This window comes from Manacus candei, unplaced genomic scaffold, assembly GCF_025592945.1.
Source record: "Manacus candei isolate 608988 ecotype Guabito, Panama unplaced genomic scaffold, ASM2559294v1 h1tg000008l, whole genome shotgun sequence".
In the NCBI taxonomy this organism is placed as follows: domain Eukaryota; kingdom Metazoa; phylum Chordata; class Aves; order Passeriformes; family Pipridae; genus Manacus; species Manacus candei.
Genome location: NW_026138056.1, coordinates 22,950,542 through 23,022,630, shown reverse-complemented (window position 1 = coordinate 23,022,630; position 72,089 = coordinate 22,950,542). Strand labels below are relative to the sequence as shown.

At 39.4% G+C, this 72,089-nt stretch overlaps 1 long non-coding RNA gene across 1 annotated transcript; it reads left to right on the top strand.

Annotated features, from left to right (window-relative positions):
• Positions 1–41,452: 41,452 nt before the first annotated feature.
• Positions 41,453–71,563, top strand: LOC127462679 (uncharacterized). Its single transcript, XR_007900520.1, has 3 exons — positions 41,453–41,564; positions 66,760–66,841; positions 69,181–71,563. It is a non-coding gene; the product is annotated as an uncharacterized LOC127462679 (long non-coding RNA).
• The last annotated feature ends 526 nt before the right edge of the window (positions 71,564–72,089 follow it).

Sequence of the window (72,089 nt, the reverse complement as noted above, 5' to 3'; positions counted from 1 at the left end):
GTCCTTTTCTAGGACAAACCCACTGCTCCCCCTCCTCGGTCAGGGTAAAACTGCAGAGAGGAGGCGTGACAGGGCTTGGGCAGGCGCTGCTGGGGGAGAGCAGTGCAGGCAGCAGCATGGCAGCTTGTGGCGTTATGGTATGTAGCCCATACAACTGCAGAGAGGCAGATTGGCTGGCCCAAACAGAGCTTCTTCTGCTGAGGTGCGCTACCACCGGCTCACTCGAGTGGGGACCCATAGGCTGGACCCACTCCTACACTCGTCCCCATCACTTGCCACAGTGGCCACAGTCCAGATGGACACTGCGTTACGCAGGCTGGAGATGAGGCTTTGTTCCTGCTGTCAGTACTGTGGAGCCCATTTTTCTGAGGAAGCAGCTTTCAGACATTTGGGGTTGTGCCAGTTTCTGATAATCCAGAAAATCCTGAATTTAAGCATGTTCCTTAAAATTAGGGTACCCTGCACCTTTCTGTCCCAGGCTTCAAATGCTTCCTAGGAGTAAGGGCACCTTATCTGGCAGAGGGTTTTTTAGCTTCATGTGTGGCTTTTGTTTTAAAATATATTAATTTATTATAATGTAAAATCATCTGCCTGGAGGATGTGGGATGTTGTTGGACTACAACCAAGTATTGGCTTGTAGCCTTCTATACCAGGGTGCTAAGAAATAAATCCTAAATAGAAATGGATGAACAGTTTATGTTCATCACCTCACCCCTCTTTTCTAAGGGCTTTCCTAAAAACAGTTGATGTTTTCTAGATTTGTTCAGCATATGAAATGTTGTATGGTGATGTTACAAATAGTGAAAGTTGTTTACTTAATTGCAAATTATTAGAAATGTCTTTTCCCTCTTTGGGGGGTTCATGGTCTTCTGATTATGTTGCATTATTCCTCCTCTTTGATTAGATGAGTAAAAAAATTACACAAAAAAGAGTTCAATTATCACTACTTTCTTAATACTGATACTTGTATACATATGTAGTTTAATAGTAGTACTTTTATGTACAATGGAATGACCACAGGATACGGGTAAGGAAAACATGCTAAAAAACTATTGTAAAATGACTAATTTGAGTTTTATGTAAGCAGTACATTTTTTGCTTTCCAGATGATTTTGAAGTGAACTTTCTACACCTTGCAGTCATTCCTGTACATTTTACTGTTCATTTTAATGAACCATTGATACTGATTTCCTGAGGTCTTGCAAAAAAATAGTTAAAAAGTTCCCCAAAATGTGAGGATTTAAAGATACATAGATTTTTTTCCTTCCATTGGTATTTTAGCAGGACAATGAACTGTTCTGAAGTAAGATTATGATATTGGCTGTGACAACTATGACCTCTCATATGCTCATTTACAAATTATTTTAGCATGTTTGCTGAATTCTAATGACTCTTTTTGGTTCAGCTGCTACCAAGTGAAATGTAGGTTTGTATAACATCATTACATTACTGATGATCAATTTTCATGCATCTCCTGATCAAGGAGGTACCATTGTGCTAGCCTGTTTACAAACACAAAAACTAGATGAACACTGATTTTTAACATCAGAGAGTTTACAGTCCTAGAGCATTTCTGCAATTGCTGGTATTTAAAGAAGCTTGCTGCATCCACTGGCACTTCATTGACCTTAAACGAGCTTCCCATGGGAACGCCAGTATTCTCATATTCTGCCAGTTATAAAGTTGGGAGAAAAAGACAGAGGAAGAGGCATAATGTGCAAGCAAGATTGATGGACAGAAACTAGCCCAAACCAGTATCTGATGTATTTCACACTGATTATTTCCGTTGCAAACTGAAACTGCACTAGAGTGGTGCAAAGGAATAGTTAATGGCTTTAGCTTTGACATCAGTTGAATTGTAGAATGATCATATTTATGGTTACAGGAGCATCTTGTTTTTAATTGGAAGTTATCAGATGGAATTCACACTTTGAGGTTTGGAAGGATAATCACAGATCACAGACTACTGCATTGAAAGTGCTGATATTGTCTGAAAAATTCAGTGATTTTGACAATGAGCATCATTACTCTCTTATTAACAGTGCTCGTTTTGCTTGGGGAAAAGCTTGTCTAAATCCAGAAATCTACCATGCTATGCTCCTGTATTTTCATCTTTACAATTAGTTTTTAACACAGTGTCAGCAGAAGAATGCCAGTTGACAATGACTAAGTACAAGGAGAGGAGTCTATTTTTTACACAGCAAAACATTTTTATTTTTTTTCCATTTCCTCACTTACCTACGATTTGTCTCTTTCCATCATCTGTTTTGTCCCTTCAGAAAGCCAGGCTGTGACCTGTCTGTGGCAGGCACCCATTTTTCATTATCTGTGCAGGTAGGTACTATAATAAGTAAGTAAGTAAATAAATAAATAAATAAATAATAAAAGACCTTTGCAGCTCCTTTTAGTGCTCTGTCTACAGATCATTTGCATCGATCTAGAAACCCATGAAGAAACCACTACAGAGTTTATGCACACTGAGTTGAAAATTTCCCCCACCAAACCCCCTGTTGTGGATTGTCTGGTGAAAAACCACAAATAATTCCAAAAAATAAAAAGAAGGACTACCATCTTCTGATAACACTGATAGTAGCAACATAGTTGCTTGCCTGTCTGATTGCCCCAGAAGGAATTTATAACTTTATGCTTGACTACCTCAAAGATCTTAAAATTAAGATAGGTAATCAAAAATATTTTGATTGCCAGTTTTATCTCGAGATGTTACAAAAGGGCAGTAAGTTCATATAATTAACTAACTAAATAAGTAAAACAGACAATTATATAAGAAACCTTATCTAAAACAGAATTCAGAAAGATTTGACAGATTATAGGCTGCTAACACTGTCATAATCACTATTAAAATCTGTAATCTCATTAATATCAAAGAACTGGAACCGAACCGAACAAAACTGAAAAATTATTAAAAAAAGATAATTTTTTTTTTACTATAGCCTCCAGCACTGTTGTGAAATACAAGAGGGAATAAAGGACAGCAAGAACATTTCAGAAGAGGTTGATGAAATGAAAGCTGTGATGAATTATCTCCAGCCTTCCTTTCCAGCACTTACAATTGAATATCTTACATCTACTCCACACTAATGTTTATTAAGAGTGCTCTGTCATGTGGAGCAGAGGTGTATCCAAATGTTGCATAACAGTAGTAAAACCAGAGGAGACTGAATGGCAGAGTTCATAATTTTCTCCATTGTTAAAAATCCTGCGTATCTGTTCAATGATTTTTTTACATCAAATGACTATTTTAGTACATTCTTGTTGTTTACATCAAAATTGCCTCATAGGTTAGAAGTACAAAATCACTATTTTTGTACTTTTTCTTTTAGGTGGAGTAGAAGGAGCTGTTGAGCTTAGCTAGACTATATACCTCAGTTATTGTTGTTTTTGCAGACAGAATTGCGAGATTTTTGATAAATATAATGCCATTAGGTGGTTTTTGTGCTCTTTTTTCACCCATTACATTTTTAGAAGATTTTGAAGCTTCAGTATGTATGTAAGTTAAAAACAAACTCAAACAAATCAAAAAAGGGGAGAACTTTCTATTTGATATAAGCAGTTAGTATCTATCAGCAAGTATGTTTCTAAGTAGGGAAAAAACTCCAGCAACTGACCTATTCACAGCAACTAACTGATTTTCAAAGAATGTAACTATTTCTTAGATTGCATATCCAATTATTTAACATTCTATTGTAAAATTAAATAAAAACATTATGTGAGATGTTTTTGAAGAAAACAGTCCAGGTCTCCGATCCTCCAACATTTGCTAAAGATGGCATCTGGTCGTGAAAAAGAATATGAGAACTCTATAACAGAGAAAAAATAACTCGTTTCAGATAGATGGCATGCTTCAGATTAAGAGTGAGGCAGTGTCAGAGAGATCATAGAGAAGAAATACACATTTTATATTCACAGCAGAAATGCAACAGAGAGGTGATTACAAACAAGACAGGAACATTTTCATACATTTAATTATGACTGCTACTTAGATGTTAACTTTCTAGTCGCTCATCTGTTTACACTTTTAAAAATCAAGCTCATGTAAAGGTTAAGCAGAGAGAGGGATAAGAAGTTTTCATGGCACAACCCAACTATGACCTTTGATCAGTCATTCCAGAGGATCTTCATATTCTAGAGTACAAATGGTGGAAAAGCTGCAAAAGCAATACAGTCAGAGAGTAGGTTAACAGGACATTATGGAGTGTGTTAGCAAACCCTGCTTTTAGATTTAGAAGAAGGACAGACACCTGACTACTGCAGAGAAAATGAGAGTAGTAAGCAACCCAGTGTTCTGTCTTAAAAACAGTCCTAAATTTTCATCTGAGTTAGCTATCAGAATTGCAGGTGCTACCAAAGTTATCTTTTCTGACAGTTTTTCAATAATCTTCTCTTTACAGTTATCTACAGAATACATAGCTGTGTGTATAGGGATGTAATTTAGGGCAACAAAAATGGGACTCCTGGTCTGCTGGGACACACAGAGGCTCATCCTTTGATAGGTACAAAAGGGAAAAACCAGATTCCAAACACCAGGAGGTTTGGTCAAATGAACACATGGTGGTAAGCTTTTCTAACCCCAATATCATATGATGATAACTGAGGATTCATGTGGCTTTGCTTCAAATCAGGGAGGTGATAATTGCTATCACTCATGTAGGCTCTCTTGTATTGTGACCCGCAGGAAGACCAATACTATCCTTCCTTCCCTGAGTCTGTCTGGACCATGTATCAATGGTTCTGGATCAGCTATAGCATCTGAAATTATGGGCACTGTCTTTTCTCTCAGGCAATGGAAGGCTTATGTTCATTAACACAGCACTGCTGTATTCAGTCCCTGTAGCAGGGTACTATTATACTACAGCTGTATCCTCCAGTAACACACTGGGCAATATCAACAGTGACTCTTTGAAAACAATTAGGAAATGTTGTGGAGCAGACGCCAGTGTACCCACGATCATGGTAAAGTAGCTGGTCTATCTTGGGTTCTCTTTCCATTAATCTGATGGAAAGAGAGAAAGAGAGAGAGAGAGAGAAAGAGAGAGAGAGAGAGAAAGAAAGCGAGAGAGGAAAGAAAAAAAAAAGAAAGAGAAAGAAGGAAAGAAAGAAAGAAAGAAAAGAAAAAGAAAAAAGAAAGAAAAAGAAAGAAAGAAGGAAAGAAGGATGGAAAGAAAGAAAGGAAGAAAGGAAGAAAGAAAGAAAGAAAGAAAGAAAGAAAGAAAGAAAGAGAGAAAGAAAGAAAGAAAGAAAGAAAAGAAAGAAAGAAAGGAAAAGAAAACAATTAATGAACAAAATGGGTCCCATATTTGGATGCATTAAATGCAAAGCACACATTTTTTTAAAAATGGAACTGGGCACTCTTCAGGCAGTGCGCTGCCATTGTGACATGCCATGTGGACTCCAATGTAAAAAAAGAGAAAAAAATAATAATGCATATGTGTGGTAATAATCTGCACATGACTGGTTGCTGTAATGTGCACTGCTGTACTGCCAGCAGGGAAGTGAGTGATTGCCTCTCGCCTACACAATGGGCACTGGCTTTGCCTCGTATGATTTTTCAGCAGGAGAACAAATAAGAGGGGAGGAAATAAGGAATGAAAACCTCTGCCTGACTCCACCACCTCCCAGCCCTTGAGACTTGATTAAGTAGTCAATAAGAAGTTTTTTGCTTTTTAAAAATTTTAGGTGGTTTCCTGTGCCCAGGGAACTTACTGAGCAAGAGATGAAAGAAAACTACCTGCCTTTTGCTTTGACCTCTATGTCTTTTAGCCTAGGTAGTGAGATGTGTGCTACAGGAGCTGTGCTCATCAGGAAAGTTTTTATTTGTTTTGCTAGTCTAGTGGCTCATCCGGAGCAGTCTGATATTCAAATGAATCTGTCAGAAACAAGAGTGTGGTGCTTCAGTTCTTGCTCAGGCCCGATGACATTGATTTGTGAGCATACTGCTTGACTACGGGATGTGTGACAGATAAATTTTATCAAAATTAAGGCACAATTAAACATTTCATCTTCCTAATTACTGGCTGTAGATTCAGCCTGATGACCATGTGCTGTAAGAAATCAGCGACCATTACACATTTTAATGGAGCACAGCTGTCTTACAGCTTGGTAATATTTGCACAGTGCCACAGAACTGTAATTTATGATAAAAAGAAAAAATGTGTATTGGCTCTTTTTTGCCAAAATAGATTAAGGATTCATATACTTTAATGAGATTTGGACCTAGCCTTGGATTATCGTTATAAATGATTTATGTGCATGTTGGTGGACTCCTGTAGTTTTGAGTTGATTTGTGTTTTGGTCGACCAATATGTAATTCAGTATTTCCTTGTGTGCCAGTATTTTCATTCTTTCCTCTCTCTCCATTTCAGTTCTATTTGTCCACCATAACTTAGCGAGAAGGGCAAGTGGGAAGGTTAAGAAAGAATCGAGGTATATTTTCTGGGAGACCTCCTCACAGCAAAATTCACTCCTGAAACCCCTCCCCTGCTCCCCTGCTCTGCACCCTGAGCACAGAGAGAACAGGGAGGAGGGAGGTGAGGGGAGGTGGGTGTCACCAGCCTGGACTGGGGTCACTCCTGCAGCCTGGAAAGCAGGACATGGGGGAACAGATGCTACCTGAACCCCTGCTTAGTCAGAGACCTGCCTGAACATTGCTGTATCTCAAGGCAAAATATCAAAAGCCTTCCTCCTGCTTGTTTAAAACATGACCTACAAAAGGGTGTTTGCTCACCCACTTGATATTTTTCCTGTTCCAGTCAGTTTTTCCAGCAAACGTGCTGCTTCTCTAAAGGGAAAGAAAACCCAACAATGTATGCACGCAAGTTACAATTTTTGGAACCGCCTTTCTTCTCCATTCTTTTCTTCACTAGGTTTCTTTCACAGATTATTTAGAGAGTGTGCAGAGAAGGGGAAATAATGAAGATTAAATTAGGTGTTTAATATTTATACATATATTCATACCTATAAACAAACACACACACACACAATGGCTGTGTTTGTATTTGTGCATGTTTTATTTTTACATTAATCTTAGTGAACTAAATTTGTACTTAATTTAACTACCTAGGTTTGCAAGGAGTCACACTGAAGTCCAGAGTTTGACCCCATATGTTGCAAAGCCCTGAGATCCATATGCATAGATAAAAAGAGAAACTAAATTCTAATTTTCATAAAAAAAAAATCCTGTCCAAGCTTGATTTACTTCAGTGTTCATATGCTGGAATGTTTCATACTGTACCAGGTTGCATATGCTTGCACACTAATTCTCAATTGCCGTATGCAGTTTGTGACAACCATCTGCTAAGACCTCCCTTAGAGTTCTTTCTCCCACTCAGCCCAGCTGAAATAAAAATATGGACAGAAACAACTTCTGCAGGGAGATAAAAAAGTTAATAGGGGACCTGGAGTTAGACTGCGCATCTGATTTGAATTCAATTGCTCCTACAACTTATGCCCTACTCATAAAACATTCCTGAGGTGTAAAACATTAAATATAATGGAAAACTGTAAAATAAAGCCATACTTCCCTTGACAGACTTGATTGTGCTGGAAAGGTAACACTAAAATGTCTGCACAGTGCGCGTGTTAGCTAACTCTCACTAACAATTCCAAAACAGCAGCTTAGATTAACTGTGTATCGCACCTTATCACATTAAAGTACCCTAAAGCAGGAGCGGGATGAGTGGTGAGAAAAAGAGGGTGCGAGAGAGTGGGAGCTGAAAAATGTGCTCTCAGTTTCATTGACAGAGAAGTAATTCCTTTTAAGCCAGTCTCATCAGAAACCCTGAGTGCTGGGTGTTGGCTGCTCCCGTTCAAGCCAGAGGGGAAAGCCAGAGATCAGATCATCTGAAAATCAGGTGAAGGAAATAAATAGATGAACAATGATAGCAATAATAGAGGAGGGAGCTGTGGGCCAAGAAACTGAAGACAGACTATTGGGTTCCAGTATTTGATCATCTCCAGCTTTACATTTCGCTTTACCATGTAGTAATGGGTTAAATTCCCCACCACAAGTACTATTGAATACAGATGAAAAACAGGTAAGAGTTCAAAAGCCCAAGTAGACTGTCCCCAAACAGGGCTGCTTATGCCACAGTCATTGAGTACAGGTGGCAGTGACAGCAAGTGTTTAGCTAATTTCTTCTTTAAAACCTTCTAATACAATAAAGTTGATTCAATCAGATTTTTTCCAAGATCAAATCTATTTCCATTTCTACAGTTTAAAGCCTGATACTTCTTTTTGGAGTGCCAGTTGTCATGGAAAAAGGTGGTGACAGATTTCCCTAGTGCTGCTCCTCTCCATATTTTCTGAGGTCCTGGTAGTGTAAAGGAGAGGTAAAGATGACTCCAAGTGTCTTCTGGGTAAGAAATTTGTATCTGTACACCAATACGATGTTCATCTAGTTCATAATAGCATGGTAGTTTTGCCCCGTGTTTGGTTCCTGAGAGGAGACTAGTGCCCTGATAGCAGAATGAAGAATTTTGAGGTGGCAAACATGGGTCTTGGTCTGCATCTCTGTGCTGACTTTACTTCAGCAAGTTTTCAGTACAAACTTGAGTGAAAAATCAATCTCAGTGATGAAGCTTAACTGCTCAGAATTAAAAAGGGTAGAAGGGAAAAGGGAAAAGAGGAATAATTTTTGATGAAAAAAAACATATCTGGAACTCATGTTTTGTTGTATTTTTAAAGGTGACACATCAGGATATTTGGCAAACACAGTATTCCTAGGTCAGATTGTCTTACATGTCTTTGAACCTTGGGCTTCAAAGGCTCAGTAAGTCATAAGGGATTTTCGCCCCAGAAATTGTAACACTGCACATGTGTAAACCTTGAAGCTGAAATTGGTTTGAACTATTTTAAGAGCTTTTAAAAGGCTGGCATATTAAGTTATATATCAATCTGTCCCCCATTGGTTATTATCTTAACAGCTACTCTAAGTGTAGCCTATCAGTTTTAAATATAGGAACAGCAGTAAATAGTGCATTATGATATTCCAGATGGAACACTTAAAATAAATTGAAATATCCATATATTTGAGAGTTTTCTACAGCACCACTATTATGTCATCATTTTCTGTAGGTAGTGTAACAATCTCTTATCCCTACAGCATTAAAAAGTTTGAAGGCATGGATGAGTGGAGAACTGATGACAACAAAATTCTCAGCAAGACCTTTTGGATGCAGAAAATGTTTCAGGACTTGATGCCAGAGTAGAAGCAAGGCAGGAGTGTACCATGTTCTGGGTTCTCTTCTTCTGGGTTCTCTCTACTCATGGCAGCTGTTGGAAATCTCTATGGGGCCATAGCATTGTGAACCACCTGTTGCTGACTTGTAGCATGCGGTGTCTTGAGGCATGTCTGCTCTAGAAGGGGAATAACTACATTACATGGAATTAGGGAGAAGGGCAGCTCTAGTCACCCATATTTCTGATGGAGAAAACATCTTGAATTCAGTCGAAGGTTGCACAACCTTCCCATCACAGAGCATAACTGATATGCTTTGTAAATATAAAAGGGAAGTGAAATGACTACAATTTTTTTCTTCTGCTTAAACTTAGCTGCACTGGGGTATAGTAGCTTGGTTTTTAGGGACTGGGGCTTGATGTGTGGTGGTATAAGTCGCAGCCGAGCTGAGAGACTGAACTGCTGAGCCCTGAATGTGATACCTGTCCTAATTAGCACATGGGTTAGTATTGCACAAATAATCACCCACAAGCCTCTGCAAATCTGCTTTTTTTCCCCACTTGCATTGCTTAGGATGTTGATGCTCATCTCATTGCACAGACAGGGAATTCAGCTGCTGGCTTAACTGGGCTCCAGAGGCCCAGTAGTGCAGCAACTTTAGAAACACAGAAGGCAAATTGTCATGTGTCTTTGCGCATGTGTGCTTGCTCACCGGTTCACTGAATAGGTCAACTTAACTTTTCCATAAAAATATAAAAATACATCCCAACTTACATCCTAGGGCAAAGTGAGGAAGATAGGACAAATGCCAGAAGGTAAACCATGATGGTGCTAAGTTGTGCAAGGAGCCTTGTCTGTCACTGCTGGTCTTTCTGGAAGTTTTTTTTTTTTTTTGCTTTAGAGCTATAGGAAGCTCTTGGAAGATGCTTGGGAAAGATATTCTGCAGGCCCAGGAAATATTGCTGTTATTGCATGAAAATACAAATTACTTGCTATCTACTTCAGTTTTTTTCATCTCTTGAAAACCACTTCCTACACTGGGACATTGTGGTTCCTTTTCAAGTAAGATACAGGTAGCATATTTAACATGCAAGCTGTAGCACTATACAAGTGATAAGTATTTGCTACTCTTGTTCCTGCCTTTAAACTACAGACTCTTGAGCTCCAGGAGGTGCTACAGGTGGAGGATGACAAAAGACCAGTTGCTGATACTCCGTTTGCTTAATCAATTTGGTGTTATCCTATTGCCCAGCAGCTATCTCAGATGTTATTAAATATACAATGGGTAAGCCTGCAGGTATTCTCTTCCAGACTGATGAGGCTAATAGACTATAGTCTGTATACCAGTAGTTTTTCTGAGCTCAGTTGGCTCTATGTTTAAACTTCTGAAATTAACTAAAATAGTCATTAGATTATAAAGGGTTCTGATCCTGTGACCAGACAAGCCCCTCTCTCCTGTTAGCCTTGTATGTAAAGCTTTCTTCTCAGTGGTTAATTCCATAACACACTCCATCACACCCCATGCCAATCGAGATATCCAGACATGATACTTGTGCTTATCAGGCACAACATAAGGAAAATGGGTCAACTCACATCTCTGCTGAAAATGAAGTGCCATGGAGATGGCTTATGCAGAATCTTTCATAGCACAGCTGGTTAGCACCAGGTACCTGTTCTGTTACTGCATCTCAACTGAGCCCAGGGATCTTCAGGTCACTGGTGAAATCTTTTTAACCACGAGTGCACTTGCCCACATTCCACTTTTATTCTAGAGAACATGATACTTATAAATAAGAGGTTATGTGTAAGCTATCAAGACAAAAGTAATGCTATGAAAAATAACTATCAAACATGAAAATTGCAGTTTCCAATAAAATTTACACTTATTGCCACCAATGTGAACTGCTGAAAACAATTACCTATACATTGCTCCATATGTGAGGGAAGAAGTACATTACAGGATGCCAATATCTACATAACTCGGTATCTGTAGCAAGAGCCTCTATAGGAGCAACTCAGTAACTTAAGGCTGAAAAGCCTCTGACATATTAGTCCCTCTTACTGGTAGGTGTTACCATGACAATATATCAATCTTTTTAAAGTAATGCATTACCGTCCACAGATCCATGGGCTGCTTTTATACTCCCATCATCATATCTGCGGCCTTCAAAGTTACAGCTGATGGACCTTCTGTCAAGACCCAGATATTTAATCAATGTGACAGCATCCTACATTTTTTTGAACCCCAAAGGCCTTGGAAAAGTTTAATGCAGCTTCCAGGTAAAGTTCAATCCACATGGCTGAGTCCCCTGAAGTATTTTCTGCAGAGAACTCCCCTCCTCCACATTTTAACATACCCAATGTCCTTTACATTTGAAGAAAATGAAAGGCTAAGTCTGAAGGCCAGATATTATTGTAATATAAATATGTGCTTTACAGAGCTCTGCCTCCCACTAAGACGTTGGGTGCAAGACCTGTAGTTAAACCCTTACACTTGGAAGAACCAGTTAGGACTTTTGACAACAATTACAAATTTCTCCCTATCACAATAACCTATTGCTACCTGCATGTGTGTGAGCATTTGTAGACTAGAATACAAGGAGGAATATTTTTTAAGGAAAGGAAAACATGTACTAGTATTTGATGAGTGCAGAACAGTTTTATTAATAAAGAAGCATCCTGTTGTTGATGTCAGTTGTAATGTCCATGCACTGACACAATTCCATCAGAGATCTCAAGTTATTCAACACCTCTATAACTGTAATCAACAAATTATGCTAGGGAAGTAGGATTACTTGAGAAAGCCACTGTGGACTTGTAAGCCTGTTTCCCCCAGCTATAGCTTCTGACCTCAGAATCTTGCTTTACCAGGATAAAATTATTTCCTGTCTTCTTTATATGTGCACATAAACATTCACACAAGATCAGAATCTGGCCCACAATTCTTTTGTTCACAGCACTCGCCAATGAGTACCAACTATATGCAACATAAATAAATCCTAGTCACATTCTTATATGAATTTCCTTTAGAAGGGAATGTTCCAGAATCCTAATGGCTGCATTTTCTTTGTCTCTTTGAGTTTTACCTTTTACATGCAACATTATTAGACACACTCAATGCCTGACTTAAACAAATAATACTGTCCATAATTATAGCAGAAAGCAGTTCACTTATGGTTGAGCTAAAATGTTATGTATCAGATATGTCAATGTGATCTGTATAATACCAAAAATTTAAACAATGAAAAATAACTATCAAACATGAAAATCCATTCATGCTAGTCATTAGATTTTAACTATGCTCTAGGGTTGTTAATGTGGAGATGGGGAAGGCACTTCGGCTGACCATGCCTAATGCTGCAAGCATGCAGCAGAATCAAATTCTTTATTTTCTCAGTACTCAATAAAGAAAACAGAAGGATTGCCTGTTAAATTATAACACTTTTGATGAACAGATTTCTTAGTTCCTAGTCCCTCACTATTGCTTCTATCCAGAAATTTGTACCGCAGGTACTACATTGCATAAATAAGCTGACCTGTCAGGTTTTTGGCAATTTATGGGGCTGGTCAGCCTGTACATTCGTGCAGTTTTTTGTTGCAATGAGATGTAATGGCTTTTCAGCGCACCATAAGCACAGTTGTGACCACAGGCTCACTAGTGTCATTTTGTGTGCAGTAATGAAGCCTGACGAGTGGTCTCCTGCTTGCAGATAGCCGGCTGTTGTCCTAAAAATGCAAACCATTGCCTCAGGCCATGGAATCAGGAACAGGCAAAGGACAGTGGCACAGGCACGGCTCCCCACTGCTCACCCTCCCTTTAGCACACTGTACTTGGATGCAGTAGAATAGTCTTTACCCTTGTACATAAGGACACAATGAGAGAAAGTGATAAAAGCAATTGTATGAGGCCATGTTGGAAATTGGGTTTTGTGAAGTTGAGCTGAGATTTAGGAGAAAAAAAATCCATTGCCAATACATTTTCCCCCATGCACAGGTAGTCCTTTGAGCAAAAGTGCTGATCTTCATCACTGTTTCCCTCCCACTTCTTTTATAAATATTTGTGCAGATATGTGGATGCGTGCTTATTTGTATTTATTTACATTTTGAGAATATGTACTTACTCCCACACTAGCACATATAAACATGTATACATATATACAGAGAGACAGAGCTAGCAGGCACAGCAAACCACGGGAACAAGCCTCGCTGCTTTTTCTCACAGCTCATCAATATTCCACCACCCAGGAAGGCCAGGCGTGCATGGGGGTTCTCACTTCCCACAGCACAGCCAGCCCCATCTCACATCCCCCTCCTCAATTCCTCACCCGAGGGTTGCCAAGAGAGCCACTCTGAGCTGGGTAGCACACTGCTGGGAGATTGCTTGCTTTCTGGGGGAAAAATAAGTCTATCCTGAGTCAAATAGCAATTAGGCCTGGAATTGTGTGATTTGTGATTTAATTAAGCCCCTTTCCATACTCCAGCCATCATGGAGCAGCCTGGGTGCTTGTGACGGGGGACTATCTAAATCCTGAAACCTGGAGGGTGGTTTGTTCTTCAGGAGGGTAGGAGCTGCTTTTGTGGTTTCCACATGCACACCCAAGTGTTTTGTAAACAATTACAGGCAAAGGAGATGGGAGCAGAAGTTACAAATCTGTTTCAGTTATAACCTCGTTGCCATATCCCTTCTCACTGTTTTATAGCTCTTTGGGAGTCATCCTTCCCCGTAAAACTTGCCACATGGTGGAAAGTGTCTTTGTAAAATGCTGTGTTAGAGGAGAATGTGGAGCCCAAGACTCTCATCCTTATCTTAGCTAAGACCTTTCCAACCTTAATCATCAAAATATTTGTCATCTCAGAGAGTGCAAAAAGCTGCAGTTTACGTGGTGTTTCTTGTGCAGGGGTAGGGATGGGTGGTGCAGGAGGCTGAGAAGGAGGGAGGCAAGATAGGGGTGCATGCAGGTACTGTTCCTCAGCTGTTCATCATTTTTGCCTTTGAGGTGAGACTGGCCCTCAAATATAAAACCTAGAGTACCTGTTTTTACATTACTTCACTTCTGAAATAAGAGGGAATATTTGGTGAAGTATTAGGTGTACTGCAAACTAGCATGCTTGGTGCAAACAAGCAGTTCATCATGTTATGCATCACAAAAATGACAAAAACAAAAGCAGCAGTTTCTACTGTCAAAGGCAGTCAGCAACATGGATTATAAGCAACACATTACATTCATCTTTATTTCTTAAATGTGTAGCTTAATACTGATATTTTTGAAATGTTAAACATAAATCAGAAAACATACAGAATGTACAGCATTGCCTTGGGAACCTTTGCTTTCCTTGTTTTGTTTTTTTTTTTTTTTTAAATTTCTTTAATTTCTGAAATTTTATGATAGAAACTCTGTAAAGTTAAGGTAACATTAACCTAGCCTTTGGGTATATATAATACAAAATGCTTGAACTTCTGGGACAGCAGCTATTTCTATGGATACAGTATGTTGAGCAGACATGGAACAAAGAAAACCAAAACAGTTGCTTCTCTGCTGTCAAGGAAACAAGCTGCTCTTTCTGCTTAAATATCCCTTACCAAAACTAGGAGGGAAAAATCCTCTAAAACTCAAGTTTACACTTAAAAAGCATGAATCTGTCTTACAGGCTCAGGAATAAATGTATTTTCAGATATTTTAGTAAGGGATATTATGTTTGCTGTAGGTAAATCAATATATCTCTCTGAAAGCCCCTAAGGTTAAGGTTATTCTTAAAGGTAAATAGTAAACCATTTTTTGAGAACAGTAGGAGTCCAGAAGGAAAGTGAGAAAACATTCTGCAATGTTCTGGTTTTTGTGTTACATGCAGATTACTTAGATTAAATTCTGTTATTTGCACTCCTGTAATTCAAATTCCTTTTTTATTTTTTTCTTCTATTCAATCCATTAGGAGCTTTGGTTAACTAGGAGCTTTGTGGTTTAAAATAATGAAAAATAACCTCATATTTGTTCACAACTCAAAAATTTTAACTTCTTACTTCTTTCTATTAAGAGGTGTACTGAATAGAATTGCTTCAGCTGATACACAGTCTAAATGAAGATGCACATAAATGTTCTATACGGCACTTCCAATATACAAATGACATGGGAGACTGCAGATACTCAGAAACATGGTTAAGGTTACATGAAAGAAAGGGGTTACAGGAAAAAATGAAATTACTCAAGGTATTTTTAAAATCTTGGAGTTGCCTCCTGGTGAGTGACATTCTGGTTCTGGTTGGAATAAGCTTCATCTTGAGCTCCTGCACTTCAGTGAAGGACATTGCAAGACTCTCAGAAAAGCATAACACCAGAAAATAGGTCTTTTCTAAGACAGAAAAATATCTAACACATACCAGTGAAGCTCACGGTATTTCTGGACATACAAGTAGACCCAAAACGCCCAGCTAGCTTTGAAACGCAACTATAAGCACAAATCTTTGTCTATTCACAGCATCATTTCTAATTTGAACCAGGGAGCACAAATGAGGTTGAAGGCAAATGGTGTATTTAGTTAAAGTTGTCCTTGTTTATGGGCTATTTAGATTTTCTCTAGCAGGTTTTGTAACACCACTGGTGTGCTTAGATATATGATGCCTGGATACTGAGTGTCTGCCCAGCTACAGGTAACCTGCATGCACACGCCCTTAGTAATTGGAAAGGTACACATATTCAGTACTTTTCCCACCTGGGACCACTAATGTTCCTGAGGCCTAGAAGCTGCAAAGGAACCTGGATGTGCAAAACAATCCTGTGTCTGGAGATAATATCTACCTTGGTAGTCACTTACAATGAAATTCTGCATATATGGCCCATTGCATACAAATGGTTAAGGTTGATTTTGAAGAACACTGCCATTAAAAACCCTGCTCTTTATAAAAAGTGACCAGAAGTTAGCTCTTTGCCTAGCTATTCTTGCTTGCGGTATTAGCTTTGTTAGTCTTGTAGGCTGGAAATAGTTTTTAGAGTGTTTTTCTTGAGAAAAGGTTGTGAAACATTTTAAAAACACAGCCCTTAAGAAAAAAAACTGATAAATTTAAAAGGCATGCTCTGAAATGTCATTAAAGATGCTGCACACAACACAAGCCCACTAAAATAAAAATTACTACTAAAGACCTAGTACTCATCCATAATTAACTTTTCAGTGTCTTCTTCACAAGTGCATGAATTATAAAATTCTGTATCTTCTTATCTTTGAATTTCCTGGCTTTTCTTGCTTTGTTTAGACACTATTGTAGCAGAGAAGAGCAGTGGGTTTGGGGGGAGGGAAAGGTTTGTACACTTCTGAATATTTGAGCTGTGTTTAATCATTCTCATGTGTGAAATCTTTTATTAAAAAAAAAATCAGTTTATCTGATGCTTACTGCTATTTAGTACAGCACAGCTTGGTAGCACTAGGTACGTCTTGTTGAAAGTATGTCCATAAATATGTCCCTTGCAGCACAGAACAGCTTGTTAACTTGGCAATCCTCAGCAATTTGCTTTGAAAAGTTTGCCTCAGTTTTGATAGTCCAAATGTAGGGCAAAAACTCACAGTAACTTTCTTAGCTAATTTTACCAATTGACACTTTCCTTGTAGTTTTAACTGCCTGTTTACTAGAAGGAGAACTACGCTGCTTCTTTCTCGTTATTCAATAATCCTTTTTTTAAACATTTTATTTATTTTTAATGGACTGGGACTATTGATTTTCTGTTTGTCTAATGTACAATCTAAAAAACAAACCTGAGTCCATTATGTTGAAGAAATATTATTCTATTATCTCAACCATACATAAACCTGATGCCAATATTATATAGGGGATGGTATTACTATGAATTTGCAATGCTTTCAATTGAAAGAGAATTACAAAAGCAGAAAAATGCTCTGTATCCCTATGTCACAGACAGAACAAAAGGGGCACAGAGAGGACAAGTAAATTGTCTAGTGCCCAAAGGATACAAAGAATCAGAAGCCTTGAGAAAAAAAGATTTGTGCATGCCTAGTGCTGTAAAAAATTTCTGCACTCCTTTTTTTGTTTCAGTAACACTTTCAGCTAGCTTTGTTGGATATCTTCTTTAATGGGAGAATGGAAGTAGGATGCCTACACTACTTCTATACCAAATGCATTAGGCTGGCTTATGGGAGAAACCCTGAAGTGAAAACTTGTGAGTCTGTGTTCTAATTTAACCACATGAGGACTGTGATTGGAGATACTTCAAAGTGGGTTACAATGGTTAACTAAGTGAAAGATAATATCCCTTTGCCATTACTGTCTAGTAGGTCTCATTACTCCTCTGGGCATGCTCCTTAGAATAAATTAAAAGGATCCACTGAGAACCATTTTGCTTTAGGTTTTTTTTTCTAATGATTGCCAAAAGCCATTTGCTAGAATAGTACAGAATGTTTACAGATGCCTTAGGAAGAAAACAGCAGAATGTGGAACTAATTGTGTTTATTCAAGATAATTATGAAACACAAATGACCATTACTTACAACAAATCCCCTGACAGCTAGAGTTTGACTCACGGGGCCAGGATCAAACCCAGTAAAGAAAGGCCTTAATGTTAAGTTGTACTGTCCATATGGACACCACGTATCAACACTAACTATTGCAGTTATTGCTCAACCCTCTGCGCTCTTATATCCAACTAGTGTTCGGTACAGAATAGCCACAGCTGCTAACACTGAAGAGGAAAGGCACATGGGAATGATGAGTACCTCAGAAAGAATATCTTGCTGAGGTGAGAAGTTCTGTGAAATGCAACCACAGAACCTCTCTGGCCATTAAAGCAGAAGGTTATAGGAAAATGAATGAGCTTTGCTGCACCAGTGATAGGCATTTAATCTCATCAGGCAATGGGATGCAGAAAGCAAATCTAAATATACGGCTATTAATTCCACCATCAAGAACAATGCTATGCACACTGCATTTGCGTTCATCCTGAGATGGTTTGTCAAGCCATTCCTACATATCCATGCAAAGCAGGTATGCACACTTCATCCTTGAATAAGAAGACAAGAGGAATACAGTGCAAAGTAGTGTTGCAATTGCATAAAGGCGGATGGAGAAAAAAAGTAATGAAAAGTTTCATACTGAAAAAAATAAGAAAATTGCTAGATTAAAGGAATTAGGTATAATCTGATTTACTGTTCTTTTCTTTTCCTTTTTTTCTTTTAAATGGTGCACTGAAGTGTGATTTTTAATTGATCTAGGAGTTTGCTATAATATTCAAATGGATCAATATTGGAATTACAGTTTCATTTCACTTCATTATTGCTGTTGCTGTTGTTGAATTGTTTTTGCTTTGGACAAGAAAAAAAAAGCAGTCATTTGGACTACCAAAAATGTATTAACATGTGGTTCTCATACAGAGAGGTCATTTATATACTTAACAGTGTGAAAACACAATGTAGGCTGTACTGCTTTTGTTGATTTCATTTTCTGGCGATGTACACAAAATTCAAAGCTCAGTAAAGTCCGAGAGAAAAAACAGCAATTTTTTTATTGACTTTGGATCTTGCTTGCCCATATGGATGAGGGCACATCTTGGTGAAAACCTGGACTTTATATCACTGTGAGTTTTGGTTCAATGGTCACTTAACATGCCATGTATGTAGCTTATGTTCAATGTTGTAAATCAGCATTCAGTGTTGATTTCAAAATTCCACGAAAAAGGATGACTGTTAGAACTTGTGCACTAACACAGAATTACTGAAGAGGGTTGAAAATCACCAACAAATACATTGTGACTGAAAAATGTCAGAAGTTCAATGGGACCAGAAATGGCACACAGGTTGGATCCTAGCAGGCTGGATCCCTGTTAACTAAGTTCCCAATTTTCAATCTTGGTGATTGTTTTTCCTAGGAAAGAAAACCTCCACTAATTCAGTGTTTAATATGGTCAGAAGAAACTGGACCGAGATCTCAAACTAATTGTCAAAAATTTTACAAATCACACCTCCTGTTGTTGTTCAGTTTCAGAAAACTTCTACTGTAACATTTCTGCTTTGATTTTTATTTCTTATATAATGGGCAATGTAGCTATAAGAAGGGAAAATTATTTTAAAAGAACTAAGAAATCTCAGAATGAGCAAAAAGCTTCAGCAGGGTTTGAAAAATTTTCCATGGGTTTCCATTTAATAGCTTTAAACTGTGTTTTACTTGGACTCAAACCTACTTTTTTCATTGACTTCAGTACAGTCAGCTCAGACTGGGGGATCAGTCCCTCGTAGTGACAGGACTTTTCTGTTCCTGTTACAAGGACCAGCCTGTGATGAGTTCACCAGTTTCCCAAACCACGTTTTTAGCCAGAAAGAAGCCTTACCTCACTGCTATGGGCACACTTCTTCTACCGCTGCTGTTAATGGCACGGGTTGAAAGTATATGCAGGAGAAAGAAGGGGTGAAGGAGAAGGCAAATAGCATCCTAGGGTGAGCAGTTAATATTCATGAGAGCTCCCTGAATCTCTTGTCCCGTGCATCTGGGCAAGGAAAAAAGTGGGAATTAATCTTATGGGAACTGAAAAATAATAACAACAGCTTGTCAAGGTCTCCCAAGCAGTACATGGGATCTCTTAGCAAAGCAAAACCACAGCCTGGTGAGCTTGATCCCCAAACTCACATTTGAGTGGATTGGATTCTCAGAGGTGGCTGCAAACAGCTTCTAGTGATGCCAGTCAACTTGGTAGAACTGGAGAGAAAAGGACCTTTTCCAGTCTTCCCTTCCTTGGGATGGGGGTGATCATACCCCATTAAGGGTTGATGAACTGCCTGCCCAACTTCCAGGCCCCATAACCACCCTGCTGTCCTCTCAACCACCAGCTAATCCTTCCAACAAGCCACTGAGGTGGGAGTTCATTGACAGAGGTGGGTGAGGTTAAAGATAATAAGAGTCTAAACATCCATAGGGAGTTCAGCTCGAGTACAAAGTCATAATTACATAAGCCATTATCACTGTACGGCTGAAAAGAAATTGCTGCAAGCAGGGGTAGAAAACATTTGCAAAGACAGGCTTAAGAATCAAGGATGGAAAATATCAGACTTTGTCTAGTGGATACATCAGGGCTTTAGCGAGGCTATAAAATGAGGATCGTTTGGTTATTCAAGTAGAAACCTGTTAAATGGATAACCTTGTTGCAACAAATTTTAATTTTTTTAGCAGGTCTGTTCTTTCAACAGGTACTGAGTCAAGCAGCCTCTGCTATTTTTATCAAATGTGTTTTAGAGGCACAGGAAATGCCACTGAGGATTTAAACCCCCAGTAAGCTACACACAGGCAGTATTTGTAATACACTGCTTGCTGCTTTTACAAACTGGACAAACCTCATACATTATGGGCCAAATTATGCCCTTGGATGAGTATGCCTGATTCCCACTGCTGTCAATGTGGCTGTCATAGAAATCTGTGGGAGACCAGCTTGTGCATCCAAAGAAGAACCTGGCCTAAAATCTCTTGTGCTCATGGTCCTTGTTAGATATTTCTCTTGTCTACTTGACTTACTGTCTTTTTTATTGAGGCAAAATAACCACATTTAAAGATATTCTTCAAAAAATAAAATATAAAAGACCTCTAGTGCTATAATATTTTTATTTGTGATGGTAAGCAACGGATGTTCTTCATAGAAGGTTTCCTTGAAAAGTCACTATATAAGTGGGTTTACAGAAATCTAGTGTTTCTGCATTTTTTTGGAGTTTTGGACAGGCCTGGATGACCTCTCCTACAAAGTGAGTAAACATGGTCATTTCACCACAAGTTTTGCTCTGCCAATCATCAGCTGCCTGTAAGTTGCTGCCCTCCCCAAAGAAAATGACTGAAAGGAGACATTCAGGAAACATTCTGCTGCCTCTGTGACATAGGATCAACCCCCCCCCCCTTCACTCAGGTGGCTTATCTAGGAGTAAAGGATTGTCTGGATGAAATAATTTGTAAATATAAAATACCAGGAAAAGCCAGTTCGGGATGTAGACCCCCTGAAAATCAGACTGAACATACCTTGTGCATTCCCAGTGGGTACTACTGTGGGGAATATGGACCTGGGTGATAACATGAAGGATAGTGCTAAGGGCCGGGTCCTCTGGAATATTCCCACTGAGTCCCTTGAATGTCATCTGGTGCCCTGGCCACCTCTCTGAGCTTCATACCAGGTTCAAGATTTACTTCTCTCTGCACGGTTGGTTTGAATTTATTCCTAGGCAGCTAGATGGAGTGGTAAATTTATACATGCATTCAGCATTGTCATAGTCATATCTTGCCTGAGGGCATATTGATCCTTGTTACCATATTGACTTGATGCTTCTACATCTGCCAGCAATAGGTCTACACATTTTTTTTATATGAAGATTGCACATTTTCCTTCCCCTGCCCCAAATCTCCTTCCACACAGTTTCCTTTTATTAAGGTGAAACTGTTTTGGGTTTTTTTTAGTGCAGCTTTTAAAATGTGTCTGTGTTTGCTCAGGTAAAGGTTTTGCAATTGTAGTTTAGCCCCTGCCGGTAACTAAACCCCACGCAGCCACTCGCTCACCCCACCCCAGTGGGATGGGGGAGAGAATCAGAAGACTTAAAGTGAGAAAACTTGTGGGTTGAGTTTAAGACAGTTTAATAGGTAAAGCAAAAGCTGCATGTACACAAGCAAAGCAAAACAAGGAATTCATTCACTGCTTCCCAAGGGCAGGCAGGTGTTCAGTCATCCCCAGGAAGCAGGGCTTCATCAGACGTAACGGTGACTCGGGAGGACGAACACCATCACTCCCAATGTCACCCACTTTCTTCTTCCCCCAGGTCTATATGCTGAACATGACGCCAGATGGGATGGAATATCCCTGTGGTCAGTTAGGATCAGCCATCCCGGCTGTGTCCCCTCACAGCTCCTTGTGCACCCCCCACCCTGCTCACTGGTGGGTGGGGTGAGCAGCAGAAAAGGCTTTGAATGTGTGTAAACACTGATCAATAACACTGAAAACAACCCTGAATTATCTACACTGTTTCCAGCACAAATACAAAACATAGCCCCATACCAGCTACTATGAAGAAAATTAACTCTATCCCATAAAAAATGAGCACAGTAATGATGACTTTAGTGAACAGAAAGAGTTAATCAAACAGTTGGAAATTACTTAGCAACAGAATTTCCTTTCTAAATTATAAATACACAGAAACCATGTGTTGTATTTGCTTTCCAGAGCAAAAGAAGCAAAGCAAAGGGGAAGTTACCTGTTTATTTGTAATTAACTGAAGACTAGGGGAGCCCCAGCAACTTGGTCCTTGCGACTGATATGCTTGCAACTGCAAGATTTGCCACCACGGGCAATTTCGTCTTCTCACTCATGTTCTCCACACAATTTCAACTATAAAGGTCACTAACCAAAAGCAGTTGCTAAAGTGGGTCCAAAATAGTTTTTGCTTAACTTTTAGCATTTGCTTAACTGATTACTAGTTACAAATCTGACACACAGCAGACATAACAGGGCTCTCAAAGAGATTAAAGGATTAGTCACTCACTAGCTTAATCAGATTAATCAGAGATTTTGAACACAATATATAATTCTATCCGCAGAGGGGTTACATGATAGCCACATGGTAGCCTAATTTGGAAGGGATACTAGGGATGGACAGACCTAGACAAAAGAAGGTAGAAAAAATTGCTAGTTATCACAGGGATTTTTCTATGTACTGCACTTGTAATACCACGTAGAGGCCTTATATTTTCTAGTGGAATTACAAATTCACAAAATCTAACACCAGCATCACCTAGTAGCCTACACAATCCCTACTAATATAATGCCCTGATATAAGCTTATGATTGGTATACAGTAAGCTTATGCATGTGTTTTTCCTTATTTAATTTCATTGAAGCCTTGTTTTTAATTTGTGAGGAGAAGGTCATTTTTTTTTTTTTTTGTCTTTTGATGCCACAGCATCCAGGGTCTGAAACACAAAGTATGGGGAATGACTCTGTAAAATCTTAAAAGCTTTGTGCCAAAATTGGAAATTTGATACAGTAAGTTAATTGAAAGTAGGGGGAAAAAAAGGATTTGCCGTCATCTGTGAGAGATGCCAAAGCTAGTATTTAAACATGGCTTTACCTGGGGAGATATCTACTATTTTTTAAGAAAATGTGCATTTCTCTTCCCCATTATTTGAATAGAGGGAAAAGTGGAGTGGAATCTCAGCATATTGAAGCTGAAGTTTTCCTGTAGTAGAAGTTACTTAACAACTGTAGTATTTCTACCAATGATTGATACAGAGAAATCATAGACAACATTGATATGAGCCCTGTTTTTATACGAAAAGAGAAAGAGCGAAGAAAAATCAATGTAACTGATGATATCTTCATCTATCTCCCTCATCTTTCTTAATCCATTACTTTTCATTTTCCTGATTTTTATCCCCGTATCTGGGATGGTGACCTTAACAAGTTCCCTTAGCATTTTGGAAGGTGTCAGTCTCGTGTCTGAATCTTATCTGCCTGACATTCAGTCTTCAGAAAAGAAGCACTTTTAAGAAAGAAACAAACAAATTAATCTCCATGTGCTTCAGGAAAGACACTGTAGTTGGAAGTAGGCCAGGTTTTCACTCTGAAGGATGCTCTGTGCTTGGCAAAGCCCAGAAACGTGTATCTGCAATGGTTCTTCTGCTAAGATTTTGAAATTTAATAATTACAGTTCTTTAAAGGAGGAACTGCAACTTAGTGGAAACACAGCAGCTAACAAGGAAAAACTGTGTTACCAGGAATTAAGCGTTTGTTATGCAGAAACTGCAAAAACAAAACGGAACTCTCAGAGACAGAAACACTCAAACTGTGCAATCTGCCAACCCCTACCTGAGGTCATGTGTGTGGTACATGTATTAAACGAGTTGAGGTGAGTGTCTGTGCTATGTGCAGGCTGCCAAACCTCCCCTCTCCCTCAGCAAAGAGTGACTGTAGGATCGTTCTTTGCTGAGGGGACTCAACGAATCTATTTACAGTGGCCCACTGATACACAGCATTTGCCATCGCCTCTCCGGTGGCTGCCCTACTGCCTCACCCAACAGGCCCCAGCCCCAGCACAGCTCCCTGCAGCCCATTCCTTTCCCCAGCTCCGACAGTCAGATTTCAGCCACGCAACCCGTGGCAACCAGAATCCCATCACTGCTCTCCGACAGGAGAAACACAGACACAAACACAAAGCTGCCTTTGGAAAAACAGCAATCGCGCGCTGAGGCTTTGCTTTAAAGAGAGAACGCGCTGAATTAAAAATGTGCCAAGAACAACCAGGATGGCATTGCTTTATTTTCACAAAGAAGTCTCTCCTAATTGCACATTAACTGTCTTTTCGCGAACAAACTTGTTTCCACCTAACGCTGACAGTCGCAGGAGCCCGAGTGTGTGTGTGTGCCGGGGGAAGGGGCGGGGGGAGCTGCTTTGTGGCAGTGTCTGTACGTCTCGTGCCTGCGCTGATGGAATTATTGTTTATTTTTTTAATTTTCAGAGGTAGGTTGATGACAGCTGAAGAAGACTGTATTTGCTGAAGAGCAGCATGATGGTAGAGAGGAGCGGAGCTCCTGAGGGAGATCTAATGGTGCCTCTCCTTCCTGCACAGAGATAAAGACTTATAATAAGCGTGTATGTTCACCATCTGGCTCTGTGCATGTGGTCCTTATGGAGGCGAAAGCAGCACAATCTGTAAATGATCAGGAGCCATCGCACTCTCTCCAGAGAATCCACGATGCAATCAAGGTGACAGATGGCATGGCCGCTGCTGTGGCCTCATGGAGAAGATCAAAATCACCTTCAATAAACTCTGACTGAAATGGGCATGAGCACCTCAAAAAAGTCAGTTTGTCAGTCAAACTGCGACAGCAAGCTGCATTGGGGAAACATAGCAGCCAGCTCTCTGTTTTCAATCGTTTCCGTCTGACTGAGCCTGAACTATGATCTTTCTCAAATTGTCCTTTCTGTTTAGCTGAAGCAGGCCAGCAAATTGCCAGATTCATAGCTTTATTGAAGGAAATTGAAAACATGATGTCCTCAATTCAAGGGACAAACAGCTGGCAGGTGCTTGGACACCCAAGCACATAAAATGGACCCCTAGTCTTTTGGACAAGTTTGTCCAACTTTTGTCAGAGTAAATACAGATATATAATAAAATAGATATAATAAAAACACAATTTAGGCAGGGTTTATCAGACATTAGCTTACAGCAATTATATGGCTGCAAATGAACCTTGTGGTATGTATTAAATGCTGGGTTTTCCCATTTATGCTAAAAATTCCACATCTACTGCTAATTACAGTGTTTCTCGTTTCTCTGTTTTTGTATGAATGTCTGACTACGGCCCTTTTGCCATGACTATTTATAAAGTATAGGCATTGAGGGCCCAATCCTGCAAGAAACCCAACAGCCCTGACAGGGTGGATCAGTACCTTACAGGATCAGTCTGCCGGGGTCAGACTCTCTGCAGCACTCTGTCCCTCCCTGGCCAACACCCACACCACCAGCAGCTCCAAATGCCCAGTTTCCTCCCTCATACAGGTAGAGTGGTACCTGCCAGGTGTTTTCTGTCATTTGTGCAACTGTGTGAGTAGCCAAGGGTCTTAGGTGAACTTATCTGAAAATGGTGATGAAGACACATACCCATTCCTTGATTTTTCCTAATTCTTTCTACTTTTTATACTTATTTTTTTTGTGTGTCTTTTTATGGTGTCCTTAATTTTTATGGCTTCTTTCCTTTTAGAGGAAGATAAAGTAATGTGCTTGTCACTGTTTTCAACCTTGCACATGAGAACTTCCAGGCTGAAGCTCTATTGCCAGGCTGAAGCAAGAAGGACACACTGAGAGGTGACAGAGGAAGTGAAGGGCAGCCTTCCTCCTGCCTGCGGGATCCTGCCCCAAGATCTTCCTGGCCTGCTTTGGTACAAGAAGTGGATCGACGTCTGCGTCCCTGCTCCGTGTGGCAGATGGTCACTGTCTTTCTCGGTTTGCTTGCTTGCATGTTTGGTTTTCTACCACCACATTTTAAAATGTCCCTGTCGCCCTTAGCCTTTCCAGCTACTCATTTTTAGCTTCGTTACTCGTGAAATATTCTAGAAAGTCTTTTGGCCTGGTTCAAAGTCTGTTAACAGCAGTGAGTCTTTTCAACAACTTCACTGGGTTTGAATAACTCCTTGGCACATACGTCTCTGTAAAACAGAGCGTTATCAAAGGCAATTTTTTTGTATTTTATTTTTTGATTGGGTGTGGAACATGGGTCACATTTTAAACTCCAGGTTTCTGTTCCATCTGACTGATTTTGCACATATAGCTGACCATCCTGGCTTGCACATTTTATGCCTGCAAAACAAATAAATAGGTTGCCTTTGCACTAGCTACCTCTGCTCCTCTCTACCAACGTGACTTTTTGCATGCATAGGAGAAGAGCTATGCTCCCTCTCACGAGTACACAGGTGCCAAGAGACTGTGACAGAAATGGCCCAGTGTGAGCCCATTGTTTTGACCTGGCAAAATGGTATTTTGCCACTCCAGCAATCTGGGGGTTGGATAAAGAGGTAGTGGCAAAAGCTTGATCTGACAAACAAAGAGGTGCTGCTAGGAGAACGAGGAGGGAATTTTAGAGATAAACTTCTGAGGGTTTCTGCTTTCTCAGTTGAGAAGTTTGATTGGGATTATAAGGTCTTGCACTGCTTTTTCCTGTTATGTGATAACAGGGAGTACAGCAGATCAGGTGTATGAGCAACTTCTCCCAGAACTGAATCTTCTCACAGCTGACTGTGCTGCTAGTGTCCAGTTCGTTCAGAACAACAACCCAGGGAAACATCTGAGTATCGCAGGGGCATTTCCTATGATACTATTTCCAAAACAGAGCTGATGTAACAATGTAAAATAATAAATACAATACTATAAGCTTGAGGTTCTTGTGTGGACCTTGTCAAAACATCTGAATACCTGATATCTTTATTATGGCAACCAACCTGCATGGTGAGACATTTAGACATTGGTCACTAAGATTTTGGAACTTGATTATTTTGAAAAAATAATGCACTTGCTACAAGCAACACCGAATTGGGATCTCTCTAAATTGTAGCTAAACCCTGGCAATTTTCTGTCTTCAGTTACCTCCTCACTGTATTTTATTTTCTGTTCGTTTCTCATGATCACAAAGGGAGTAGCAGGGAAGTCTGCTTTGCTCCTGTGGTAAAGAGGGCAAAGTCCAAATCAGGTAATTTGGTTGACAAGCCTCAGCCCACACCTACCATGAGGAGAGCCCTTATTGCAGAGTTTGTTTTCTCCTACCATGATCTTCAGAGGATCTCTACAAGGACACTATTTCCTGTTGGAGGAGGCTTGAAGGGGTCCCTGCATGGGAAGAGGAATGTGAAATCACCTTCAGAGACTGATTTGAGTATAATGAATGGGTTTACTTCTTGTTCAGTGGGTGACAATGCATGACACGTAATACACAGCACATTTCAGTACACACGTGCATTAGATCAATGGAAAAAAGCCTGGCCCAATTGAAATTTGCCACTGTATGGCTGAGAAATCTGGAGGGCTTTCCCCAACAAAGGGAAGTTTCACTTAATGCATAGAAATTTAAAGTAATATATTATGAGGAGAAGAAAAGGATAGGTTTCTAGATAATTGAATGAAGTGAAGGGAAATTTAGGGCCAGAAACGCTTTTGTCCTTGAATGTTCTTTCATCGCATTCCAAATAGGGACTTTGTGTCATGGACCTGTGAATACAAAGACTGCTTTTAAATCTCTACTTCTTGCATGACTGACACTTACAATTCAGTAACATCTTTCAAGACATCCTTTGTGCACATTTATTTCAAAATAATGCATTGGACCTGTAAAATCTTACTGGAATATTTTCCGCAATTACACTCCCATATTCTGTGATCAATCTTTAAGTTGATTGTTCCTTGTTTTAATATGACCTTATATCACAACAGCATAAATACAGTGAAAGTCACTGTCTGAAATGAAACAGCTTTTATTTTGTTATGTATTGATGGAAGGGAAGTTGATTGTAAAAGGAAAATGTTTTGTTTTCTGGAATAAAAATACAGAATTTGGAGCCTAGCAATTGTTGCCTGGGGAACATTTAATAATATTGCCATGCCTGCCACATACCAGGGAAATGAACTTCCCAACAATGCCTAGAAATGTGGGATCACTCCCTACCCTTCTTTTGTTTGTCTGCTGGCTTTATCTCTTTGACCCTCATTCTAGTTAGAAAAACATGTTGCTTCAATCTTTTTTACAAATCATTTAAAATGAAAGGAAATCAGGAGAAGGGGAATATCAGCATCAAACAACTCACTCTCAGGAGTGGAGTCTCTTCCATTGGCAGTTCAGGGCAATTTCCATTCCAGTTCCCTGGACAGCTTTATGGGGAAATGGGATGTTCTACTTCCCTAGTTATCATCTCGGCAAAGGCAATGAAAAACCCCCTTAAGAGCAGGTCAACAGAGTCCAGTATCAAGAGCAGGAGGTTTAAATGGAGAGGAGAGGATGAGAAAATTGAAATAAAGGATTGATTTTGATCAACAATGCCAGTACTTCATACATATGACTGTCTTTCATCTAATGAATGTACCTTATAGAGGGGGAAAATAAGTCATAAACACAGCAGATATCTTGTGCATGCGAACTAACATGAATTTCTTGCATTCCTCTGTTCAGCTATCACCATGAAAGCAGAATGGCTATCATAATGTTCTACTGTCAATTTTTCTTTTAAAATTTCTGGGACATGTCTTGTCTGAGTGGTTTATACACTGCAATTAGCATTATAAACTAAAATATCGATTAAATCAAACTAGTATGGAGTGTCCATTTGAAAGTAGTCAGGTGTGTTGATTAAAAATGCAAAAGTTGATATTGGGCAAAACCAGGATGTTTTTTATGCAATTTTTTCTTTTATGCATGTGGACACAGAATTACCATCCCAAAAAGTAGACAGATACATTTGTGGACAGTATTAAATAGCTACAAAAAACATGTCCCTATTTAGAAAGGTCCATTTACACAGTGGTCCCAGCCTGATTTCTAATCATTATTTGAACATAAAATGCTGTAATTGCTCCTGTGATAGGAGAAAATTAGTGAACTCGGAATGGTTTAGCTAAAATCAGAAACCAGGAGCTGAAAATATTCAGCTTGATTGCAGTATATTTCATGTTATGAATGTACCACAGAGCCCTTGGACTGTTATGTCCTTGCATTACTATTTTAACAGCAGGGGCTACATCTGGGTGGTATATAGGGTCTGCTCCTACCTACCTGCAGCTCCACCAGAGCCACAGAATGGAAGCTTGATAAGAGGAGATGCATTGCTTTGTATGATAAAAGGTACTTTCTTTGTCTGGCAAACCACTCCTTTTGTATGCACATCAACCAGATGGCCATTTCAGTTTGTCTCCGGCTGTGAATCAGACAATATGGCAGAATTAAGGGAAAAGCAAAACCTTCCCCACCGCCCCTCCTCTCTGTACATAAAATTAGAAATCAACAACCTTTAGGGAGATTTTATTTTAATACTTCATTCCTTTGGTAATTTAGTGACTTTTGACTTTCTCAGTCATCGTGAATCACTCTCCTTAAGGTGTGACTAGCTAAATGCTTAAGGACCAAGAGACAGGGAAGAAGGTTCAGAAACTAAGTAACAAAAGAGACTCGAGAGGCAGTGGATTTTTTTTTTAAAAAAAGTCTATCTGTGTAATTTTGGTGATTTGATACTAACCACATTTTGCATGGGGAGATACCTGATGGTGTTACATGGACAGTGACTGCAGTTCTCTTTCCTGTCATACCAAGAGGTCTGGAGTCTTGTAGGATTAAACATAGGAAGTTCTTTGCTGATGGTCTACATCATTTTATCCTACACTGGAGATCCTTCTACAGATTTTGGGCAGCCACATCACTACCCTGTAGAACTCACAGAGAATTTGGAAAACCAATTTGCTTTGGGATCAGGAGGTAAAAGGCAGCTCCCACGCTGCTGATAGTTCCTACACAGGTGGGGAATGTCACATGCTCCTGAGATATAAATGTTTCAGCTGAAGAGGAAGAAACAACGTGAGGAAAGAGGGCCAACAGAAATCTCAGTAAAACTAAGTCTCAAAAAAAGACTGAAATGTCCAACAGGAGCTCTAAAATCTTTTCTGTTGGACTTCCAGGGAAAAAAGGCCTTATGATTTTTATAGAAATCTCCTGTACACATATTTAGTTACTAACATAATTTAAAGCCTTCTGAAACTGTTCATTTCACTTATTTGGCACAATGTGTAGGATAAAATTTGAAAATAACTAAAAAGAGACCAAAAGCCACTATGCTAGAAAAGAAACACTCTAGTCCCTGGTAGGAGACGGCAGCTCTATATTAAATCCTATATTCAAGTGGGATTAATTTTGCAATTTTCCAGAAATATTCAAGCATATACATGCTGATTTTGGCACATCTCTCAACACAAAATTATCTCTGAGTACCAGTAACTTTTGCTATAAACAGTGATAGCCATGTGCAGTTATGAGAAGACACGTTCTTCATTGAAGCATGTACCCCTATTTTAGCAACTGCTAAAATTAAATCCATGGGTTGAACCCTCAGTTTGCCTGTTGTTGCCACCTATTAGCAACCAAGAAATACAAAGGTATTTCTCTACTGTGCAAGTAATAACATTCTTTTGGTTCACAAAAGATCTCCAAGAATGAGCATTACACTTTATGTAAAGTTAGGTCCTATGAAATAAAGAAACTGGGCACTCTCAGGATTCTCTCTACAGTTGGCACAAATTCCTTTTGACTTCTATTAAAACAGTTTCAAATCCTGTTCTAAACCTTTAGTTAGCAAACACTGAAACTGCATTCACATTTAACTGTGAGGGCAGTTAAGAAGAACACTTTCCCATGCGTCCCTTCTTGGTCAATTTGAATTTATGCCAACAGTGACAACTAGCAACTGCATTTCGTGGTTTTCTTCATGTTATATATACCTGATTTAAGTTTAACTTTAACAAAAATCACACAGTATTCCACTTATATGTGCAAATTTTGCCAGAAATCATGGGAGGAAAACAGCAGTAAAAAAACATTTGAGAACATTAATAATAGAGTGCCACTCTACACAAGAATAAGGGAATAGATAATAAATAACTCAATTTCAAGAGACTTTGAGATGTTTTACACCTTCAGTCATTTATCCCAAGGCTCTGGAAATCAGATTTGCCGCAGCTGGCTGCTGTTGAAGTGAAAGTAAACACAACAATAGGCAAAAAAAAAAAAAAAAGAAAAGAAAAAGGAGATTCTGGAGTTTTGAAATGATTAATGCAAATTCTTATGCATTAACTTGTGTCAAGGAGATGTGAAGGCTAGCAGACATTTTACAAATCTTTAGTGAGAGATAGCTTTTATCTCAAAAGTTTAAGGGTCAACTTGCTATGCAAAGAATAGATAAGATTCAAGAAAAAATTAATAGTCATGATTTTTGGGGAAGGAAGGTTGGTTTAATTAAGAGATATAAGAAAAAACTTCTAAAACTGGAGGTGAACTCTGGAAAGTTGGATGTATACTACCAAAGAAATATCAGCTATATGATATCTGATTATAAATTCTCATGAGTACAAAATTGTGATTAAAATATTCCACATTTTCTGCTAATGAGGCAAAAATACTGGGGAAAAAAGTTTCATGAGAGATAGGTGAGTACTTTTAACATTTATTAACTATACCGGGAAAGAGAAAAGGTAGAAAAAGTGAACATTCAAGTATTTATGAATTTTCTTTCCTTGTCTCAGGACTTGTATGCTGAAATTGAAGCACTCACACTAAAGGGGCTTCATTTTCAACAGCATTTGGTACCTATTTTCTTCTTTATATTAGATATCTTTTCCTTTGCAAGCTTAAGTTTTATCTCTTCTTTATTGCACCTAGTCAAGTAAGATATCCATTACAGTCCGATTGCTGTGAGATCCTTGAAAAATCTGTGAAATTAAAATACCTCAGTGCAAATCTAAGATCTGTGGGGAACAAATAATTCTGATGAGAAGTTGGTTTGTACATCAGTGTTCCTGTCTGTAGAAATGAGACTGTAATAACTCCTTTGCAAAATACCTTGAGATCTGAAATCTTTGAACATACTATATAATAACCAGAATTTGTTATCAGTTAGTAGTGAATTGTTGGTACCACTTATATTACAGAAAGACAGAAGATACTTTTTGATATACAATATGGAATAAACTCCCCAAGGGAAATTTCCTCTTTATTCTTAACATTTTTACCTAAATGTATATGGGAAAAAAAAGACGAATGGTATTCTGAAAAGCCTCTGATCAGATTGCCTTTTTTTTTTTTTTAATCCTAGGAGTGGTAGAATTAACATGCTATCTGGTACATAGTAACTGTTTTACTTGGAGAAAGAATATATTTGCCAGCATAATATCTACATTTTGATAGTCCTGCCATATAAATCTGATGCGCTAGGTCTCAAATGCAAGCACAAAAATCTACATACCCATCTTTATCATAATGATTACAATAAAAACGAGGAAAACCGTTGATTTGCTTGATAATTTACAAAACCAAACTTTATGGGCAGGAAATTTTTAGAAAGGTAGCTGTAAATCTCAGCACAGTTCTCTTATCAGGTGACCTATAATCTTACTCTAAAGTCACTTCAAACCTATGGAAGAAAATCCCAAAGGTCAACAAAAAAAGTCATTTTTCTTCTTGAACTGGCATGCAATTTTTATGTTAAATAAAATTTATACCCCTATATAAACAGATTGCTTAAAATTAATGTCTTCCTACCTTTATCCAGTTATCTTCTCATGGTTTTAAATAATCAGAAGTCATAACTTATGGTATATGAAGACTTGAGGATTTTATATGTTATTTTTATTCTTGAGTATGGCTTCCAAGGAGGTATGCATAGCCTGCAATGTGCATATATATATCTATATATCTCTCTCTATATATCTGTCTGTGTATATGAGCTCTCTCTAATAACCAGTGAGCCTCTGGAGACAAAGCCACCTCTTGTGCAGTTCTTAAGTCCATGAATAACCTTAAGCACATGACTCATTCTGTTGAGTGGGATATCTCATGCATTTAAAGTTGCATACATGTTAAAGTGATTTGGTGGATTGGGACCAAAACAAGTAGGGTCTATGGCAATGTGGGATCAATGATGTTCTTATTGTAAGACTCATTAACCCTGGTTTTTCATTAATTTTAACAAAGAAAAGAGTTTCTGATTAATGGGAATTCTTTAAGGTTTATTTTAATTTCTTTGATTTCGTTCCATTGTGCATGGCCCATTTTTATGCCTGTGTTTCCAAGGAAACAGTTGTAAAATGGAATTTGATATGATGTGTTATCAGGTTCCTTGTCAGCAAGTTTCAAGTGATAGTTATGAACTTGACAAATTAAGTTAAAAAAAATTATGATTCGAGTATTAAGATAGAGCTACATGTACAATGTTTGTTGTCATCTGAATTACGTTCTAATATTTTCATTTGTTTGGGGACAGAAACTTTCCGATCACTGGAAGGAGGTCATAGTATTGATAGCACATACACAATATACAGTGTCTGCAATGCTGAAATCAATATTTGAAACTGCTGCTGTTTTGATTCCATTAATATAATCTCAAGAGGAAGTACATTGAGATAAATCAGACTGACTGCATGTAAGAACTCCTTTATCTTCACTGATGGCTAACTATAAAAGGAAAGTGAAATCTAATCAGGACCCAAGTCTTATGTAGCAAAATCCAAGTAGGGGTTGTGTATGCAATAAGTCTAAGAGAATGGCTTACTTTGGATGGTATTTACAATCTGTTAATTGCTGCGCAAGCACAAACACAAATGTTTATTCCAAAACATTTGTGCAAATATATGTGTTTTAGAGAGCAACAAACAAACTGGGGTTCTGTTCCTCAGCTTCTTTATTATTTTATTGCAGTAACAAGGGTCCATTGAGTAAATACACTAGGCCAAAAAAAAAGACTTCTTAAAAAAGACTCTACATCCAAGTTTGTGTTTGTGACATTTTTCACAGATATTCACCTCAAGAAAAAGATGAACAGGAAACTCCAAACTTGTACTGAGGACTCTTGTTTCACATAATACTGGTTTTTGATGATACTTGCAAGTAAAAATATTTCAGGAATGTTTCATCATTCTATTGAGAACAGCCTATTTTTTTTGAAGCAATCTCTATGGGGCAGTTACCTTGACAAGCCTGAGAAGGTAGGTAAGACCCTGAAAAAAACAGAAAAACCTATGCAAGCAATGTTAAACCCGTGGTTTGAGGGAAGGAAAATAGGAATTTGTTACTGAAGCATATTCCAGTAGTTCTCCCCCACTTAGTAGGGAAATTACTTGGTTTAGTTTTAATACAACTAGTATTTGTCTTTCAGATACTTACAGAAGTCATGTCAGGATTTGCAGAACTCTCATATCACATTTTATTTTTTTTTTGTCTGTGCATCCACGTGAGGCATGCCAGGAGCTGAGACTTTGACCTCTGGTATGTGACATGCCCTGCCCTGAGGTCGTGGCCTCCCTGTTGACAAGATGTGGGACTGCACCAAAGCCCATCTATGCTCTCACTGGCATCTGCACTCATTCTTCCATGAAACTTAGGGTGCTGGTAAGAACAGTAAGGGCTTTTCTCCAGCACTAGGATGCAGATAGGACATTAATTTGAACCCACAATATCAGAAGCATTCCTGGTTCCCTACATTTATAGGTCAAGTGCCAAACCCTAACAGGTTTGGGGAAGGGGATGGGGGGGAAGTTAATTAGAGACTAATGAGCAGGATTCTGCAGGAAACTTTAGGTCAAGCAAGGAGTCAAAGCTGCTTTTCCTTAACTGTAGGCCACTGTCTTAATGCCCAATCTTCCTCTCTCGATTTACAAGTGACATGGAAATGGAAATGAAAAAAAAATCTAAATGTTTATTGTTGAAATGTTCACATCTTCAGAGCACAGAGAATTTTCTGAATTTTTTAGTTCAGGTTTTGTAAATTTAGAGGCTACTACTACCAAATGCTAGCCTTTTTACGCATGAGAAAGTTACTGTTCTTGAACTTTTAGAAAGTGTGATCCTAAGGAGGAAAGACTTAATACTGGAAAAACAGAAATTATTTCCCTATGGACTAATCTGAAGTGTTTGAGGCTGTCAGAAATGTGGTATTTTAATGTTTTTGAAGAGGTGGATTTCTGACCAAAGGTAGGTGAGGTGCCAGAGGTGAATTAATTTCAAACATGGTCCTGCATGGAGAAATCACCACTCCTTGTACAGTTGCATGTGTGTGGAGACACACACACACACACACATACACACACATACATTGTGAATTTCTTGTTTTTCATGTATTAAACCTAAAACCAGTTTATGTTTTTCCATTGACAGTTTGAAGTAAGTTAATTTAAAATCACAGTAGCAGGACTTGGTGAGGCAAGGGTGGAGTGTATGCTCTCAGTTGTAGAAGCAAGTCTTTTCATTAAAAATGGCTGTAGTTGTATTTGTCTTAGCCTTTTCCCTTTAGTAACAGTTTATAAGAAGGAAAAGGAAAACGATTCATCTTGAAGACAATTGAACCTGACATAAAAGAATGTAAAAGCTTGAAAGATGGTCTGATGCGGAAATACATATTTCAACAATTTGTAAATTGTGCATTATATACTCAATGAATAATTGTGGTCTGTTTACCAAACATGAATGTAGACAATTGTTACTGTACTATCATGTCAGTCCATGAGATAAAGGCATTATATTTTTGATACAAAAATGCACATTGAAGAAACAGAATCAAAGAAAGAAATACTTGCTGTTGTTCAAGCATTAATAAGAGCTGTTTTAATGTTGTTAGAGATTAGAAGACATCTCATTTGAGACAACTAAAACTTTTCAGATTCTTTTCCCTAAATGTATATTATAAGAGTACAAAATGCATTCGCATACGATGTGTTGTTATCTTGTCTGTCTCTTTTTCTAATTCTGTCTTTTGATGTCATTTAAAAATGGCTAGGGGAGTGTTTTGAAGGCTTGTAAGAAAAAAAAACCCACTCTCATTTCCAAGACAAGTCTTGCTATGAAGTCTCAGGAATCAGTTTGGGTGAGTTATCACATATCCTTTAAGAAAATGGGAATACATGGGCTATAACAGCTCTATTTAAAATAGAAAATCTACTCTGTGTGTGTGTATGTGTGTGTGTGTGTGTGTGTGTGTGTGTGTGCAGGCAAACATGGCATTCAGGAGAGTGAAATGAAATGAGCCAGAAACTTCTCACATTTTCCTGGCATCTGTGGCGTGTCGCCATATGAGAACCATATGACTGCTGGCAGATTGGCATGTCAGCTCAAGCATGTACAACTTGACCTCACGGAGCTCTGTGTTTATCAGTTTATAACAGGAATATTGATACAATTTTAGCTGCAGTCTTTCTGTGCAAGGACACTTCATCCTTTCACAGTCCTAATTCTCCTTTGCTAAAATGACAGCACCTTGTTTTTGAAGTTGCTTTTCCACTTGGGGAAAAAAAAAAGCAAAGGCGGCAGAAGACAGCAGAAAGCTGCTCTGTGTGCCAGAATGATGTTTCATTCATTGTTTTGTTAACTGTGAAGTCCTTAGTGGAGTTTGTCATGGGATTGCCTGGCTGACTTGCACTGGTTTTTCGGTTGAAAACCACAGCAGTATTAAAAACAGAGGTGGAGGCAAAAATCTGGAGTATTGTTAAAGCTGCAAGTTATCACTGAGATATCTGTACAGAGCAGTTCCAATGTTTATTCACTCAGAAGAAGGATAAAATGATAATACATAACAATGTGGATGGACAGATTTTCACTTAAAGTTTGCTTTAGATGTCCTCATCTCCAAATGAGTGGAAGGCAAGCATATATGTAGTTGCCACAACTTATATATATGCTGCTAAAATTAGAATGGTGAACATGATGTAAAATCTGAGACAAACAGCTCTCCATCCAGAATGAGAAACTAGATAGAAGTGTAATCATAAATCTGAGTTTACTTCAAATATTCAGATGTCATACAAACTTGTCTGGTTGTTGTTTATGGCTGGTGAGAGTTGGTAACAGCGAAATGATGTAGGTGCAGCCCAACCATGACCTGGATTGGAGACAAATAAAAGGTATAAGGGTACTTTTGACCATATGATTTCATTTAAACTGCCTTTGTCACCACATTTTCCTTCAAGAATAAGAGTATATCTTCGATCCTCAAGCACTTAAACATACACTTGCGCTATGACTTGTTCCACTTAACAGTGTGGAAAAATGATGTACTGAACATGCATCGCTTCACATTAGCGCCCGCAACTGCACTCACACTGCCTTTCAGAAATAACGTTATTCATATCTGCTCAAGCTTCCTTGAAGGTTAAGCTTTAAACTGCTGTGATTTTCTAATTTTCTCTATACTGGCAACTTAATTAGAATCTCATCAGAGCAGATTCTAGAACTGACATTAAAACTTTCTCACCCACTGTCTTGACGAGAAATGTTATAGAGACAGTACCATAATGACTAGTTTCTTTGTAAGGACTGGCACGAAGGGTAGGTGGAAAATCAGTGAAGAACAACATCAAGAAATTAATTAGATAACACCCTGAAGAGAAAAAAGAAAATGAGAAAAATTTTACTTCTTTGTTTTTAAAAAAAAAACAAAACAACAAAGAACTAAAGAGAGATCTAAAATTTCGGTTCCCCCAGAGACATTACAGGATACATTGTGGGATACAAGGAAACATCCTGCCACATGCAACTATATATTCCTATAGAACAAATAGGAAATTTATGGTGATCAAAATTGCCATTTACAATGTCCTTGAGGGAATTTATTAGAAAGTCTAAAATAATTGGATGTATTTATAGAATTTCATTCAACAGTCTTTTCATGCTGATGGATTGGAAGAAAGACTAAAAGAGAAATAAAAAAGGGAGGGAAAATGGCTCTGTTCTGCTGAAAATGGAGAGCTATTTATTTCTAGTTTGTTTTGGCAGGTGACGTTTGGCCAGAAAATCTAATATTGTGGTAAGGCCAAACGTTTTGAGTTTACCCATCTGTAACCTCCACACAAGCTACAAAATTTTAAAAATTCAAAGTTTCAGAATCTTTTATGCATGGTGAACTCTGATTTAGTTTTCATTATCATCTGTAGTCTGAATCTCTGCTTATAGCCTGAGAAAACTTGCCATATCAAATTACTGCAAAAAGATTTCCAGTCTAAGAAAATCAACAATGAGCAACATCATTTGACAATTGTCTTTTCTGTTGGTTGAGACATATTCTGTCAAAAGCACCACCATGGATCGATGATGACATCTAAAGGGGCAAAGTGCATACTCAGAAAGACTATTTAAAATCAAATATGATCACAAATTCTCATGGATGTGTCAGTTCATTAATTTATACACACATTTGCACACTCATATTCAGACTTGAGAAAACATAGATATTGTGAGTGTAGTAGACTCTCTCCAAAATACATATATGGGTCTGTGATAATTTTCCTCTCTCAGGAAAGAAAAAGATTTGCAACTTCAGTCAGATTTATCATGTTTATTTTATATATAATTTATTATTTGAATGGTAGCAAAAATACTTTGAGAAGTAGTAAGAACTGAAAGTGTGCCTATCATTCATGATGGTGATATGCCTGTTTAAGGAAAGGTAAAACTACTTCTGAACATCAAGCTCATCTTAAGAGATTGGCACCAGACAATTAAATTTTGGTCAACTGGAGAGAATCTGAATAAAACAATACAAGAGATCCTACAGTCATGACAATATAAACTTGAATAAATGTTAGATTTATACATGAACAAGCAAAGCCCCTTATCATTAAATAGTACTTAGTGTAAGTGGACAAGCCAAGCTGTTTGCTTTTTTGTTTCTCTTCAAAGAATTGTAGTGGGGGGTGCCTAAGTGTATGATTCAGAAGGGAGGGAAGATCACTTGCTGCAGCATGTGGACAGGTTTGAGTGAGAGCAGATTTCCATGCTGGAATGAAATATGAGCCAGGGAAAGCACCCCTTTTTGAACACACACAAGCCCTGATTGCATGGCCCACAGCTGGAGTTAATCCAGATTCCTATTTAATTAAAAAAGGCATTCTGCTGCCTTACATCAAAATGCACAAGGATGGAGGTGAAAGGCAAAATGTGACACCCACTTCTCTTCATTGTTACTGAGAAAAGATAAGGTTTATTTAAAATCTTTTAATGAAAATCTATTCACTGTGCAGGACAAATTCTAACTGCACAGGGTAAATTCTAACTGCAAGAGAAATGTATTGTGCTAAAGTGATGGCTTGGTACTAACATATGAAATTTTGTTATTGAATGAACTCTCTATGAAATAACCTGTGCTATAATTTGTTGACAAATCATCCTATCCTGGGCTCGCATTATCAACATGTTTCTGAAAAAGAATAATCCAACCTTTTTTTTTCTTTCACAACAATAAGAAGAAAACTTTCAGCTGAAGGATGTCTAGATGAAAAAAGCAAGATACACAATCCCATTTTAGAGCTGGGCACTGGGTTATCCCATGTGCAGTACCTATCCTTCAGCATCTATGTATCTACAACTTTTTCACAGGTGAGAGTGGAAACTTCCCCAGTCTTTGAGGACTAGGAACTCATCTATAATGCAGGTCAAGTGAGATGTGACAGGCACCATCCAGGGTTAAAGAGTATGACAGAAGTAACCAGGTGAGAACTTTCTTATAAACTTAAAATTAATATATATATTATATATTTCCCTAGAAGGAAGATGTTTTCTTTATTAATCTGTTCATCTCTGACACGGGTGCACTGATTTCATTGCATGCCAGAGGCTATCTGATTTAAAAGATGCAGATACACTTGGGGAAATACAGACCATGTATATTGGCTTTCATTGTAGAATCCATTTTTTTCCCAGCATATCATCTCCTCTAGGAAACAGGAAGGATGGATATTATGGGGTTATGCATTTTTATAGCATCACATGGCAAACATGTATCCTTGATAACAGCAACAACCACTGCCCTCTTTTTAGTTTTCTCCTGTCATGAAATACAAGGGTTGAGTTTGCTTTTTTATTTGGCTTAAGTCAACAGCAAACAAAACTGTTGACCATAGACAACAAAGAAGTTCTGGCTCCTTGAAGAGAAAGATAACTATTGGATGGGTAAGCAAAAAGTGGAGGTTAGAGAAGCAACAATTTCCCCACAAACACAGCATAAAATGGGAGCAATACATGAAACTGAATTGCAGATAGTTTAACAGTGATCAAAGTTAAACGTTGTCTTTATGTAACTCCTTAATAACTAGTGTAACTCTTTTCACAGATATTACTGAGCCAAAAATCAGCAGGATTCAGTAAATGTATAAAGCCTTTCTGAGGATATTGAGAGCATTCGGTCACATTACATTAGAATAAATTATTTCCTAAGAGTATGAGTACTCCTATCCTACAGTACGAAACACCGATTGCCTGCTCATCCTGGCTAGGACATTATTTCCAGTGCAGGAGATGACTTAATATTGGTTTTTAAATCTTGCTGTGACATGTCAGAGGCCAATTAGATGGACTGTTGGTCTGACCTGGCGTGGTTATTCTTATATCCCTTCTGAAGGTGATTAATTTTGTGTCTGTTTTAGCATCGTCCTTCTCATCACTTAGGCATGTGTTTGAGCACATAAAAATATATTCTTTACTTCACATACCTTGGCTGCCCCTATCCCATTGCCCTCCATGCCTTCTCTGGCACTGTAAACACATCACCTCTCCCCAGCGCCCCTCTGTATGTTTTCTCCTTAACCTTTGACACTTTTCAAGTCTGTGAACAACTCTTAAAGACACCCTTAAAGAATAAAGCATTAATTCATTTACATCTTTCTCTGCACCTTCATACTACAGGCTCACCACTATTGCAGGCTTGGCCGGGATGGAAAGGATGGCAATAAATGCATTCAGGATATCCTGCCATCTAGAAAAATGAGCAGCATTTCAGAGGAAGGTTACTCTAAATTCTGCTTAACATATCTGCAAAATCTTTCCAAAGTAGGTATCTGTCTGGTTTTCAAATTCAGCCTTAATTTGCCTCTTTTTCTTCTCTGGCTTTGAGACCCCAGGGTTGTCTCCCTCCACACACACCTGGAAGAAATTCCTCAGAAGTGATGCTTTGCTTCAGGTTTCCTCTCCCAGGCAGCCCTTGGGGGCCAGGGTGCAGCTGGCCTCAGCTTGCACTACCCCACTGGTCCTGGCTCCCATTTCAACCTCCCTGACATTCCTGGCAACGGAACCATGTTGGAAACAGGTTTCTGGGCACCGTGCTCTGGGCAGTGCCTGCAAGGATACAAACCACAGGTAAATCATATGCTCTATAAAATGAAGCGTTTGGATCCAAGAGCAGAGGGATATTGTCTCCATTTTCTTGCCAGCCACATCACAGCCTGTGCAATACATTTACTTTATGACATCTAAAAAGGGCAAAGATCTGCCATCACAGCTGCTTCATCTATATGCATTTCAATGCATATATATGCTCAATACATATATAGCATGTCTGCAGCCAGACCAGGACTCCCAAGAAGCCTTACAGGGCTCCCATGCTGGGATCATGTCCCATGAGAGATGATAGGGTTTCCTGACACTGGGTTGCAGATCACATCCCTACTGCAGGAAGGCAGGAGCAGGCAGGGATGCCTCAAACTGATAAGGCTGCTGTCCTACAGCTCAGTCCTATAACCTGGTGATACTGGAGGAAGTCTGGAGCACCTTCTCTAGTTCCTCTCTCTCTCTTGCCTTTTTTTAACTTCTTCAGACTGTATTTGACCATCTTTACCTCTCTTTCCATGTATTACTCCTACTTTTTTTCCTTTGATGGTCTTATTTTTCCTGCTGTTTGTTTCTTTCTACACTTTTCCAGCCACTTTTCTGCCTAAATCAGAGAACTGAATTTTTTAAGGGAAACAAGCCCTATTTTGAAACCTAGTTGTTTGGTTTGGCAGAATGGAGTTTCCTCTCCTCAGGGCAATTTTCCTCCTTCCTCCAAACCCAGTATTAAAAATTATTGGAAACATTAGCCAGATAGGATTAAAAAGAAACACAGTTTTAATAAAATGTCATTCAGGTTTTGAATGACAGAGTGAGGCTGTGCATGTGATATACTATAAGAAGCCATAAACACCAGTATATTATGTGAAAAAGTAACAGCTCTTCTTTGTGAAGGTGCCATTTATCAGCATCTGAGGAGGTTATTCAAGTGAGTAGTTTAACAAACATGAACTAAAGTGTAATGTTTAATAGCTGTCCTGTTTAACTCTAAATAACATAGCGGAAGATAGCTCTTAAAAATTAAATGGACATCAATCAATAGACATTGCTATTTTACAGGAGAGGTTATATATAGCCCTATAGAAACAATGCACATGAGGTGGGCTGCTGGGGGTCACTCCACCAGGCAAAGGAGAAAGGCTGAATCATACACCTTGGGCAGGCACAGACAAGCACTCTGTCATTTTAATAATGCTCTCTTTGCAGAAAGTTTCACCAGTTATGGCCATGATGCTTAATTGCTCTCATTTATCTTTCTAATAAATGATGTCATTGAGTTAGAGCTGTTGAACAAATACAACTGGCAAGTCAGTAGGTAAACCTGCTATCCACACCTACTGATGACAGTGAGGGGAATAAATGGGAGTAAGAAAAATAGCAAAGGCCTTAAAATTATACATAGATGAAATTTAGGACAGCAAACCAGATATTTTATTGCCTTATTTCTCTATTTGTCTGAGACTATCCATATTTACTGAGAAGTAAAAAGATAGAAATATATACATAGAAACCCCAAATTCACTGAGTGTAGAAGAAAACCTATTTTGTACTGCCAGCTTGAGAGTTCAAGGGGTGACAGTTGTGCTTTGGCCCTGCTGCATCTTCATATAGACAAAGAGAGATGCAAGTCTGCACAGTGGAACTCTCACTCTTGTGCATACGAAAAAAAGGCTTTCAGCTCCATATTTTCACTCATAGCAAGGTTTTCGTCTTGTATGATGTAGAAGAATAAGAGCAATAAAATGAAAAAAGCAAACAAAAAGTTCCCCAAATGGCTTTACTCAAGCTGAGTGAACAAATAGAAAAAAAAACAAATACAGTGACTCTGCTTTATCTCTGTAGGGTACAAATCACTGCCATTTCCAAGTCTTTATCTCCCTTGCAGAGGTTACCACCTGCTGCATTTCCAGCAGGACTGGATGGTGTTGTTGTGGCCTGGCCAGGGGCTGTCAGTACTACTGTGCTTAGGCAGGATGATCTTTGAGCATGCAGGAAATGTGTCCAACATGGCTGGAGTTTTGTTTGTTTACTCTTTTGTTCTCCTGTATTTCTAGGAGAGGAAACTATCTCTAAAAGGAGTCTGTTCTGACAGAGCTCAGCTTTTGGAGCCAGTCCGGACTTCTCATCTCAGATCTGCCCCTTAATGGGGGAAAACGTGAGAGGGCTGTAAATGTCCTTCTTATAAATCCTCTTTTCCCAGTTTCATGGCTGGAGTTTGACAATTAAGAAAAGTTGCTTAATCTCCGTTAACCTTTGTGTCTACAAGGGCAGAAAGCAGCAGGACTTTACAAGTCTGAGCATGCTAAAAGTGGTCATGCAAGATGATGGGAGTCTTGGGGCGTCCTGTGCCGCTTCATGCAGGAAATTAGGTGATTATTGGAAATCAACTTCCTGGGAATTGCTAGGAAACCATAAAGGGAGTGAGGGAGGCAGAGCATGATCAGAGAAAAGCCAAGGGGCTTCTGCAGGTCCAGAATTAGGTAAGTGCCTACGTGAGAAAATGAGAGGTAGAGCAGGGGAGGATCAATGACCCTGCAGCAAAGCTGACCTCCTCAGGCTGTGCCTTTCTCAGAACAGTTTGTTTCTCTTTCTATTATTCCATTCCTTTCCAAACTGGGGAAAAATGATTTTTAAAAATGCTTACTGTTTATGGCATGGCTTTAGATTTTTTTTTTAAGGTCTTGCACCTCTATCTGGAGCACTCAAACTGCCTGTGGGCAGATAGCTTGCCACTGCAGCACCGAGAGACTTCCTCAGCAGAGTTCACAACTGTGGCTAACAGTTTGGGTAGTTCTACTAAAAATACATTACACCTGGAGATACTTGATGACTCTTTTCCCAGAGCTGATGAAAATTACTGTTACTTTTTTGAAGGGAATTTTCAGGAAGTGTTAAACATATCTATAATAAGAGGAGTTGGCTTTAGATGTAATATTCACCACAGCTTTGCACTGTTGGTAAATCCAGTTTGCTTCCTACAATATCCCCACATTTCTTTATGGAAATAACTTCACACAGTTGGAGTCTGTGAGGGAGAAGGTGATATGGGTCATGAAATTATACCAGATTTTAATTCCTACTGTATGAAATTCATAGCGTGCAGGATCTCAAACAGCAGATACCAAGTTAGATTGTATTCTTAATATAGACTCTCAAACTCTTTTATGATTAAACATTGACTTTTCCTACATGAAAGCACAAAAGGTTGATGCTATGTGGGAAGTTCAAGGTACCCAGATTACAGGGTGTAAAAATAAGGAGAAAAGGGATTTTTTTAAAAAATTTTAGAGCCTTTTCAAAATGTTGAAAAAATGTTCCAGGCCATCTTCAAATCAGTGTTTTTGAAATGTTGGTAGCATGATGAACTGTTAAAAAAAATATGGAATAAACCCTTTGTTTTTAAAATGATTTTCACTGGTGTTAAAGAACATTGTAAACCAAGAACTAATTATTACAAACCCACAAATTCAAACTGGTGTTTAAAAGTGCTGAAGAAAAATAATTCATTTTGTTCCGAACCTTTTAATATTCCTAAATGAAAAATTTGGTAAAAATAATGCAACTTTATGAAATGCTTCAGTTTTACTGATACATATTTGTAAAAATTTTACACAGGCGTCTGTGGTAGGGACAGGTACTCAGTCTGTGAAGGGCTAGGGATTTACTAGGACCAGAAGACTTTAGTAAAAATTGGGAATAGAGACAGGAAAGTAAAAAAAAAACCCTACAGCACAAGTCAGAAAGTAGTGGAAAACAGTAATGGCAAGAAGATAGGCTTGGAGCATTGACCATGTCCCTAGAAAGACTGTTCCAGTGTTTGACCACCCTCTCAACAAAGAAATGCTTGCAGTGTTCAGTCTGAACCTCTACTGGTGCAGATTTGAACCATTGCCACGCATCTTATCACTGGGTACAGGGAGAAGAGATCCTCACCCCCCTCTTCACTTCCCCTTCTCAGGAAGAGAGAGTAATGAAGTCACCCTTCAGTCTTCTTGTTTCCTCCAAACTAGACAAGCCCCAAGTCCTTAGCCGCTCCACACAGCACATGCCTTCCAGCCCTCACACCAGATTTGTTGCTCTCCTTTGAACACATTCAAGGACCTTCACATCCTTCTTAAATCTTGGGGCCCAGAACTCCACGTAGTAGTAAAGTTTTCTCAAGTCTGTGCCTAGAAATGGTGATAAATGCACCAGCCACTGGCTATTTTTGTTGTGCTCACATATGGCTGCACAACAGGCATAAGGTATATTCTCCCCCTCTTCTGTTTTTGTGTTCTACAAGAAAACTTCCACTAATGTGAAATTTCAATAAAAGTTGCAAAGAAATAATTTGGGGTTTCTTTTCTACTCAATGTGCAGATAATATATAATAATAAAGGAGTGAATTTTTAATAACCTGTGAACTAAGTATAGTCTTACAACAAATGAAATATCAAGGTATGTTTGAAACCAAACCAGTCAAATCTTGATCTTTTGGAAAGCAATAGGGTTTCTTAGCTGAGTTTCAGTGAAGTAGTTCTTGATGCCTACATAAATATCACACAACAAAATTAGCATAACCAAGGAGGATATTATTTGATTCAAAATATAGATATATATCAAATTATATGATTCAAAGAGAGCTGCTTTGGGTGTTATCAGGGTAATGATGTTGTAAAACATTATTCTTGACTGGTAACCTTATCTTTCACACCCTTTGCAAGATGTCTAAGATGCCATATTAAGAGAGTTTTAAAAATAAATAATTTCTTCTTCTTCCTGAAGTGCTTTTCATCAAAACATAAATTCAATATAAAAAATAAAAAGAAACCTTTGCAATTTTTCTGCAAAATTAAACACTGCTATCTGAACCACTGACAGAAATATATTTACATATTTCAGGCTAAAGATCTTTTGTAAATGTTTAGTTACCACATTCAAACCTTTCAACACTTCCCTCAAAATCACATTATTCTTATGAAGATACAACGAGAAGTCAAAGAATAAAATGTAAAAAGCTCCACTTCAATAATATGAAGAATATGAAGGTTGTGAAATGAGCTGACAGCATCCAGGAAGCTCGAAGTTACAGCTGACAGTCTGTCCTTAACTCATGCTGTGTGAAAAAAGCAAATGGCACTAATGCATATTAGCTGAGACAAAAGTTTGAACCTCTCAGCCCATCCCTCCTTCTCTGTTTGAGTTATGGGAGCTGTTGTTTTGAGGTCTGATTTTTAAACTTGGCTTCAGTGTTGCTGTTAGAAGGCGTGCATGGCACTTACACATAACATAAATCTTCCCTTGAAAGCTCCGTTTTGTCCATGCACGTGGTGGCTCAGCAGGCGGGATGCAAGATGTTAGTGGCAAACGTTGACGAGTTTCTGCAAGCTTTGAAGGCTTCATCAAAGGCACAACAGCTTACTGTACACCTATTCAGAAAACATTTGCTTTGTGAGCTTTCTATCTTTTACCCCTGCTATAGTTTACTGGTCTTATATGTCTTTCTAAACTGTGATGCTCTATAAGGATAACTCTTAACAAGTGCACCATTTATGTTTACAACCTCTGTGTAATGCAGAGATGACCCACCTGTGAAATCTATTCCTTTCTAGGAGCTGGTTGACACCTGGGGCAGAGAACACTTTTTACAGTGACTCCCTTCCCAAAGTGAATTCTGGTGGTGCTTGGGGGAAATAACTGCATTTCAGCATACTATGTAGCCAGGATAAAGGAATCAGGACAGACTTCCACTCGTGACTTGGGAATTTAAAGGATAGAAATAAATTCCCTGAAAACATAGTAAAGCAGCTTTTACTAGTCCCCAGCCTAAGAAATCTCTCTTGCCCTTCCTAATATACCACCAAGAACATTTTCAGCTTAAAAGGAACATTTTCTCAAACTGTTCAAATCATGCTAAACCTTTTGAAAATAGAGCTTAAGACTGGACAAGATGGACAAAAGTCTGTGTCTGTCTTACAGCATTTCCTTTTTCCAAACTTGTGATCAAAAATTCAGTATGTGTAATGGATAGATCTGAAGGATTCCACATATTTCAGTGTAAGCAAGGTGTCTGCAGGATTTTGAGGATTATTTTCTTTGAATGCTCCTCTTCTTTAGTGTTGCTTCCCAAGTTACTGTGTACTTGTATTGCAGATTAATCTGAGCAGTTTCCGTAAGAGTGAGCTTTGACAATGTTCCCTGGTTCTTATGGGATAACACTTCAGTGACTCCCATTTGTGAAACCTTCCTGCCCGTTCCTGACAACGTCTCCTTAATAAACCTAAGCTCAAACAACTAGTGGAAGGTGCTGGTAGCAAAATAATAATAATACTTTTGTAAAAAAACCAACCTCCACACTAGAGAAGGTATTTAAAAAAATTAGAACATCTGAGATAAAAAGGTGTAGAGAACATGACAGTCTGTCAGAAGAAGTCTGAGCTGATAAAGCCAGTAGTTTGTTGAAATGTAACAGCCTTCTACTAAAATGCTGGGAGAGTAACAAGGCACCCATGCAAGGAAAAAAAAAAAAGCTGAATGAACATTTTAATTAACTCATGTGCAATTTTAATTAAAAACATAATGTGTCAGGAAAATGAATAATGCCTTGGGGCAATAAAATAGCTAGATTTTCTGTTCAGTCTTCTGCTTCATATCTTTTATGGAAGAAGGATATTATTGTTAAAAGGAAAAAAACACTTCCTCCAGCCTCCTGCCCCCTCTACACACACATCTACCAAGAACACTTATTGTAAAAAAACCAAAGGTGTGGACAAAAGGAACAAGGTTAAATCAGAATATGGTACAAGACATTCTCTGCTACTGTCATGTTGGTTGTGCCACATCTGGCTTTTAACACAAAAACTTCGACCTTCAAAGTCAGTGTTAGGTCTTACTATAGTATGCTCAGAAAATGTGGATGCCCCTATTGATTCAAATGAGAACTTGAAATGTTTGAGTATTATCAGGCCTTGATGACAAAGTGGTGGTCTCCAGCCTTTACAGATGAAGTCATTTTAAGCCATTGGGATTCTGTAACCTGACATTCTGTAACCTGAGATACCAGTAATCATATGACTTTTTAAATGTGAAAAAAAAAAACTTTCAAATATTAGAAAGAAAAAGAAATAAAATAAACCAAGGGGAACAAAAGTTGAGGAAAGTTAACTTTCCCCAAATGGAAAATGTGGAATGTCCAAACCTATTTATTTCTTTTCTTTGCCCAGATACCACTCAGCCCTCACTGAAAGAGATTTGAAATTCTAGCAGCTATAGCATAGCCTGGGGCAAAGGCAGGGTCACAAGCACCATCATGTAACACATTTTAAAGGCTGTCAGAGATGTTTCTTCAGTTTCTGTGTCCTCAGCAGTCCCAGAGTCACTGGTTTGCTGCAGGGACTTGCTACCTGGTCATACCTTTTTCTGTGGCTCACATCATTTTGACCGTAAATCACATCTAAACTGTGAGAAGGCTGTTTGCCTTAATGTGCTCTGAAAGCATGTGAAGCTTTGTGTGCAAACAGTCCTGGGCCACATCCAGTCTGAAGCATGTTTTGCAGAGCTCTGGTACCACAGGCTTCCATGGGAAGTTCTAACACTCAGGATCTCCTCTGAATGTCCCCGTGTGTATTCAAGACCCTAAATTTAAACTTCTGACTTTGAAATCCTGGTTCCAGTTATAAGCAAAGTTTCTGATCTTATTTTCCTTTTGCTTTTCTGAAAGCAAGAAGGAAAAGAACATGCAGTGTTGTGTATCTAGTGCCCATGGGTGTCCAGGAGAGAGGTGCTGCCTGTAGGTAGCACAGGACAGGCATCACCAGAGACCCCTCACAGTCTGAAAGCTGTCTGCTCCGTGACTTTGGGCAAATGGCTGATTTGGCAGTGGAGGTAATAATACTGAATTTGAGAGAACACTTTGAGAACAAACACTGTTCCTCAGCATGAAGTACGACTGCTAGAAATGAAGAGAAAATTCCTGTGGGAGCTGCACACAAGCCAATATTGCAGCTCACAATGAGCAGCCTGTTGCCCAGCCCTTGCATCAATATTTGCCTGCATTTTAGCAAGTACAAAGGAAGCCCTAATCCAAACCCCACAACTTTTATTCAAACAAGTGACAAACCCCTTCATACCATGGCACTACCAAAACTAACTATTAAATTAACATTAATAACCAGTGTCTGAAGTGAAGTGAAAGATTACTGCTCAGGCTTTGTGAGGACCAACACTGACAACAAGCCTGGATAGAACTTTGTAGCACTGATATGCTGCTTTCCCTGCCAAAAGAGATACTGGTGAACAACTGCAGCATTCCCCTTTCTGAACTTTTTTTTTTTAAATGGGATTTGAGTAGGTAAATTTTAGGCAATTAGAATTGGAACTTTGGGTTCCAGGATGGGATTTTTGGATTTGGTAGGCAAATCCTGTAACAGGGCAGGATTTTTATAAAAAAGAAATTCCTAATTTCTTAGGCACAATTTACTGTGGCACTCCACCAGTTACCTGAATATATTTATGATATGTTTGCTACAACAAATGTAGTGAAGCAGTCTATATCTCAGACGTGTGACAGATGTTGGGTTTTTATTGTCATTATTATTATATTGCATCTATCCTAACTAACTGAGGACTTCTAAGACACTTGAACACCACCTCAAAACCAAGCTCTTCAGAAACAGTTAAACACTGTTTCTGTCTTTCAGTAGTTTCATTTCCCAGAAGCAGGGTGGAAGGTGCAGAAGAGGCTTTACCATGCTGCTACCTATTTAACCTAGGGCTTCCTGGTGAAGGGGAAAACATCTGTGATTTAGCCATGATGAGTGACATATGTTTGGGGGTGGTGCCCTTGGATTCCCTTAGCACAGAGGTGCAGTGCCTGGTCTCCTGCCTTCCTCATGTCCTGACAAAGCTGTGGCCCTCTGTGCCATCTGCTCCTTGGGTCTAACTATTAGGGAAAAGGGCCACAATCAGCACAGAAATGGTCATATGTTGATGGACATTCCAAAAGGAGTATTAAAGAGTCAAAAATAAATCAGCTTTTCCACCAGTTCATCCTACAGAAATAAAAACAGTGGGGTGTTTCATGCAGCCCTGGCTTTAACAGTGAGCTCAAGAACTACAAATGAGTCTGATCTGGCCATTTTTCGCTTATTTCCTGACAGCAAACTGGTGAATGTTTGGACACAGTATCTTCTCCTGCCCAAGCAGGTTCTACAGTTCCATGTCTCCCGTGATTAACCGATTTCCTTTTGACTCAGGAAGAAATTTCTCCTGGCTTCAGACTCCTGAAACCCTACCTAAGTAAATTTTTTTTCTCTGCCAACCTGTAAAGTAGAAAGGATAGCAATTTCCCAGCTCATGAGACAGCTGTGAGGATGCACAGGCTACAGGGTCCTCACATCCCAGCATGGTGGAGTCATATAGACACACGAAGGGCCCAGGTGCCGTGGGGCCATACTTGCCAGAGTCCCCAGATAACACACGTAAAATCCTCCTGGTGCTTGCAATTTTCTCTTCCTAGTTCAAGGCCCAGCTGTCCTGCGAGGCCTAATCAGCTGACCAGGGGGTGGAGCCGAGGTCGCTTCCAGGGGATATAAACTGCTCCAGGGAGCGTGGTGACCTGGAGCAGGCAAACAGAGGTATGGCATTTTGTGTGGTGGGTTGCATAGGCAGGGTGGGCGGGAAGGGCACAGCCACCCTTCCAGCACTCTCTGGTGGGTTGTGAGGTAGGTGTGTGGCTGTGGGTATTTTTTTTTTTTTTCCCCTGCTACTCAACTTGACCCAGCAATGGTTTCCAAATGAGCAAAAGCCACTGCTGCTGCTCTCAGGGGGACTGTGTTAGCCCAGGCAGAACCCCCAGGAAGGACGCAGCTGTCCAGGTCACTGGCTGCACAGAGTGACTGAGCGTGGTGCTAGTTCCAGAGGACAGTGTGAGAGACGCCTGTGTATGATGTGAGCAGGTGAATGATTTGCTGTGCTTAGTGGCAGAGCTCAAGGAAGAAGTGGAGAGGCTAAGAAGTATTAGAGAGAGTGAAAGGGAAATGAGCTGGTGGATTTGTACCCTTTCGACCCCAAGAGAAGTCCAGCAGGAGATGGTGAAGCCCTGCCCCTTCTGCCATCAGGCAGATGGAGCAAACCAAGTAGATGGGGGGGAATAGAAACAGGTCCCCAATCCAACAGGTAAAGGAATCCCCTCCTGACCCCATCAGCTCCCATGGTTCCCTTAAAGAACAGGTACGAGGCCCTGGACCCAGAGAGTCAGGCAGAGGGCAGTCAAGAAGAGGATCTGTCTGGAGGGTCTCCCGGTTGCACCCCGTCTGCCGACAGATTGCAACCACAGCTATAAAGAAAAACAGAAGGGTAGTTGTTGTAGGTGACTCCCTTCTGAGGGGAACTGAAGGCCCTATATGCCAACCAGGCCCATTCCACAGGGAAGTCTGCTGCCTTCCCGAGGCCCGGGTGAGAGATATTAGTAGGAGACTCCCTGAGCTAATCCGGCCCTCTGGTTATTGTCACACTGGTGGTGGTCCAGGCTGGCAGTGATGACATTAATGACAGAGGTGCCAGGGTAATTAAAAAGGACTTCAAGGTGCTGGGTCGATTAGTTAATGGGACAGGAGTGTACAGGTGGTGTTTGCCTCAGTTCCTGCAGTAGCAGGGATGAATGAGGAGAGGAGTAGGAAAACTCATCAATAGGTGACTAAAGGATTGGTGCTGCCAGCAGAATTTTGCTTTTTCAACCATGGAGCAAATTCTATGGTACCTAGCCTGCTAGAGTCAGACAGGCTTCATTTATCTAGCAAGGGCAGAAGGACTCTAGCCCATAAGTTGCTGGGGCTGATCAAGAGGGCTTTAAACCAGGTTTGAAGGGGGAAGGGGTTGAAACCAGGCTCTCCAGAGATGAGCCTGAGGGTGGAAAACCTAAGTTAAGACTGAAATCAGCAGCCCAGCTGAAGTGCATGTACACCAATGCACACAGCGTGAGTAACAATCAAGAGGAGCTGGAAGCCATCGTGCAGCAGGAAAGCTGTGATGTAGTCGCCATCACAGAAACGTGGTGGGATGACTCACGACTGGAGTGCTGCCATAGATGGTTACAAGCTCTTAAGAAGGGATAGGCATGGTAGGAGAGGTGGAGAGGTGGCTCTATATGTTAGAGAGTCTCTTGACTGTAGAACTTGAAGTCAATAACGATAAGGCTAAATGCCTGAGGATCAGAATCAAGGGAAAGGCCAACAAGGCTGATGTCCTGGTGGCAGTCTGCTACAGACCACCCAATCAGATTGATGGAGGTGATGAATTATTCTACAAGCAGCTGGTGGATGTCTCCAAATTGCCAGCCCTTGTTCTTGTGGGCGACTTTAACCTGCCACATGTCCGCTGGAAACTCAACACAGCGGAGAAGAGGCAGTCTAGGAGATTCCTATAGTGTATAGAGGATAATTTCCTGCTCCAGCTGGTAAATGAGCCTACCAGGGGTGGGGCCCCACTAGACCTACTGTTCACAGACAGAGGGGGTCTGGTGGGAAATGTGGTGGTTGGAGGCCATCTGGGGCACAGTGACTATGAAATAATAGAGTTTTCAATACTCAGGGATGCAAGGAGGGCCATCAGTAAAACTTCTACCCTGGACTTCCACAGGGCAGATTTCAGCCTACTCAGAAGACTAGTTCAGAGAAACAACCCTTGAAAACAAAGGGGTCCAGGAGGGATGGACATGCTTCAAGAACCAAGTCTTGAATGCACAGGAGGAGGCTGTCACAGTGTATCAAAAGGCAAGCCGGAGGGGAAGACGATCTGTCTGGCTGAACAGGGAGATTTTAAAGAAAATTAGGGTGAAAAAGAGAACTTACCGACTATGGAAACAAGAGCTGGCTACTCATGAAGAGTTTAGGAATATAGTTAGGTCATGTAGAAAGAAAATTAGAGAGACAAAGGCACAATTTGAACTCAGTCTTGCCACTTGTGTTAGGGATAACAAGAAGTACTTCTACAAATACATCAATAGCAAAAGGAGGGGCGAGGTAAACCTCCACTCTTTGTTGGATGTGGGGGGGAACATAGTCACAAAAGATGAGGAAAAGGATGAGGTACTTAACACCTTCTTTGCCTCAATTTTTAACAGTAAGACAGGTTGTCCTCAGGACAACTGGCTTCTGGAACTGGTAGACAGAGGTAGGAAGCCAAATAAGCCCCCCTATAATCCACGAGGGAACAGTTAGTGACCTGCTGAGCCACTTGGATCCTCACAAGTCTATGGGACCAGATGGTACTGGAAGGCTGCTCTAGGGTCTCCCTAGGCCTTCTCTTCTCCAGGTGAACAAGTCTCTCAGCCTGTCTTCATAGGAAGGGTGTTCCAGCCCTCTGATCATCTTCATGGCCCTCCTCTGGACTTGCTCCAACAGATCCAAGTACTTCTTATGTTGGGGTCCCCAGAGTTGGACACCGTACTCCAACTGGGGTCTCATGAGATCAGAGTGGAGGGGGTTAATCATCTCACTCGATGTGCTAGTCATGTGTATTGGGTTTGCATTACAAGGTTCTGGGAGCAGTGGGGGCTATAGGAGTGGCTTCTCTGAGAAGCTTCTAGAAGCTTGCCCCCTGTCCAACAGGGCCAATGGCAACCAGCTCCAAGACAGATCCACCGCTGGCCAAGGCTGAGCCAATCAGCAATGGTGGTAACACCTCTGTGATAACATATTTAATAAGGAAAATGTTATTGCACAGAAGTAATGGTGGCCAGAGAAGAAAGGAGTGAGAATATGTGAGAGAAACAACTATGCAGACACCAAGGTCAGCGAAGGAGGAGGAGGAGGTGCTCCAGGAGTCAGACAACACTGCAGCCCATGGTGAAGGCCGTGGTAAGGCAGCTGTGCCACTGCAGCCCATGGAGGTCCACAGCGAGGCAGAGATCCACCTGCAGCTTGTGAAGGACCCCATGCCCGAGCAGGTGGAGGCCTGAAAGAAGGCTGTGATCCCATGGGAAACCCATGCTGGAGCAGACTCCTGGCAGGGACCTGCAGACCCATGGAGAGAGGAGCCCATGATAGAGCAGGTTTCCTGGTAGGACTTGTGACCCTTTGGGAGACTCGTGCTGGAACAGGCTGTTCTTGAAGGACTGCACCCCACGGAAAGAACCTGTGCTGTAGGACCCCTATCCTGTCTCCATGCGCTGCAGGGGGGGAAGAGGTAGAGCCTGGGAAGGACAGAGGGGTAGCAGGAAGGTGTTTTAAGGCTTGTTTTACTTCTTATTATTACACTTTTATTTTGATTTGTAAGTGGAATCAAATATGAATTTATTTTAATTCACAATTGGAAATGTCACTGTCCTTTTGCCTGTGACAGTAATTGGGGAGTGATCTCTCCCTGCCTTTAACTCATGAACCTTTCATTGTATTTTCTCTCCTCTGTCCAACTGAGGAGAGGAGTGATAGAGCAACTTTGGTGGGTGCCTGGCATCCAGCCAGGGTTAAACCGCCACATCATGTTTCTTTTCATGCAGCCCAGAATGTCAAGGAGAAATAGTTGCAGTTTGTTTCTTCCCCAGGGTAGGTGATGGTGGGAGGCTAAGCCTGGTGCCCACCCAGCAGAAGCACCTCTGCCTCTGGAGCTGCAGTGGTGTCAGCCACACCCTGGAGCATCACCATATCACCACTGCTCACAGGCCAAACTCAAAAGAGCTAAGCTAAGCCGAGCCGTGGTTTTCAGTCATCCAGAAAATAGTGGAAGGCTTGCTGAAGAAACATGCAGGGATTAGTAATTTAACAAACAGGAGGTAAGGGTCAGCCTCCAAACATGAGCCTTTGCCTCTGAGGTCACTGCATTTAGAGTATGTATGTGTCTGCATTCGCATGAAACACTGAAGTTCTTGAGTGCAGTGTCTTTTCTCCAGAGCCCGAGGGGAATACCTAAACTGATTTTAACTGTGCAGAGAATTCTTCTGTGAGAATTCCTTTGCAAGAATTCTTTTTTAATGCCTCCTCAGACCTGTTTCTTGTCTTTTCCCCTTTTTGTTTTCCATCAAATTTTAGACTATAGCACATCTAATAACTAAAAACTATAATTCCAGGTTACATGTACTACTGCTGAACAAATATGTTTTAACAATATGCCTGCCTGCCATTTATATTTGCTTCTCATAAATGAGCTTGCTTTTGCCATGGCAAGAGTGCCCACCATAAGAGTTAATTTATGCAAATTCTGAATAATATTCACTTTTAATTCTCTTTTTTCCCTCCCCCCCAGTCATTCACTTGATTCTAAGACTGTCATTCACCAAAGAAATAGTAAAACAGCACTTGATTTAGGAGAGCAATCACAATTCATGTTTCAAATCCTGAATATTCACAATATACTGAGAAAAATTATTACAGAATTATTCATCAAATTGCTTTGAATAACAAATAAATGTTGTGGAATTATGGTCCGACTGCAGACGTTTCACAAAGAGGCAAATACGCTAAAAATATTTAAATAAACTCTTCAGTGCTAATTAAGGTTTAGACTGCAATGCTCTTGGATCCTCTGAGCAGCAAGCTGCTTTGTAACTTATCCCATTGATTTCAGTGGTATGATCGATTCTGGTACAATTTGCAATATAAAGATTTTGCCATGGAAATGCCAAACAATAGAAAACAAATATAATTTGACCGTTTGACCCAGTATCTTCGTTTCTGGCCATAGGCTAGAAGGATCTGAAAAGATGTATTTATTCGCATGAGCCCTAAAGCAAGTTTCTTTGCTTATGTCTTGAGTCTGTTTATAAACTTACAGCAAGTGTTAAGGAGCTGGAGTTTAACTACTTAATATTGCATTCTTCTCTACACTTGGCCAGCCTTAGAAGTCTGTGAAAACCGTGTCCGTAGGTCAGCTGGGATGCCCGATGTGCATCTGTGTATGTAACGGACATGCTGCCTCTGATAACAGCAAGGTTATGTCTGCTGGCTACAGGGATTTGTGCAGCCTGAAATAAGCAGGCAGAGACAGAAGAGAGGCACCAGAAGGCTAATTCCAGATACTGGCTGACAGTTATTTTCTCTCAATTCTTACTTAAATCACTTTGGTTAAAAACTATCAAAACTATTTATTCGTATTTTGCTTAGCAAGGAGCTGTTTTCATCAAAACTGGAGCCAAAATTCGGTGGGTCACATTTGTTTTGTTAGAAGCCCACATGGGGACACTGCTGCAGTAAATCTGCCTGCTTTTGAGACAGATCAGGATTGAAGTGAAATAAAAGTATGGCTAGTTGCAAAATCAGAACTTTTTAACAGACTTCTTCAAAAGGTGCAGGTATTTACATTTAGTCTGCAGCACAATGAAAAACAGTGATCTTACAGGTTCCAGCAGCAAGATCTGCTCATCCCTCTTAAATTCTCCCCTGAATGACAAATACATGTTGTCAAGAAGAAAAACAAAAAAAAAAAAACCTCTTCAAGAATTCGGAGGATGAGGTTTGCATTGACTGTTAATGTTCTCTGTTGCAGATGCAAACATAATTAATGTAATCTAACACATCTTGAAGTAAACTAATGTGCATACAGATATAAACAACAATTCCAGTCTTTTAAAGAGTGCAAATCTGATGCTTATTAGAACAGTTCATAATCACTCCTATTTCAAGTTCTGCATGAGAATGCGCTGTAATGAGGAATTTAAAATTTTCTAATTAGACATGATTTTATAAAACAGACATAATTAAAATGGTGAGGATTACGCAAAGAAGGATGAGAGAACATTTTAAAACAGACAGAAAGGAAGAAAAAGAGTATAAATAAGGAAAAAAATAAGCACAAAGCATCACTGATGCATCAAATTTATCCTTCATAATTTGAAGTGTACTGCAGTTTTTGATTTCACAGCGCAAAAAAACTACCATCGAACATTTTTTATAAGGTTATGCTAGCATAGGTATATTCATACTGACAATTTTATTTGATTAAAGGATGCTTACTAAGCTTTGGAGTTTATTTTCATAAGTTTTAGCACTTCAGAACAGGAAATTGCAGTCTATAGACCTTCGCTGTTATAACTGATCAAAACACATAGATAATAGTTCTTAGCTGTAGAGCCATTGCAGAGCTATTTACCCTGATTTGTATTCAGTGAGAGATTGAACCAAATAAAAATATTTTCTATATATTTCGAAGAAGGAGGGTGATGTTCTTCTGCTGAAAGACAGGAAGGGGGAAGAAGCTGACTCTACAGTGAGCATTTCTTCCTCTTCCACCATGCTGTGTGGGTGCCAGGTGGGATGCTGAAGGCTTGTCTATTCCCCAGCAATGCACAAAAAACACTCTACAGAACAGTTTGTTTGAGGATGAAGGTGACGGAAGATGACTAACCTTTGTTAGCAGGATACGTTGGACCCCAAGGGAAGAGGGATCCAATTTCCTTCTTTTTAATGCATTTAGGAAGATGAGTTCATTTTGCCTTTGTAGTTTTAACAGAGACATTTTAAAAGGCTTGGGAATGAAGCTTTAGCTGGGAGACATATTTTGGTTTGTGTTGTCACAGAACCAGCTGATTTTCCCCAATGGTTTAAGCAATTTCCAGATTGTAACAGGGTATGCCACATATTAGCTAGATACTGAGCAAGAGCCTCTCCAAAGAGTCGCTGCATTTCCAAATGCTCCATACAGGGGGAGAAATTCAAGGAAGTACATATGTTGCTTCTAGTTTCCACAATATTTTGGGTGTGACTGACTAGATTCATATGTTCCCGTATTTCACCAGCAGATAAGTATTGGACTCAGAAACAATTCACCCTATCAATATGAAAGTGATGTGCGAAGCCAAGAACGCTATTACTTAAGTTCTTGCCAACTACCCTTGATCAATAGATGAAGGTCAAGTCACTCAGACACATATATCTATTTCTGATCAACCAGTTCTAGCTGCAAAGCTGGGAAATTGTTTATCAGTTAGGAGCTAATCTGCATATATTAAAAGAGCAACGTTCTTCTTTACTGATAAATAAATATCCATCAATGTTGCAAGCGATAATGTTTATTTTGTGAGGATTTATTGTCTTGACTAAATCTATGACTGATAGCTAAGAAAAAGCATGTCGAAACTCATCCAAAAGTGAACTTGTTGAGTAAAAGGATCTTACTTTTGATGCATTTGTTCAGCAAAAAATTACTAATATAATGCTAATATAATTACTTATATCATAGCAGATGAAATCTACCTTTCTTTTTCCTCTTGCAAATAAAGATAAAAAGGCTTGCTTTGAAAGAGGTCTGAAATTTTAGTAAAAATTAAAATAATAGCTAAACGATAACCTTCTGAAAGAAATTAAAAAGATATGGGGAAAAGATTCCTTGTTCATACTGTAACAGATAAAAAATAAAGACAGTTGACATTACAGTAGTTTTACTCATGACAAGGATATAGAATTTCATGAAGCAGACTCACTAGCAGCATCATGCCCCATCTGCAAGCTAGTATTGACTTTACATTGTCTTTTTTCTCTTCATTTATATGTTGAAATGATGTCTGGCTACTGGCACTTCATCTTCAGCTTCAACAGGAATGCAATTCCTATATGGATCTGGTACTGATACTGGTTAAAGTGTAAGCAATGGCAAGGGCCACAGGTTTCCAATGTGCAGCATTATCCAAAGGATTACTTCACTTTCAGTGGTCAGATCTTTTGGATTATCTAGTTCTGTGTGTGACTGCACCAAACTTCATCACAGAGTGCAGAAGTACCATCAGTTTCTGATCCATCTTCATCATATTAGGGATGCTCTCTCAGGTCGTCTCTCTTCTTCAGAGAAGGAAAATAAAGTTTTGGGAAAAAAAATGTCTTAAGTTTGTCAGGCTGTGCTTCTCTCCTTGGCTCTGCAAATGCCACAGCGGAGAAGATGGCCATGTTCACACCATTGTCCTGTTAGAGCTGGGTTTGTGTCTTTACACTTCATTTGAGATCAATCACATGAATGCTGGTGAACAGTGAGGCCTGCTCACTCCTCAGTGTCAGAGGTAGGATTAGTTTAAACCAAAGAGGCTCCATACAGACAACAAAGAATGACTTTTAGCAAATAATCAATGCTGAAATTTTTCTGACAGCTTGGTAATGGGGAAGCTTTTACTTCAAAGACACAGAGCTTTCCCAGTGCATTATGTACATTTAAGATATGTGCTTTTAATTAAAATTGAGATAAGGACATTGTTCCTTTACATAAAATTTCATGACCTTCAGGTTTGTCAAAAGTGCTGGAATTTATGGACGTTGAAATTTTCTGAGGTACTGTGGTAAGGTGATACCTGCCCTGTCCCAGCAGATTTTAATATGAAGTAACTGGAGGTGTGAAGAAGTGGTCCAGCAATACTGCACTTCTGTCATAAGAGGTGGATTTTTGTATTTGATTTCTTCATTGAAAAAGTCTTTCTGCCTCAAAGTGCAGAATGGACATGTGTATCATGTGTATCTACTTCTTGATGAGGTGTATCTACAATGGACTTTTAGCTATGCAGTCCACAGTTTCAGTGGCTTGCTATTACAAAATGCCTTGGTCTGAAACCAAGTTCTGGAGACCACCCTGAGAGCCATAGTTACCTGCTCTCCAACTTCCAAAGCAAACATTAGTGTTTTTAGTCCCTAGAACTCAGAGATGCCTCACTCAAACAGGGGCCGTCCAACTTATCTTCTACGTAGAGGTGTGAAGGGCTGATAATGACAAAATTGTTTCTTTATAGGAAGGTGCATAATATTTCTATATCCAGTTGATAATAGAAACTACCTCTGACTGCTCAGGGATTTTTGACTGATGGACTAAGGCAGGAAACTACCTGAAATAGCAAATGGGAAGTAGAAAAGACAAAGATGCAGTTCTTATAATTTTATGGTTTATTATATTATGTTGTGTGTGTTTATGTGCTAGGAAAAGCTCAAAAGTATTATCCCTCATTGTTCTGCAATACTTTATTTGAGAATTTCACGGCCAGTAAGACCTAAATAAAGTCAAAGATCCAAACAGCTCATTCTTGGCTTGCACTGTAACATTGCAGTAGCATGTGCTTTTGATGGTTTTATTTTGTTAAACAAAAACATGAGTGAGTTCTTGTTTCTTCTCATCTAAATGCGAAAGATTAATGAATTAAGCTTTGTTCAAGATGAACAAGAATTTCAAAATTATTTTTCTCCTTAGTTAACATTTGATCTGGTCCTGTCAAGATGCATTTTTAAGGTGTTCCTGATCTTTCCCAGTAGATAGTTAAAACTGGAGTCTGCTTTAACAGATTTTCACACTGTAGATGGGCTATTGGATGCTTTAGAGGGTAAGATGTGATTATTGAATATCAGTGGAGAATGTGTCAGCTCCACATGGAGAAGAAGAGGGAAATAAATAGAACAAATCCTCTGATGGAAATAATTCTTAAGTAGAGAGACAGGCAAGAATTATATAAGAAAGAAAAATGTTTAGTCTTGGATATTGAAAGTCATAATTTCACACTGTAGCCAAAAAAGGACTCTGTTTTTTAGCAGAACTGAGAAGCTGGCTTTTACCACTGCTGTAGTCCCCAGTTACAGAGGTGTGAAATGTTTACTTAGAAAGTGCAATTTTTCACAAATGACCATGTAAAAACATTCATACCCATGGGAAAACCCCATTTCATACATGCATGAATGTATCTAAACATCATGAGTTCTATTCACTGGGTCTGTTGCAGGAAGACACTTCCTGGACTGACCTCATCCTCTGAGCCTCACTGGGGACTTTGTCCCCATAGGTGAATTCTGCTGTTGTTCCCTGTTGCTTCTGCTCCCATCAGGGACTGCACCAAAACTGAGTGATAGGAGCTCCTGAACTTGTGTATCATTACCCCATGGTGTGGCCCTTCTTCCCAGTGCCTTCTCCTTGGGGCCATGATGACTTTCTCCAGCCCTACTTCAAAGACGTTTTAACTGCAGGCAAAAACATTATAAAAGGCAAAGACTGGTTCGAGTTTTCCATAAAACCACTTGCCCTACTCATCAGTTTTCACAAGACCTCTGAGAGCAGTGACAACCCAACTGGCCTTGGATTATCCATTCAGAGCAATATTTTGTCTGATAATTGAGTTAAACTAGTTATTCCTATAGCCAGAAAGCATGAACAGGATGATAAGGGAAGACTGATTTATGATCACTTGGTATCTGAAAGGTGTAGCATTCTATTTAACAAATAGTATTCGTGTAGATTGGAAAACACCATAAACACTTTGGAAAACCTTCATCCCAGACCCATATACCACACGTATTTTTTTAACATTTTAATTTAGCTATCTGTTTTGGATTACATAAATTAAAAAAATGAATTCTGTATTTTCTTTCTAAAATAAATCAATTCTGCTACATTGGAATTACCGATTAGATTGAGCATTAGGGAATGTATAAAACTGCATCTTTAACAGACACAACAACATTTCTCAATGAGAATCAAGCAGTTTGCAGTGACCTTCATGTTGATCAGTGGGGGGTCAGTACTGGCATTAAATCATTTTGATTCACAGATGAGATCAACATATTCATATTTGTTTGCCAAATGTGTATTTTAATTTAAGCTTCCTCTGATTGATGCATGTAATTTATGCTGCTTAGAACTAAGGCATCATATTTTTCTTTTTTCCTAACTAACCGGGGGAGACTTTCTTGGAAACAGATAAAGGAAAGAGTCCAGTAATTTGTAGCAATGTGACTACAGCCACACATGTTCTAGAATTAATGTTCTTCATTAGGGTGAGGAGTATCAGCTGTATATATACATCAGGATTTTAATTAACTTGGTCCCCACAACAGGGCACATGATTCAAACTGTTTTTCCTTTTTTTCTTATTAGATGAAAAAAAAAAACCAAACCAACATGATATAAAGTTAAAACAAGAAAAAAACTCAAAAAGCAAACCAAACAACCCCATGTACATACAACAATAAGAAACAAAATCTAAGAGTTGCAGTCAAGGTCAAGAATATTTCTATAAGTCAGAATTAATCATCGGGGTAACTTGGCACTGATGGCTCACAGAGCAGTGGTCTGACTGAGAGGTTAGCAGTTCTATCTACCCACCCTGCTTAGCCCAGTCTGACACAAGGGTAGTGACTCATTCATGGGATAGTTTAAATTCTATTTCATTTACAAGTGACTTGTAATTGGCTGCAAAAAACAGTAACTGCTAAAAAAAAAAAAAGAAAGATCTGGACTTTGAGATACATTTTAGGCAAAAAAAAAAAAAAGCTAATCTTCTATAGAAAAAGTTTTCTAAGTCCTGTTAATCTTACCCATCAGCTACTTTCTCCACAGCTCCAAAATTGCCATAGATATTTTATCATGTAAATAATTGCCATTGAAAAAACCCTTTTTAAAGTAATGTGGGCAAGAGTGGGGCAGTGCATTTTATGCAGTCTCAAGCATGACATGTATCAGACCCCAGATGGTTTTGTATGTTCAGGCAGTCCCACATGGAGCTGGGTATTGGGTTAGGTAAAACTAGCACTAACTCAATGTAGCTCAATGGCTGAGAGTACAGAGAGGGTCTAACACGAGTGAATCCAGCACTGTCCTGCACTGTGACAGGTGGGTTTCCCTTTCAGTGAACCCTGAAATCACTGTCCAGGGTAAAATGCACCTTACACTGTGAATGACTGGTTCACATTTCCCCTGTTCTCTGTGTAACCAAAGTGATGACCAGACTTGCGGCCATGTTGGCTCAGAGTTTTGTGTTTCACTGAGCCTGAATTATATCTATGAAAAAAGCGTGATGAGTGAGCCTCCATGGACTTAGCATGTCCATGAGTTTGAGTACGTAACTGAAGTCTGAATGCTTGTATGAACTGTAGCTGAACAAATAAGCAGGGACTCATGGAATTTAGATACACAATTTTCGAGATGGATCAAACAGCTGTAGAAAAGCTATTCTCCTACCAAAAATGAATGCAGCTGACAGCTTTTGGAGACCTTTCATTGCTTTTCAAATCCCCACTCTCCCATAGTTCATTTTGCTATGTAAATGAGGTTATGAAATATGGGGGAGCAAATTCATACTTTGATTTTTCTTTTAACCTATGCCTCCACTTGAGGAGAAGTAGCAATTCCAAATGAAAGAAAAAATTAGGCAGAAGTTTAAAATGTCTTTGAATTCTGAAGTTTGGCTATTCGTGTGCATTGCCTAGAATAGCATTACTATCATTTGATAAAGAATGAAAAAATATTGACTTAAGCAAAGTTCAACAAAATTTCAGAAAATTCCCTCCATCAGATTTTATTTGTCCAGGCTAGTATGTTTTTTTGAGGGGGTGATGGAGTGGTGTCTTCCATTTGCGAAATAAGGCGTATAGCTTGTGCCTGACATTGCTTCTTTAAGGCAAGCATATGCATTACAATTTCATCAAATGTTTAACTGACTGAGGTAGAAAAGCTGAGAGTTTGGATGAAGGTGTATCACTTACAAGAAAACATTTCTGAATATTCAGTTTGCATTTCCTTCTGATTTGACAAAGCCACAAGAATAGGAGTTATTTGCTTTTGGAGCTGTAGGAATGTGAAGATATAGAAGTCTGTGCAACTGAAGAAATCTGGGCTTTACAGACTTTTTGTTGCTCTATATTCTACTGCTTTCTTAATCTTAACATCTGACCAACATCCAACAGCGCATGAGTAAGCATGCCAGATGTGTTCTGTCTGTTCTTTCCTGCTTTCCCCCAAAAGGGTGAAGCTATATTTTTTTGTTTTAGAAGTAACAAGAATGGTGACATAATATGTATCATACGTCCTATCTCTGTATCTCCTTACAGTGTCTTGGAATCATAGAATTGTTTGGGTTGGAAGGGACTTCAAAGATCATTTAGTTCCAACGCCCCTGCTGTGGACGGGGACACCTTGCAGGTTGCTCAAGGTCCCATCCAGCCTTGACCATTTCCAATGGCCTTGAACATTTCCAGGGATGGGGCACTCACAACCTCTCTGGGCAACCTGTTCCAGTGCCTCACCATCCTTGCAGTAAAGAATTTCTTCCTAACATCTAATCTAAACCAACCCTTGTTAAGTTTTAAGCCATTACCCCTTTTGTAGTTCTACGCATGTTTGCACATGCAGGTATTCAAGAGAGAGAAAAAGATAAACTCACATACAGTTCCATACAGACCTTCCCAGAGTGCACGTCCTGTCTTGCTGGTTAGAGGCAAAGTCAGTGGGAAGTTCCTTGCTCTCTGAATGCAAGTGAGCATTTGATGCTCACTGACCTTGGATATTCTTCATTCTCTGCAAAGATGATCTTTATCTTTTCTATAGAAATTGCTATTGTGCTAGAAGATTGTTTGTGCCAGGGACTAACATGGAATTAGCTTAATTTATGCAATTTGTGTAATATTATTGGTTGGGAGTCAAGGCAAAGTAAGCTGAACTGGCACATCTTTTACAATTTGTAAAAGACTCCTTGTTTGAACAGAGATGTCTGCACCGGTGTGACAGTGATCCTCACCTTTAACAAGGATTGCATCACAACAGTGAGACACAGTTTATTTAATTAAAGAAATTCAAAAGACATGGACAAAATCTGCATGCAGTTAAATCTTTTGGAGTTAGCTTTAGCGTAACTTTTGCCTTTGACACAAATTCAAATAAGTCTGACTTCTGATTACATACTTCCTACCCCATCTATTTTAGACATCCAAGATGTAATTCTGAGCAACTAATATCCTAAATTCTTTGCAATTAATATCCTAAATTCTTTATACAATTAACAGAAGGGCTATATTTCTGAAAAGAGGTAGATTTGATACTAAAGTTAGGACAGATTTCCATAGCTCTGAAATAGTGGAAAATAGATACACTGTAGAGAAACGTGAAGGATCCTAACATGCTGACAAAATATCCTAGGGATCTTGGCACAGTCTTAAAGAGCATAATCCTGGTAAAAGAACACTAGTCCTTCTTTGCTATTTACCAGTAAGTCTTCTTTGTTTGTTTCAAGTATCTTAAACTGTCCTGTTAATCAGAGTAATAGAAAAGATGCCTTTTATTAGTCTGGAGCTACTGGAGCCAACTGATGCTTTAAATCTTTGCATTTCTGATAAGATAAATTGCATGTTTAAAGGATGACAAATTACACAGAGTTATATTTCACTATGTCACAGTGATTTAGAAAATCACTTCACATTATAAACATTTTTTATTTAAGAACTATTAGAGCACACATTTTTGGTTGATAATAACCAACAAAAGCTATTTATTTTGGATTTAACACAAACATGTTTAAGGCTTCTCTGAGAACACAACACTGTCTCATTTTATCTAGGGGAATAATGTTATTGTTTAATGGTAAGAAGAAATCTAACTGAGTGGTTATATCTGTTGTATAATGAAAACAGTAAACCTACACTTGATGTAGAGATGCATGCCTGGAAACAGATCTAGCAGTCAAAATCCAGGTCGCACAGCTCCTTTGTTTATGAAAATCACAGGTCATCAAAAACCTGCCTATTATTTAAGCCATTTATCAGCTGATTATTTCCATACCATTATTTCTTTCACTATTCTAAGTCACCAATAATTTAGAAATATTGACAAATGTTTCTTAAAAAAACAAGCTCACGCTGTCTCTGCAGGTTGATCAGATGAGCTCTCTCTTGTACATCGGAAAGCTGACTACTTTCCAACAACTTGATTTCACAAATGGAAAAACAGCATCTGTTTTCCTGCAGCTCCACATATGGCTCTCACTGTTGCTGCACGGAGCTAAAGCAGGTAGCCCCTGCGAGCACGGCCCTCCAGAGCCCTGCAGCCCCCCGGGAGCAGCCACCACCGTTCAACTGCGAGGGACACTGGTTCCCCAGGCAGTTGGAAGTCTGTACTTCATCAGCATATGCAAAGCATCCCTCCCAACATCAACTTGTAGGGAAAAATGCTCAAATGTGTATTTAGGACTCCTGCGCTTGTCTATTTGATGTGGCAATTTCAGTGTATCTACTACAAGGCATGATTGCTCAAGGACTTTAGCAAATGTCTAGCCGTCGTCAATGGACCATGAGAGGACCTGAAATAATTTGCAGGCAGAGTTGTCTGTGCATGTGAAGAAGGGAAACAGAGCATCTAAGCTAGAATTAAGATAAAATGCATGTACTTTTTCTCCACGGCACATGATTATTTTTGGCTCTGTAATGTATGCTATCCAGCAGCTCTTGCTGGTCTATTCACAGGAGTTTGAAGCTCAAGTCAAATAAAAATATCAAGGCTTTTTTTTTTCTTTTTTTTTTCCTTTTCATAGGTTTTGGTAAGCACATGTGCTTGTGAAGGTCAAGGGACTGGCAGCATCAGAAATTGAATTTCTGAATACATCCACAGTCCAGGTATATTTCAGACAGATGCTCTCATTCCCAGACTGCCCTGCCAATGACCTTAACCCCGATTTGGAAGGACAACCCAATCTACTATAAAGAGGAAAGGTGATTTAGTCTCCAGCCATGCTGACAGAGTCTTGGACCTCTCTGAACACAGTTTGTCATTTGTGCTGAAACATCAAATCATTTGGTAATGTGAACTATCTCCCACTAGCGATTAAACTGAGACTAATTACTAGTCTTTCCCTCTAAAATCTGACTCTGAATAATCCCAGTGATAAAATTTTCGCTCTGTATTTTCATCTTCATAACAAAATGTAATACATAACTATCTATTTAACCATATACTGGTATTATTGTTTCCAACTACTTAAGGCCAGACTCAAGAAAAGAAAAGATAATTTTCTATGGTCATTGTTGGAGACTGCATTATAGCAGAGTATAATTTAACAGAAAGCTGATTTGCTCAAAAGTATCTTTCCTTCCTTCAAAGCATTTATCCTCATCTTCAAAGCCACCAACTGATCCCCAAAAGCACTTTGGGTCAAATCTAACACTGATAAATAACTCTACACTCTCTGGTGAGGTGGTATCTCAGCTCATGGCACAATAAAATCACCACGGTCCAGGAGAAATGCTGACACATGGCTGCAGCAAGGCACCTTTAGAAGAGAATAGCACAAACTTGGAAGTTGGCTGCAATCCACCTTTGGGGCAGGAGGAAATAAATATAAGCCCATGACTGTAGTTCCCACGGAAGAGGAACAGCCAGCAGCACCTCAGGAATGACCTCAGACAGATAGGGACAGCAGGTGGGTCTGAAGAAGGTGAAGGCAATCAAGTAAGAGATTAAGAAAGAATGAACACAAAGAGAAAGAGGGGAAAAAAACCAGAAGACAGAAGAAATAAAGAGAGAAAAACAGAGGAATTAAAGCCAGTGAGAGGATGTATATGAGGCAAAGATAGTGTCAAATGTGCTCATCAGCTCAAGGAAAACAAAGCTCAACATGATTTTGCTTGATGCAGGGAAAAGAAACATCCCATTACTGAAATCTGTGACAGGCTACAGCATTATTCTACTCTCCTGTGTCAGGAAAGAGCTAGTATTGTTTAACCAGCCAGGGCAGACATCAGACTGTGAGGGACAGTGAGAAAGAGAAATGCCAGCTTGGCTGCTGTTTTGCAGGGTGGTAAAACTCTTACTTTTCACTAAAGTGGAGAGCTGAGATAAACAAGGTCTTACCATGGTTCCTGGCAAAAAGCCATCTGTATTGCTTTGCTTGACCTCTTGTAGCTTTAATCTTACCCTAACTTACTTAAATGTGTGTTGTGAAGCAAATGCTCTCTGCATGCTCTGCAGAACTGGGGCAGGTGAAAAGTTCACTGTTCCCTGAGCCCAGAGGGAGAGACAAGTTTTGTGGGTCGTAGTCTCCCATATCTAGGATTTGGCAGAATTTTCCTATCACTATGTAGCTATCCGGCTATCTCATTTGGAAAAGTAACAGGACCTACACTGAAACTGAAAGGCCAGGAGGGAAGCAGAGTCCCAATGTGCTGTATCTGCCACAGACAGGCACCGTGGCAAGCAAGCTGTGGGTGTCTGCGCTGCATGGCTGCTGAATATCTTCTGATATACTGAAATACTGATACATACACGGAAAATTATGTTGGAGCCATTAAGTAGTTACTTTCAGCACTTGGAGAGTCAATGCACTGTATGGTAAGTACAGAAATCCAGTGCTTTCCAGCAAATTTTCAGAATAACATGAATGATCGTTGTACAACTGCACTCTTAAGTGCCAAAGTTTCTGTTTGTTTGATAACCTCAGTTGTGAATGTATTAGTAAAGATACGTTTTTATTTGCGTTGTGATACACGTGGCAAATGGAGAGGATTCTTTCTGTCAGGGTACTTTATCCACAGATAAAGCTCTTTGAAAAGAAGATATCCAAGTCCAGTTAAATATAACAACTTCTTATAGGAAAAACACTGACATATCAACGATGTAAAAACAGGCACTGTGACATTTTTAAAAGTCTGATCTCCTTTTCAACACTGAGGTCTGTGTTTTTATGTTGAACCAGGCTTCCAGGTAGCGCTCCATTTCACTCAGTGAAATGCCATGGATATGTTCAAAAAGAGCAAAATTTCTCCCTTAGAGAGCAGTAAATTTTCCAAGTGTTTGCAGTTTGTTCTTTGCAGATGGATGAAAAAAGGAGGGAATCCACCTCAGAAATTATTAGAATACTGTCATAGTATCATTCATCTTGGCAAAAGTTGACTGAGCAGATGATGAAGATCCACTTAACTTGGACTCAATCAAAGGTTTTGCTATTTTCATTTCACAGGCCAGATGTAGCTCATCACCAGTTGGAGCTGATTTCAGAAGAGGTGTTAGAGTTTGCTAGTCCAAGAGACGATCTGATCCAGGCATCAAAGGGAGCCACGAGAGAAGTGTGTACTCTCCCCCCTGCTTGCAATTGTCTGCGGCACCGCCTGCTCACTTCTGACAGCCCCATGCCACCCTCCCAGAGCAAGGGCTCCCAAGTTCCCTTCTTCAGCCCTTCCCTCCCCAACCCAATCTACCATCCTGCTGGCAGCCAACTAAAGAGTGCAGACTTGGTGCCTGCACAAAAGTGAGGAGGAATTACTAATAAACACAAGCCTGTGCACTGGGAAAATTAAGAGCCAACTTCGTGCTGTGTGTTCACTTGACTCATCCACACCTATGCACTGAGCAAGGAGGTAGCTATCTCCTCGCACTTCTCCTTTGTGGCTTTTAAACTTTTTCACTCTTTTGTGGGGAATACATTCTAAGTTATGTGTGCAGCATCTGTTGCCTGGTTTTTCTGACCCATGCCAGAAGCTTTTCTAGTCTAAAACGACTGAAATGGTTTATTGGTGAGGCCCACAGTATTCAAGATACAAAAGGTTGATCAATACCCCAGCAGGATGCAAAAAGAGCGTGAAAATTTTTCTTACCCTTTCTTACATCCTTAAAAAAAATGTGTGCCTGAAATATTTACACCGATCCTCCCCAATTTCTATCACTGGTTCTAATCAGAGTTCAGTATGTCTCTTGGAAAAAAAAGCCCTTGCAAGCAGTGATATATAGATAATGTCAATTACCGTGGCATTCATGCAGTAGAGCTTTGTTTTGTTAGACTGTGATTCAGCCTCATACAAAGGGTCCACCTGACACATCGTGAACTTCAGAACCTAACCAGAATTTCTCTGGGGTTTACATTTTTCTTGATGCTACCCAGGGTGACTTTTCTCTCTCTTACAGGTTTTCTGGGAGTGGGTCATGGGATTCTCTGACACATTTATAAAACATTTATAAAAAGCATTAGCAACTTAAAGCTTTCTGTCTGATGGTATTTCTTCTCTTTCCAGTTTCTGGTCAGATAATTTTAAAGACACTCTAACCAGCAGAGCAGGAAAACTTCATTAGGATGTTGCAATCAAACTAGTAAAATAGTTATTTGGGTTTTCCAGCATATTTCCAGCACAGATCTATGTTGAAGTCAAAAAAGGTAGTCCAGTTACAGACTTTACAAGGTCAAATTTTTGCCTGGTCAGACTTTATGTTGGTTGCTTACAATGTTCTGTTCCAATAAAGACTATTCAAATCCACGGACTCCAAGTGTGTGAATGGATGAACCAGTCAAAATTCCCGTTGTAACAATGCATTATAGGATATTAGAATAGCAAATATATATATCAGTGTTAGAAAAGATGAGCTGTCAGTTTTGTTCTTCTCCTTTCACATTTCTTCATTTTCTTCCTTATCATCATGCCAACGACAGCAGCTAACAAAACATTTAAAAAATGGAAAAAAACCCCCACCATTGCCCCAGCAATCACCATTTGGAACATTTTCATAAATGTTCTTTTCAAGACATGCCCTACTCAATGAAATAGATGCCTGAAATCATGCATACTTCAACGTATTTCCTTTTCACATTCCTTCTGGACGTGTATTTATATGCCAACTCGTCTTCATAAATTTCATACTGGCCTTATAATAGCACAAATTAATGATGCCACTAGAAAAGAACTCAGCTGCTTTCAAAGGAGCAATAATCATGTCAGAGGTGCAGTTGGCATGAAGATGATTGAGTTGCACCTCTTCTCTGAGATATTTTCAGGGATGAATCATCCCTTACATAACATATAGCAACGGACAAATTTTCCATGTTATTCTGATACCTCATGCCATCACATTTAATTGTGTAACAGTCAGTCACTATCGCATAAATTTGCGTCCTCAATGATTTGTTGTAAGACCGTGGTAGATGTGTTTTCGGTAAGCTGATTTGAGATTTCAGGAGACACGTGTCTGACACTGCACTGATTGCAGGAACTGCAGGATAGTGATACACCTTTCTGAAGACAAACTCTCTTTCTGACTTTTTGATGTGAGCTAATTGAAACTCCTCTCTTAAGCATTAACCCCCTTATTGTGAACAATTAAATGGGAAAATTATAGACAATAAAAAATCACTTTATTGTAAATAAAGGGTCTTTATTACACACTTTACCTTTTTCATATGCTCATAGATCAAAAATTTGCTTTACTGCTTGTGACATTTTCCAGGCTATGCCTTACATCTCTTTTTAAGGGAAGTTTAGAACAATTATTCATCTAATATTGTAAGCGAAGTACGCTCACCAAAAGCCACATGCTCTTCCTGTACCACGGGACAGCTACAGCGTTGCTGATGTGACACAGGCTCTTATCAGACTTTCAAGTTGGTCTTCTAGAGTATTCTTTAGCTTACTGAATATTTTAATAAACCAGAGTTCATTTTTAGACAACGAATACTTTTACTGAAATTTTTCTTTGTGGACTCTGGTGAAGAATGAAAGTACACAGTAGAAATTTAAAACCAATAGTTCCATACCTGGCAAGGTCAGGAATATTGGCCTTCCTCAGAGAAATGTTTTTAGTAGAAAACTGTAGATCTGGCACAGTGCATCAGGCTGCTGTTTCACACAGTGCTTCACTGAGTATGGAATATCCATAAACCGCCCTCTCTTCAGGGCTGATAATGTCTCACATCAGCTTAGTGTGTGACACTCCAGTATGCCAGCGAGTGGTGAAGTGGGTTTATATCTGCATTGACTTTAACCTTACCGAGGGTGATTCATCCTGTTTAACTTTAGTACCAAGTGACTAAGTTAGCAATCTAGGTGCCCTACAACTTAGGTTGATTGGGTTTTGTACTGGTGCATTAAAATTCACAGCCTTGAG